The sequence below is a fragment of the Prinia subflava genome, chromosome 1 (assembly GCF_021018805.1).
Source record: "Prinia subflava isolate CZ2003 ecotype Zambia chromosome 1, Cam_Psub_1.2, whole genome shotgun sequence".
NCBI classification, from domain to species: Eukaryota; Metazoa; Chordata; class Aves; order Passeriformes; family Cisticolidae; genus Prinia; species Prinia subflava.
In genome coordinates, this window is record NC_086247.1 from 137,965,474 (window position 1) to 138,037,562 (window position 72,089).

At 43.6% G+C, this 72,089-nt stretch overlaps 1 protein-coding gene across 4 annotated transcripts; it reads right to left on the reverse strand.

Annotated features, from left to right (window-relative positions):
- Nucleotides 1–9,185: 9,185 nt before the first annotated feature.
- MKX (mohawk homeobox) lies at nt 9,186–57,617 on the reverse strand. 4 transcript variants are annotated; one of them, XM_063414315.1, is made up of 7 exons: nt 57,496–57,617; nt 57,025–57,265; nt 54,836–54,995; nt 46,524–46,677; nt 44,943–45,278; nt 11,437–11,470; nt 9,186–11,328 (listed from the first exon to the last, which is right to left on the reverse strand). In XM_063414315.1, exons 2-7 carry the CDS (start codon nt 57,204–57,206, stop codon nt 11,142–11,144), a joined length of 1,053 nt encoding a protein of 350 aa, XP_063270385.1. In that variant the 5' UTR covers nt 57,207–57,265; nt 57,496–57,617; the 3' UTR covers nt 9,186–11,141. The 4 variants fall into 4 exon arrangements, with proteins under 4 accessions (XP_063270385.1, XP_063270376.1, XP_063270392.1 ...); XM_063414306.1 differs by lacking the exon at nt 57,496–57,617 and having other exon boundaries at nt 57,025–57,375; XM_063414322.1 differs by lacking the exon at nt 57,496–57,617 and having other exon boundaries at nt 11,235–11,323; nt 57,025–57,374.
- Between the last annotated feature and the right edge of the window lie 14,472 nt (nt 57,618–72,089).

Consider the following 72,089-nt stretch of genomic DNA (forward strand, 5'->3'; position numbering starts at 1 on the left):
GTACCTAGGAACACATTCAGTGTCCCCTTGAGTCAAAGATTCCAGATCTTTACATTTCAAGCAGTCATCCTCTGAATGATCCATCTTGTCACATAAGGAACATTGCTGATGTTTTTTCACACGTCCTGCCAGCCTGTGTGCACTGGCTGAGCAGCTCTGGGGATTCTCCAGCAGCAGTTTCCTTGGCTTTGTGGTGCAGAGTGTGAATCCCTGCTCGGACTGCAGGCATTTGTTTTCCTGTTCATTAGTGGCAGTGACCACAAACCAGCCTGTCCAAAAGCGTGTTGGTTAACATGTTCAGCAACCCCTTTTGAAGCCTGAGGCAAACTGTGAAATAATTTCTTCCCCTGTTGGCATCTTTTGTGAAATGAGAATTTCTCAGCATTCACCAGGTGCTCTGGAGCAAGTGTTATTTGAAGTGGCTTATAGGATCTGTTCCCGTGTTTTTCTTTGTGGTCTGTCTGCCTGTGTCAGGCTCCAGAAAACAGTGAAAACATTCAGTCTCCCATGACATTGAGTAGAGAGAATATGGGCTAATCCTGCAAAACAGCCTTCAGAGAGCTCTGTGCAGGAACTCCAGGTTCTGCTCAAAACAAACATACCTTCTGGAGGGTTTCTGCCCAAGTATTTTCTATGGAGGCCAAAAGCACTTACAGATCTTTCAGGAGCTGTTCCATTGCACCTAGTTGGAAATTTCCTTGCTTTCTTCTTCTGGCAATTTGAACTTATATGTTAAATGTACATCCCTCTCTGTCAACATTCTTTTTTTTTTCAAGTCTGTTGTCTTCCATCTGGGAGCCACCTTTGTCCCTTATGCTGGACTCTGAAAGGCTGTGAAAGTTAAACAGCCTCCAGTGGATGGCTGCCCAGTCTCCTCTGCTGGCTGGTGGGATCAGAACTTGCTGTCCTTCCCCTCCACTCTTATGCCTGGAATGTAAACACACCTCACAAAAACAAAAGAATAAACCAGCTGCTATTCACTCTTTCAACCATCTATTGAGCAACAGACCATGCTCTGTTTATAAGGCAGATTGCTGAAAAGGAAAATCAGGGTGGAGAGGTGACCTCGAGAGGCCATCCTGTTTCAAACTACAATCAATTATACTTATTTAATTCCTCATTAATATGTCTCCAACTTGTTCTTTAAAAAAGCTTCATTGATGGAAATCTGCTACCCACATAGAATACGTATTCCAGTGCTTCCCCATCTGATCCCCCCTCAGCTGGCATGTCCGACTCAGGAACACACACCTACCATCTCCTTTGTTGCAATTAAAACCCATTGTTAGTCAAGGGTATTGCTGTACAAAGAAGGGATTATTCTCTTTGTATCTCTGCTGACCACATATACCTGAAGTTCATAATCTTCTCTCCACTTAACAATACCAGATCAATTGGATTTCCCTTTCAGAGCATGTTCACTCCTAGTATGGTAACTGGGTGCCTCCAGTTGGTATTTATCTCTTGTAAGTGCAGCCCCAACAGAGCTCAACAGAGCTCAAGACATTCACTTACACATCATATAGTGTAGTAGTCCAACACCTACACATACAACTCAGTGTGGCATTTCCTTTCTCACAATAACAGAATAGTTTTGGATCATCTTCACCTTGTGATCAGCCTTCATCTTCTACAGAACTCCTGCACTGGTTTTAAGGAAACAAGGATACTACCTCACCATGCTCTGTGCAGTTCAACACTTTTGTTCACAGGTCCTTGCAATACGGTTGATGAATTCTGTTATTTTTCAAGCCATTTCTCCAATGTATGGAGGTAATTCAGAATTCTAACCCTGGCCTCAAAAAACGTATCAGGATTCTGCACTGCAAGAGTGAGTTCCACTTTTTTTCTGCTCCAGACCACCGTGAAGAACAGTGGAGGCAGGGGGAGCACACCCCAGCAGCAGCAGCCAGGCGCCTTTTCAGGGCTATATGCCCCCTAGGACCCGGTTGTATAAAGCTAATAGTACATATTGTACAGCTGGGGAGCCTTTCTTTTATTCCTTTAGACAAGCTATTGATGAAAATATTGAACACAAACTGCCAAGGACAGACCCCAGTGGAAGTCCTTGATAGATAACTTTCACTTTGACAATGAGTCCCTAATAACTTCCCTGAATTTTCCATTTGTTTTATACACTCTGAGTGGTAATTTCAGCTTCATGATATTTCCTCTGCATATTTATAAGAATGTCATATGAGAGGTTGCCAGAAGTCTAACTAGAGTCCCAGTAGCTGTCTGTTCTACTGTGTCTCTTCCATACATGCAGTTTGCTCTTCTGTCACAGAAGGAAATCAGTTGGTTTATGTGATATGTTTGTAGGAAGCTCCTGCTGACTGTTACTTTCAGTACCTTCCTGTCTTGTGCACAGCTCGACTGGCTGTTCCTGCAGATCCCTGAGATGTCAGCCAACTCCCTGGAATTCCACAATTTGTCCCTTTTGTGGCTGGGTAGCACACGTTTTGGTGGATCAGTTGACACCCTTGCAGAGTGCAAATAGCCAGAAATGGGGCTGCCTATCCTGCCCTATGGGATCAAGTGCCTCACTGCCCTGCTGCTGTGAAAAAGGTGTGGCCAGGATCAGGTGAGCCTCAAGTGTTTGTTTTGGTGGTTTTCTGGTTGATCTACAGGGCCTGGAGAAGTGGGTAAAAGACACATGAAGGTAACTTGGTTGCATCTTAGAACCCTTTGCCCTTCTCTCTGGGTTGGTGCAGCAGTGCCTCAGGCTAGAGCAGTGCTGAATCACCAGCACAGAGATGTGATGATTCTGAGCTACAGTTTCTCTGAAATTTACTTCCTCCTTGAGTAACAGGAGCCATCAAAGCAAACTACTGAAAGCAAGACATCGGAGTACATTACCAGGATTCTCAGTAAAAGGTGAAAAATGGAGTCTCTGGGATTTTTCATGCTCAAGTGGAAACCAGTATCAAAGCTCCATTGGTTTTGATGAAAGCAGAGTTCAGCCCAGGGTCTGTGACATTTAAGATTTCACAGATGAAAAAATAATGACTCTTCCTCCTACATGGAACAGGTTTTCTTTTCATTCTCACAGAACAAGCTAAAAAAATTACACTTGGCCTTTAGTTTCCATGCTACTATTTTGTTGCTGTTGAGGGAATGCAGCAAGAGGCAGCTTAGTATTAGTTTACATAATAATGTTTCCACATGCCTGTATTTAATTTCAAGTTGTAAATCCAAGTACCACCAAATCCTACTCTCATGCTGGTACAGGTCCTTGTGAAACAGATACAGGGCATATTTCATTTTATAAATTGTGTATATAGCTCCCACCCCAGCCACTCATGAGGAAATCTCAAAAAAGATTGCAACCTTGTATTTTCGTTCCTGCAGGGGAATCAGATGGATGCTTCTTAGAAGATGTTTGATATTGACTGGATTAAACAGCGATGTCTATATTGTTGTTTTCACAGTAAATACTTGTTGCAAGTAGCCTTGTTTGAGATAGCAGCAAGGGAGATGTGGTTTTCCAGGAACTCAGTCCATAAAGGAAAGGCTTTTAAATAAAAAGGTGAAAGAGGGTGGATAAATATAACTTGTAACTGCATAACACTTCACATACTTTAAAGTGACAAAAGCACCAGACTTTCCAGCCGAGTCTCTTCCAATTTGGCACTGGGCATGGCCTAATGGGATTACACCAGTCTGGGCAGGCTGCTCTTGAGAAGACCTTTCTGCTGCCCACCTACAGACACCCTGCTTAGCAGACATCAGCTTCAGGACTGTAGTCAAGGGTTTAAAACACTGGAAACTACTAAGGTTTTCTTTGTTCTACATCTTGAAGCATGGTGAGACTCTCTTGGCTGTTTGCTGGGCTTTTTTCTCACTTTTTTTTGCATGTGGTTTCACTGCCAGTAAAAGGTTGGTGCAAAACTTGGAGCACTCTCAGTTTTCTGGCTGCCATTACACTGCTCACTGAGAAATATACTTATTATCGCTGTTACAGCCTCTTTGTAAGTGATGGAGATGCCTTCTTCAATCTGATCCCCTTGTTTTCTCTTGCTTGCTCTATTATTTGTAATCAACATGCATGAATGAACACCAGTAGATGCTTCCATTATTGTAGTGGGTGTCTGCTCTCCAAGACTGAGAAGTACTAGCAAATGCTATGCTCACTATCTTCATATTCCATCTGAATCCAAATTCCTTATAATATCCCACACAGCAGAAAAAGCCTCACAGTTTCCTTTAAACCCTATTTTATTTGAAAGCAACAGGACAGTGACACAAAAGTATCAGACCTACAGCAAAAGCAGCATTGTGCTGGCTGAAATGATTCAGCACTCTTAAACAAAGTACTGAGATACAGACTTCTATATCTACAGGTCACCATGCAAAAGCGCTCTTGTTTTCAAGACAATGAGCATTAAAAGTTCTTCAGTGCAACTATGGAGTATTTTCCCTGTCTGTAGATATTTTTGAGATGATAAAACTTTTTTGTTGTTGTTTTAAAATGGGTTAGAAAGTGTAAATACATAAACAAATGAAGACAAATAGCCAGAAGAACATTTTTTAAAGGTCAGTAAACATCATTTGGAAACCTCAATATTTTTGTAGGTTTTAAATATTTCTATTTTGATGTTGATTTCAATCCTTTTTACTATAATTATCTTACATTTCAAGACAACAAAAGTAAATCTGAAAAACTAGACTTATTCATTTAAAAAAATATATAAATTGGGGCTTGAGCATCTCTAAGCTCTCTTAGAAGAAATCCAAAGAAATTAAACACAGTTGTCTCGTTCCACAAAATGTTTCCAATTTGCTGACCTGGCATTTAATTCACAAAGATTTAGCTGAAATGCTGCTGACCATTTTTCATGACTCCACTGGCTGCCACTGAGTACTTGGAACATTTTAAAATCCGGCCACATATTTTGTGGCCATTTCACAAGATTCCCAAAGTTAAGATTAACATTTTAAGTGCTGCCCAAAGCATTTAGCCACATACTTCAGTTATACACTCTCACTCTTCCCTATGAATCGAATTTTTTCTCTGTATGTGAAGGTAACGAACATGAACAGGGAATTTACTGTCGAGAAGGAACCCATTTGTGCAGAGCAGTGACAGCAGTGAAGACCCCAGTGTGGTGTCTGTGGGTCTGCTTCCTCTCCCAAAATGAGAGCAGCGTTATCTGACTGCTGTCTGACTTCTGGATTTCTTCTGATTCTTATGAGCACCTTCTCCATTTCTCAGACCTGGGAGAAAAATCCTTTAAAAGGTGCAAAAACAGATCTTCAAACTCTTTAGAGTGAAGATTCTCCTCCCTGCACCAGTTAATATGAGGTAAATCAGACTGCTCTCCTGAACATTCCCAAGTCACAGAGATGGTCCCAAATGAAACATCTTATCTTACACCTGAACTCAAACATCCAAGAGTTCGTGGGCAGCAAGAAGTCTTTCTTAAAGACACATTTGACATGTCCTAGTGCAAAGTTATCCATGTGCTTCAGTGTGTTCCTCAGCTGATTTTGCACAGGGGGCTCAGTGGTGGTGGCCTGGGTGTGGGTCCCAATGGCTTGTTTCTTGAGTGTGGTTGGTCTTCCCCAACTTTAGATATGTCAGATTCAGGCATCTGTTCTCAATCTCCTCCTGCAGGCAGTGAAGAGATGCAAGTGCTGCAGAAGGTGATGCCTACACCGGGACACGTGACTGAGATGAAATTTTAAATTACACTAAACATCAGAAACCCCCAGTTCCTTAAGTGAATCAAACTGAGCATGCCACTTACAAAACAGCACTGCTGTCTCCTACCACAGCAGTGAGGGACACCTCAAGACATTCCCTGGTGTTTAGAGCATCCCCAGGGAAGAGTGAGCTTGTCTCCATGGACCAAACTCAGGATAAAGCTTACCTGGACTCATACAGGAAGCTTGTGGCAGAAAAGGCCTGCACTCCAGTTCTTTACCAACAAACTACCCTTCTTATGCTCAAGATAACGTGCCTTTACTGTAAAGAAAGAAATATCCCTAATTTGTGGTTATTTACAGCACTGTAAATCAGGCACATGCCACGAAGTACCAATAAAAATTGTTAAAATCAGCCTTAAATAGCTAAACTCTCAAAAGCAGCTCATAAAATGAGACTTGGCAGTTCTTAGGTAGTTATGGTTAAATTGACAGTCCTTTTGGGAGTTAAGATAGCCAAAAGCAGTAGTAGTTAGGAGTGAAGTGATAGATGGTGAGCTTGTTGGTTGAAGAGCCTCTGTTGCACACTCCTCAGGCTTCATATGTTCATTGGTGCTGGACTGTGAGAAGGGAGACACCAAACTTTGCCATTGAACACCAGCTTGTTGAATCATGCATTGTTTGCCTATATGGCCCTAGAAACTGCAAAGCCAGAAGAATGAGCTTTGGTGTGAAGGATCCCATTGGTGTCTGCATGAAACAGGAGAGTTTTCAGGCAGGAGGAAAGGTAGAAGGACAATTAGGTCCAAAGAAGGCTGAAAGGAAAGTTAAAGAAATCTGGAGAAAGGACCAATACCATGAACGAAAAAGCTCATCCATAAAGAAACCAGATCTCAGCTCCTTTTAAAAAGTCAGGTGCACAAGTTATATTAGCCTTGAGCCAGGTCTAACTTCCGCTGCCAATAACCACTTCCACTGCCAATAACCCAAGCTGACATAACAGCAACATTAAGAAGGTTTGGGTTTTTTTTTTCTGTTGCATTAGGCATTCATGTCTCTTTTCCACTTCTTCTTTTTTTTTTTTTCTCTTCATTTTTTCCCCCCTCAAGGCATTTGTATTTTAGCCAACCGCCTCCCTTCTTGTTAAACAAGAGGAGTTTCAAGATGGGGCCCAAACCTAAACACTGGCTCAGCAGCCCAGCGTTGTGAAAGCTGTGGGTTTGAGTCTCAATTCTGCTCTAATGAGAATCAAGCACACCCGGGCACTTACAAATCAGCTTGTAAAACATGAACTGGCATCAAGGCTGAATTCCTGTAGCCTCCCTTGCAGTGTGTCAGTGCAGTGCTCTCAGGCAATTCAGCCCTTTGCACCATGCTTCACCTTTCTTTCCTGCCCTGCCTAACTAGGCTGGGCAGGGATGTCACCACAGCAGCTTCCAGCTACCGATGTCCTCCTACAAACATCAGCTCAGACACACAGGGTATTATTGTCCTCTTTGAAATACTGCACCAAAGCACAGAGAAATTTGTGGACATTGTGAACAAGACATGAAACAATCAATAACCCCAAAGCTGCACAGGCATATTCACACCATACTAAGTCCAGTTCATGTTCTTTGGGGGACCTTAGTATAGCAGCTCAGACTTGAAGCCAAACTTGGTTACCCAAGTTTCTCTCCAGCTGGCTCAGAGTAGGCATGCAACTGCCTGCACTTGGCCATGGAAACATGACTTGGCCCTCAGACCTTCAGAAGTGTTTCGATTTGTTAGGTTAGGAGCCTGAAACTCTTTGAAGTTCTTTCTAATTCTCCAAGAGTCTCACAGGTCGTTCACAGTAGCACAGGAATGAGAACAGGGGGCTGTCATGCTTAAAGCTGTAACTGTGACCACTGAGTTGGTACCAACTGACTTCAGAGATGGTGATAGAACACTGGAGGATCTGGTATGCTCAGTCTGTGCCAAGTCCAGGATCTATTTTCCTGCAAGTACCAGGCTCAGGTTTAAGAAAGTGTGGTCACACCAAGGACTGAATGGTAGCACATTTGTGTTGATGGTTTCATAGCAGAACATGGGGTTTTACAGCAAGGAAAGTTTGTTTGTTTGAGAAAATCATTGAATTTGGCAAGAAATGTGGGTCAAACTAAAAAGCGTTTTTGAAATATGTTAATGGTAATAGGCAATGCAAAAACAACTTTGGCCCATTATAGGATGAAGATGTTCACCTCACAAATGGGGAGGGACCCAGCAGAGGTGTTTAATGCATTCTTTGCCTCTGTCTTCAACAGGGATGATGGACCAAGGCAGTCTCAGTGCCCTCGGCTGGAGGACCCTGATTGCGAGAATGATCAATTCCCACTCAACCCTGAAACTGAGCATGGTTTGCTTCCCCAGCTAGATCCCTACAAATCTATGGGATCTGATGGGAATCATTCAAGGATCCTCAAAGAGCTGGCTGGTGTCATTGCAAAACCTCTCTTGCAGCAGTACACATTTATCACAGATCATCAGGACAAAAAACCTGAAAGTGCTGATTGCCCACCAAATCTTAGCTATTACCCCTCCCATACAAGTGGAGCAGCTTTGCTGAGGCACAAAAGTTAAGAGATCACTTGCACTGGGCTCTCTACTATGAGCACTCACTGCATCTCCTTCTCCACCAAGGTTCCGGAGGCGAACATCCACACAGGGTAATGTAGGCAAATGTAGCCTACGTTCCCCAAAAACCTAAACGACAAAAGTCTTTCCCAACTGATGGACCTTCTCCAGTGCCTCAGGTCAGTGAGTAGCTATGGCTTCTCCCTGCACTCCTCCAATGTGGAGGATTTATTAGCATCATGCCATGTTGTCATTAGCAGCCATTATTCAAACCTTGCAGCAGTCATTTTCATTGGGGATGAGCTAAACTACTCCACACAACTACGTTCCACAAGGTGTACTGATCAGAATAACTCTTCTGTTCCGTCCTTGTATCACATGCTTGTGTCCCAGCACAGGGAAACCCTGACTAGTACAGGAAACCAGAAATGCAAATGCCTAAGGACAGATAAATGAATATTTAATTCAAACCAGCAAGATGTTGTTTGCAGTTATTTATTTTACTAAAATGGTTACATATGTTGAAACAAAGAAGAGCAATAGTAATAATGTTTGTTTTTCCAATATCATAAATAATTACTGAGTTTTCATTAGCTGTTGGCTCAGCACTGATCATGACTTTTGTTATTTAAAAAAGACACACACATAATTCATCAGAATTTGTGTTTTCAGAAAACTCTAAAGCAGCAGTAGAAAAAAAATAAATTAAAGGAAACAGTAACAAGAAATTAGGCCAAGTATTTCTTAAATTTAAAACCCACTTGATGTGTTTTACAGATTATTCTTGTGCTTTGATCATTGGAAAAGAGAACCATTAGCAAGTTGTTTATACAATGGCTTGCCTTCTCCAGTTTTACTTCAGAGGAGTCCCCAAAAGTACCCTTTTTACATGATAAATTTTGGTGTTTATATAGACAAAACCACTGAATATTCCTAACAGAAGAGTTTGTCAAAACCATGATTTTATTGTCACAAAATATTTAATACCAGAATAACTTATAATAGTATGAACAAAAGTGAAGTATTAACTCTCTGCTATTAGTTATAAACTCACATTATTATGCCAAAATCCAGTAAAGTATTAAAAATTAATGTCATGGAATCTTAGACATATAATGATGCAAGTCAGTAAAACATACTTCAACTGTTCATACAGTCACAACATACATTTCTTGCTTGGCACTTTAAGTCAATGCAAATCAGCAATTTAGAAAACAAAGTAAAAATATATATGTACAAAATATTTTCATATCAAATAATTTTCATTGTACACTAAATAAAACCAACAACGTTATGTTACATCAAGACGTTTCCTAAGAAGTCACACCAAGGCTGATATTTGCAATGTGTCTTGACTATTTTAGTGCAACTGCAACTGCCTCTATTTGCAAGTTAGTTACATCATTAGCATAGTCCTGCTTCCATTGATGTGGGAGTTCTGCCATTAAACTCAGCAGGAGCAGAACTGAAGTCTTGTCTTGTTCATTGATGGCTCACCATAAAGAGAAGCAAGGAAAGGGATAAGTAGGAAAAAACCTGACAGGATACCCACAGGAAAAAATCCAAATCCTAGCAACAATCAGCTCTTTTCCAGTTTTCTGTAACAGACTCTGTATAAATTGGTTTTGGCTTTGCCACTGTTTATTCAAGCACTGTAAACCTCATTAGACTATTGTTATATCACTTAAGAATAACTTGTACACCTCCAGATAAAATTTAAAAATAAACCTGGTTTTATGATAGTTCTTACACTCAGCAGCAGTCCATTTTAGAGACATGACATTTAATACATGGTTTAGTATCTTCTTAAAACCATCCTGCCTTAAATGCTGAGTTTTTTCAATGTTTCAGTTCCTTTTGTGATTCTTGGTTGGGCTTTGATAGTTTATATTATAAGCTTTTCTTACTGAAATGTGAAATATTAATCAACTGTCCTCATTTATGCAGTACACACGAAATAAAAATGTTTAAACCACATTAAAGTAATAAGTTCCACCATGGAACATTTCTGAATGGCACTATAGTTTTAGTTTTGTACAAGAAGAAACCAATTTTACTTCTATCAAAACTTCAGTAAGTCACTAGTAAAGCTTTAAAATTACAGAAATTCAACTTGAATTTACAACTAGTCTGACTAAAACCTTCTCAACTAGAAATCTTTAATGAGCAACACAGCTGAGAGCATATGTATAAGTTCAAAATAATCTGAACAATTAACTTATTTCCTAAATTTGTGTCTTCTAGAGTATTGCACTTTTCAAAGGAATGATTTTGGTATTTTAATATACTGCATATACAGGTAAGAAACATGCATAACAACCTTATCGTCACGTTGACAAAACGTACTGTACAATTTTTATAACACTGTTGATTAAAAAAAAGAGAGTGAGAATGATGTAACAATTCCATTAAGACTCGTCAATTTGTACAAGTCAAATAAGCAAAACTCTCCAGGGCCTTCAGCAGTAATGTGTTTAGCCCTCGGCTGCTTAAGCCCACTTGGAATAATATACAAAGTTTAAGCATTATGGCATTGTCATTTTGAGGCATAATACTGTTGTACTATGCCCACGTTATAGCTTATTTTTTCAAAGCAAGGCACTTACTGTAATAGCAATGCAAACATCTTACGCGCACTTTGATTAACATAAAATAAGTTAATGTTTTGATAAAAACAGGGGGTTTATAATTTACATGCCTTTTATAGAAGCAGTTGAACATTTCATTTAATACAATGAAAACATCTGAGTCAGAAGGGTGCTTAATATTTTTATCTGACCATTCTGTAAAAGGGGACCTATTTTCCACATTTTCCTCCCGTCTGTGAATCTGATTTTGCTGAAAACCAATCCCGTGAGGAAAATGTCTGTTTGACGTGAAAAAGAGAGAGGACCCATCCCTTAAAACTGCTGAACTAATGGCACTTTAACAGTCTTTACTTCTGATATATGTGATGATTTCTGAATGATGCAGCTGGTAGTTCCCTGCAGTTTATCCTTCCCCTGGGCAAGGTTCGTTAGGGCCATAGCTGCGTTGATCTCCTTCCAGTACGTCTCATCTTTGCTGGGTCCCTTTCTGTTAGCTGCACTAGAGTCAAGCAATAACAAATATTTACACACACATCTTACACAGCTGCATGGTATCAGGAAAACTGTAATAACAGCAATAGTTTTGGAAAACTGTGAAGTCCCTTACCTTTCACACTTATTTGGTCCATTCTCCAGATTTTCTGAAAACAGGAAAAAAAGAATCTATTTTATTTTAATAGTTTTAAAAATAAGCACGTTCATGGAATAGGCATATTGAAAAATAACCCAAGATTTATTCCAAAATTGATATACCAGATCTAAAATAAAATCTGTGCTTTGACACACATAAAGGACCAACTTCATGCAGGCATCTTCCTGGAGAAAGCTGCACTGAAGGGGTAGCTGTTCTTGAAGGTTCACCTACATTTTGCAGGGTAATAGAGGAGTTCTTCAAAACGTATTTATGTTTTGAATACCAAGGACATAAGGAATTGCAAAACCTGAAAATAAAAGTCAGCTTCATTGCCTTTCAGTGAATGCCCTCTAGTATGCACTAAAAATAGGGCTCTCACCCCTGCACACATGAGGGGTGTTGGATTTAATGCGCCCCCTGCTCAGGCAGTGCCTCAGTCTCAGAGGCTGCTGAGGGGGGCACAAGTTACAAGCACACCTGGGTAACAGCCCTCAGAGATGAAACTGCATCACAGGCATAAACTGCATACACTTCCTCATCAAGAGTCACATTTGTTCATTGACTAAGTGCTTGTATCCCAGAGAAGCCAGAAATATCTACCAGGCAGAAATGTAAAAGCTTGATTCAGTGGCTTTGCTATCCTGACACAGAAATACATTATAGAGGAGCAAGAAGCCAATGCCCAACACCTATGGAAAACAAGTCAAACCAAAGAAAGAGCAATAGCAAGAGCACTACTAGCTACAAGACCCAAAAAGCCTCTAAACACAACATTAAATCTCATCAAGTAATGCACACCTTTGCAAGGCCAGTTTCCCAAATACAAATCAAACTTACTGCTAGATTTCCATCAGATTATTAATTAAAAGTTGATCTTGTCTTTAAACAGCGCTTCCAGTGGAACAGTCCTTGGTAGCCCTCCCCTTAGGAGCAACCTTGGCCACCACAGCCAGCAGCCCATTGTCTCCTACAGCCAATAATTCAGCCCAGCTGCACTGCCCAATACTCAGAGGTGACCGGAGACCACAGTCCCACTAAAGTACCACAGAGAGTTCAGCTGCAGTTTCAGAGATCAGCTGTTTGCCAAACTGTTTGATCTAGCAGGCCTACATCCATTTGCAAAACAGCTTTATAAATAAATGTTCACAGGTGACCAAGATTTAAGTTTTGTTCCAAAAGTGCATGGCTTAAATCAGTATGTTTTAAGATCTCCTAGAACAATGCTTGGATGGGATTCAAGAGGGGGAAGACCATGCAGAGGACAAGGAACCAAGGAAAAAAGCAACATTTGATCCAGAAAGAGGCACTGGATGACACGAAAGGTCTCCTTGTTCACACTATACTTGGCTACAAAGAATTCTTCAGCCCTGCTTCATTGTTTTTTTAATTAGAAACAGTTTTCAAGGCAGGGTTTAGGACTGAATAGGTCAGTAGGTACAGAAATGGAAATGGCAAGTAATAGAGAACATCATTGCCAGAGCAAACCTGGATATAAATATACTTCTCCCAAGCATTTGTCAGTTTCTTTTGCTGTTGGAAAATATTTCCTATGAACAAAAAAATTGCTTGTACAAACTTCTGAGGGAAGTAGGTGTGAATGGTGACATACATTCCAATTCCAGCGTTTATTTGAAGGAGTATTTGCAAATATTTTTTACTGGTGTTTAGCCAGCTCTAAAAGAAAGCATCTTGCCCATGGTATATAAAAGCAGTAGCAAAACTAAAAAATAAAATCCAGGAGGAAAGAGCTGCCCATTCTTTAACTTTGCCGAAATTTTTTCCTGAAACACACATATGTTCTTATTCTGTTTGGATTTTATGATTTTTTCAAACAAATAATTTATGTCAAAGAAATTCAAAACCGGGTTAAAATAAAACCATCACTGATAATTCGCAAAGCTCTGGCTAATAACTGCTCTCAAAGTGTGTTAGTACAATGAAGTCTGAAAATCCATCATTTCAAAGAACAGACTCCCTTTTCTTGCCAAAAAATCCTTTTCTGCTATACCAAACCTCTGACAGCAAATACCAGTTTGCACTACCACAGCATCCAAGCAGCTCCCTTGTGTCTGAATAGCCCTTAGCAAAGGAAATAAGTATTACCATTTTTTTTTTTTTTTGGTTGGGAATAACCACAGTGAGAGAGACAAAGACCTTTCCTCACGCTTTCCTTGACATCTTGCCAGTCAATTCAACTTGATGTGACTCAAAGCAAAAGTGGGGTTCACTTCATATGCCATGAAACTGCCGTCTAAGTCATGTATCTTTGTATCTTTACCTGTCCAGACTCCATTCATAAACAACAGAGATGTCCTCCAAGAAGTGGATTCAGCCATTCCATTTAACAGTACAGCCCATTGCTTCTGAGTCCTGCTGCAAAGCCAAATCCCTGAGTCCTGCTCTGTGGCCCCTTCCTCACACTTTTGTCCTTTGGGTAGCATTATCATCCATGTGGATATGCTGAGAGCTGGACAGGGGGAGGACCATATCTCTCCTTTGGCTATTCAGTGTATCAATGATTCATATCTATTTTTATATAGAGACATTAGTACACTGCTGGTATAACTACAGCCTTAATTGGGTTAGCTCAGCTTGGAAGAAATGCAGGCTGGTCATGTCTGGCTCTTCACTGACCAGGTAAAGATCATAGATGACAAAATGTTACCAAGTGAATAAAAAAACCTGCAAAATGGTGAGTCTTACCCAATATTTGGCTTTTTCTTCATCTTTTGCTCTGCCTCCAACTACTAATTAAAGATTTTGATAACTGAAGCTTTTGATATTTGAGGCATCTGCACAAGAGTTGCAAAGTATATTTCAACTGTAAAAGCAACATTTTGATGATATTGCTCCATGAAAATAATCAAAGAACTGCATTCTCAAAATGGAGTGTTCATTTTCTTGACCATCACACAACGTGTTTCTAGATTTCATCTCTATAGGAGATGAATAGGAGGCAATAAGGAAACAGCACTGGGGCTGAGTAACCCCTCTGGAAACGGTGATGAAAGGAATGGAAAAGTGATGGAGCACCCTGAATCTCACCAATCAGCCTCAGCTGAGGGCTCACCCCAGAGCAAGTGCTGCTGAGCACTCCACTCATGACCCTCTCTCTATTACTACATGAGAAGCAGCACTTTACCCCCCTTGAGGCACCAAGGTTGCACCAGAGCTGTTCTCTCCAAGCACTACAGTTACCTTTAATCTCATGTGCCTTCGGTGGCAGCACCTCTGGTCTCTTCCTAAAGAGGGTGGCTCTCTCACTATCAGATCAAGGCAAGCTGTCACACGAATTTAAACCTACAGACTTGTCAAGCTTAGATCAGTGTGTCAGTGTCTCCTATGAAAGCCAGCTCTGATGGATTATTGTACTCCATACTGTTCCTAAGACTCATTTGATAGGTTAAAAAATGACATTTACCGTACTACATAAAGACATAAATACATTTCAACAGTATACAACTGGTCAGCACAAATAATTTTCCTAAACAAACAAACACCAATAGTAAATAACATATTTAGTAACTGAAACCAGAAGAAGCTGCTGCTGAAGGTAGTGTCTCAGAAAGGATTATGCTTCTTGTCAAAGGATGGTGGTAGGCTTTCAACATATATTGAGATCCTATAATAAATCTATTTAATATTAAAACATCAGAAATACCTTTTTGCTACAGGTTTGGAAATCACTTAAAACAGTGGTCATTTGCTCTGTAGCCAGAAAGTTTTAAACACACTGAAAATGGAAATGGAATCATTTAAAATTAGGGGTTGTCATTTATACCTCACTTTCTGGTGCTTCATTCTGCTCCCAGTTGTAAGCATCCAAAGAATCAGCTTTTGCCTGGCCAAGAATGTCTCATTCTGCTCTCAACATCCGCCCAAAGAAACCAGCAAGGCGGGATATTTGTTTCCTCTTGTTTATAATAGGAAGTAACTATAAATCACCTACCAATGGAATTCTGTATACCTTTCCATTAGTATGAGTTTTCAGTATACAGTTTACTGTAGGGCATAGTGCCAAGAGTGTAGACACCAGACAATAACAGCTTTGTGATACAGCATGGTATTTTTCAGGACTCACATCATTATTAATAATATACATGGCATCTTTTTTTTCACCATGAAATTTCTTCATAAATATTAACTGGCTTATCCTGACAACTCTCTTGCAAGGCAGCCTGCTGTCCCATTTTAGCAGAGATGGAAATGAGTCTAAGAATTCCAAAGTCAAAGTACTGCCTAGGCAATATTTTGACTATTTCAAAAGCATTTAAGAATTTTCCAGGATTTCTCTTACATTTAAAATGTTTTCCTTTGTTCTTCTGCTATCAAAAAGGACCAGCCAAAGAAAATGTAGCTTTCTTGCAGGCAAACCATCCTTAAACTGCACAATAGCATCACATACCTCCACCTTGCTATGCACAAAGGCTCTGCTGACACGGAGCTTGCAACACACTCAAATACTTCAGAGCAACTCAACTTACTGTTTGCTGCATCCACACTAATTATTTTTATTTACTTGGATGACTTCAGGGGTGTGCTAAATAATTACAATTACATTTTATCCTTGAGATCTGAGAATTCTAACCTAGGAATATCACATGTGTGTGGTGATGAACTACACCTAGGGCCCTGCTGGGAGCAGCAAAGGCAGGACTGACCCCTTACAGCACCCAGCAGCCTCCCCAGTGCTCCCTCACTCACCGCGGGATCCAGCTCACGCTCAGCCACAACAACTGGCTTAACCCTGCTTTGTGTTATCAGGTAACACTGACAAAGCAAAAATGGCTTGAAACCAACAGGAGAAAGAATGTGTGAGTGAGTGAGTGAATGAGACAGAGAGGGAAGGGTACAGAACATTATGTAGTGGGGAAAAAATGGGCATGGAAGTCAAGACGCAGTAGGTCAGTCTCACATGACCGTCATATTTTTTGTAGCTACTTAAACATGTACAGATTCCTGAAGAATGACACATCTTCTAGCCTAAAATAGAGGGGAAAAAAAAGAAGTGCTGGCCTCAAATGGTGAACACTATAAAACATTTTTTGGTTCAATAAAAGGTCCTGTATAACTTATCTTCATTTTAAAATTGGCAACATTATTCAGTTGTTTCTCTCACTGCCTGTCCTGAACGTTCTTTTGTTGGTTTTGGAGACTCTGGCTTAACATGTGTTGACCAGGATTTTCAAAACAAGCTAGAAGAGGAAAAAGAAGGAGAAACAGGAAATAAACTGGGGCAGCTGAAAGAAAAAGGAACATTACACGTGTGAGTAAATTAGTGGGGAGATGAAGTGTTTCTGTAGGTCACATCCTCACTCACACCTTAACTTCAGTATTTTCCAAACCACAATTTCAGGGTGCATAAGACTTCCAGATCTCTGTTTCTCCAAGAACAAAGTTAGGTTAATTTGAGTTGCTACTGCTGTTCTGCATTGACACAGCTCCTTTACCTCTGAAGGATCCCAAAGTAAGCCACGAATCACACCATGCATATTCACCCACATCTGGGGAGGGAACGTGGCTTAGCCCAGGCTGCTCAGCAATGCAAGGGAGGGGAAACTAGCCCAAAGCAGCGAGCCAGGGCTTTTGCTCTTATAAAAAATGTCATTTAATCTTGGTGCAAAAACTGAAGCATCTTTCGAAAAACAAGAAAAGCTCAGCTTCTCTAGCTTGAATTGGAGGAAGAAGGAGCTGGCCATCCCATATTTACACTTGCAGCCTCCCATTTTGAGCCTAGTGTAAACAGACCAATGAGTTTTTAAACATGGATAACTTCTCAGCCAGCAACCCACACTACCACAGGCTTTCCACACACAGACAGGACTCATCCCACCCAGCATTAAAACTCCTAAAACCCTTCTCCTTTTGCACCATCCTCCCAGTTTCCTCAGGACAGTAGATCTATTAAGGATGAATTATGGAAAAGTGCAGACAGGAAAGCTCATGCTGCAAGAGACTCCAAACCACAGAGTCGACTACAGAAATATTCCCCAAACACACCCGGGAGGCTGATCTTCTGCAGACCCCAGGCCACCTCCACATGGGATCCCTTCAGTGCTGTCCCTTGTGAGTCCACTCCTGCCCTAAAGCAGGTCCTGGCCTGGGAAGGTCTGTGTGAAACCATCAGGTTGGGGCTGGCAGTGCTCATGCAGCAGAACCTTTTGCTGGAGAAATGAAAGTCCCTGTTGGAGTTTCAGGTGACCTGTGGCTGCAGACACAGCATGGCAGAGTGACCTGGGAGGGAGTATGATACCGACCCCAGCTGGTCTGATCTCAGGGGTGTACTGGATTTCTACTGACAAAGATTTATTACCGCGTCCTTTAGTTGGGTGGGAGGAGGAAAGCTGTCAGAACCTTGCAGGAATGAGCTCTGGGCGCAGGCTCTAGAGAAAGCTCCTTTTCAGCAAAGCTTTATTTTACCACTGTTCTCTTTCTTCCAGGAGGAGGTTACAGAGCAGCTTATAATGAAGTCAGCCCCACAGCCCTGTTACCTCACTCCTTTGGCTTCACAGGGACACCAAGTATAACAACTGACCTGTCATCAACTGTTACGTCCTTTCAGATGAACAAACTACATAATGGCAATTTATGTTCAAGTGACCACTAGAGTGAATATTTTTCCCTGTTCACCCAGTGGGTTTTTTTCCCAGGAGCAGCTATAGCCCTGGTCTGACATCTTCTATTAAGATCCATATGGTGGGTCTTTCCAACGTTAGAAACATCCCTTTTCTGTCATGCCCTAGACCAAACCTTTTCTATGAAAATATTTCATTGCAATTTGTTTCTTGCATCAGACTTCACATATAAGTTTAACTGTGAAGGACTGCTAACACTCAAGTTTTTTCCTGAATGCCCGAGCATCCAAAGACTTCTTTATGCTGTGCAGCCTGGAGCCTGCTGCAGTGGGAGTAAGCATCTAATTACATTTTAATAAATGTGATTTTTATAAAATGAGTGTACATGCCCATAGAGACTGCGATAGCTGTATTTCATAAATCATAAAAGAGAACTGAGTTGCAAGCCTATATTAATATTTGCATTAATAAGTGCACTGAGAGCCCCACATAATAGTAGGTATGGTGCAAATGGTCTTAGAGTCTTGAACTATGCACATGAATGTAAGAATTTATGAGTTAGCAAAATAGATAAAAACCTGGTCTAAATCACTTCATTGTTCGGGCTCTCACAGCTGACTCTGAATTTCCCCTGACCAGTGATAGTGTGTTCTCCTTGGTGAGATTCAGGGCACTGTGTGAGTCTTGTTTTCTTAGCCAGACCTCAGCAGAGCCTATAATGGGAGCTGGGGCTGTGAGTGCTGAGGTGAGCTGTTAACAAACTGATGGTTACGTGGTTTTATTTTCTTTACAAGTTTGCTGCAAAGCTGACTGAAATAGGTTTTTTTTCTCATTGAATTGGCATGTTTGTCACTGAGTCGTGCAATGTTGTCAGAGTCCTTGGTGATAGTCTCCCACATGCATTTCACAATGCATAAAGGAACATCTGACCCAGGCTTCTTGTGTGTGTGTGTGTGCTATTTAGGAAGGGATTTACAACATGTGCTGTGCTGACTCATCAGATGAAGAGGTTTGTCCTTCTGTTGCAAACCATTACAGGTTAACATTGAAAATCGTGTTAGGCAGCAGGTAAGGGGGAAGGTGAAATAAAGAAAAGAGGAAAAAGGAAAAGAGGAAGAGAGAAAAGAAATAAAGGAAAGACTATGGGAGATGTTACACAACAAGAAAATGACAAAATGGCAAATGAAGATTCACTAAGAAAAAGAAGAGTAAGGAATAGGAAGGGAGAAAACATACCACTATGTCAACTTTCTTTATTTTTAATACAGAAATATCTTTCTCCCACCCAGGAAAGTTGCTGTTGTGCAGGCAGGCACGTTCAGTCTTTCACTCTGGATCTAAAGATTTTAATTGGGAGCTCTTAAAGACTAAAATAAGGCTTTAAAAATAAAAAGCTGAAGTCAAATGCAGCCAGGGTAAGCACTATTACACTCCAGCACGATTGTTTTTCATTAAAAAAGCAGGGTGAAAGGGAGGGTTTCAAAGCCATATTTCAACCCCAGGCTGACACGACAGCAGTAAAATCTGATTTTGTTATGCTAGTTGGCTGTGGGTTTGGGAGCAGACCCTATATATGCAGTGTAATGTTATGATATGAATGCATGCACACAGGATATTTTCAGAAGCTTCTTGCAGAATTTAGAGAAATGTGCCACCCATTCCTGTGGCCCTGCTTGCAGGAGCCAACTCCTCTCCTGCTCCTGGGAGCCAAGCAGGCTCAGACATGGCATATGCAGAATACAGATAATTTAAATTACAAGGTGCTGTATTTTCAGGAAGTGGAGGAACTTCTCAGTGAATGCTAGAACTGATTTTGGTGGTGTGTTTAGCCAGAAGCATGGAGTAAAGAATGGGTAAGTGTATCTGAGAGACGAAATTCAGTTTCTTTCACTCACCTGTAAGACAAAGAACTGACAAATATGGTCTCTTTAAACACAGCTTCTTCCATCCACTGCATGGGGTACTGAAATGTGCACAATACTTACCACAGAATCATAGAATATCCTGAGCTGGACCCACAAGGATCACTGAAGTCCACGTCCTAGCCCTTTGCAGGAGAGCCCCAAGAATTACACCATGAGCCTGAGAGCACTGTCCAAATGCTTCTGGAACTTCAGCAGGCTCGGTGCTGTGACTGCTTCCCTGGACAGCCTGTTCCAGTGCCCAGCCACCATCTGGGTGAAGAACCTTTTCCTAATATCCACATAAACCATCCCTGACATATGTGCAAATATTAAACCCCAGATACCTAAGGAGTGTCCCAAACTTACCATGCTGAGAGATCACAAGCATACAAATTCAAGCAGCTTGTAAGAAAAGTGCATCAGCAGGGCTCTAGCAATCAGCCATAAAAATGACTGTAAGCTGCAAAAGAGCCTCACAGTAACCCAGATAACTGGTGCACAACAAATCTTGCAAATCCAGGGATTACATGTGAAATTTAAAAGATTGTTTATAACTCCAAGGAGATACAGATATTTTCAAATATATAACTACCTGTATCTGCTTCTACATTATGTTTGCATAAAAATGGGAATGGCTAAGCAATCTGCCTTCACACTAAGTTTACTATGAGATACAGCAGTACAGTCACACATGGGATTTTCTGTGGTCACCACTTCCTGAAGGCACATGATGGAGTTGTGCCAGGGCTGGACCTGGAGCAGTTGGGGACACCCTTCCCTGCACAACCTGTGCTGTGACACAGCAGCTCCGAGGCTGCTGCAGGAAGAGGACACAAGAAGAGAGAAGACAGCCAGGTGGACTTAACACATCAAGTACACCATGTCAGTGGCTGACAGTCTCTCTGCTTGTGCTACAGGTTTGTGTGGGGCTCAAAAAATCATTCGAACTGACCTTTTTACAGGTGCTGCAGTACATTCCCTGGTCTCTAGCCTCTGACTTAAGAGCCTGGGCTTTCAGCTTCAGCATGGCTGAGCACTCGCAGGTGCAAATGAGGTTAACAAGAGTGTTGCTTTGCATGCACCTTCAAATTACTTCAAATTGTAATTGTTTGGTGTATTATTTATCCATTTGAGAAATCCAACAGATGTCTTATGAAAACACCTTTATAAAGCTTTGAAAAAGGCCAGGTAGAATGTATCAAGTGGCACTGAACAGCACATCATGAAATCATCCTGCCCTCAGAAGGGTTCAGCTGTGTTCACGCTATGGCTTTGGTGGTACAGAACCAGCAGTGAGCTCCCAGTGAGGGTATATGACAGGTTTTGAGGCATCTTTCAAACTAGGCCAGGTCATATATGTCAGGAAAGTATCCCTTTCCTCATCTAGCTTGAAATGTGATGGGAACCCCTTTATTCATCATCCTGAGGAGTAACTGCAACATACACAGAAAGCTGCAGTCACACACCTCCCTGACCACATACAGAATAATCAGCAGAAAGAAACTGCTGAGTGAGCTGCAGGGGAAGGAGCTGCCTGTGGATCATTCTCATCTCCAGTTGCACAAAAAGTGGTTTCAGTGTTTGATAGCATTATTTTTGAGGCACCTCTTGAGTTTTGTTTCCCTTGCTTTCCCTTGTGAAGCTATTGCAGTCTTCATGCTCCTGCTCACTACACCTTGCACTGTTATTATTTCCATTACAGGATTTCTTCCCAAACCTAAATATTCCCAGGCACCTTTTAAACAGGCCCTCAGAGATTCTAGCAAATTGGGAGGCATATCAAGAAGGGCTGTGTTTTCAGTTTTCCTATTCATTGAGTGAGAGGCAGTGCACCAAAAGAACAGCATGCCCAGAGTTATTCAGGAAGATGTGCCTATGTGCCAAGAGCTTTTGAAGAAGCAGAAACACCTCCTTCTAGGCTCCAAATATCATCTTGTGTTTAAAAAAGTTTGAGTCCTAATGCAGTGCAATTCCAGTAACCCTGCAGAGGAATCACACTTAGAAGAGCTCAAAGCCTCTCCGGGCTATCATGGAGATTGGTGCAGTGTAATAAATCAGCCACACTGGGCTGGAATTCTCAAGGAGCAGCTAAACTTTAGCACTGCAGATGCTCACTAATTGAAAGCTGTAAGCGCCCTTCACAGCAGAGTTTGCCTAAGACAGATGAGGTTCCTGCACTCTGAAGGAGCACGTGTGGGAGGTCCTGAAACAGTAGTAGGACCGTACTTAACATTGCAAAGGCCTTGGATGTGAACAGCTTTGTGGAAGAAGATGAAATTGCTTCTCTGGCAAAATGTATGAAACCGTCTGTGATAACAGGAATGAGAGCAGGGATGACTGAACAAATATTTGCACTGACTGCCTTGTCAGGACAGGGGAATTGCTACTGATATGATCTTTACTTTCAATGTTACTGCTTCTGACAGTCTTACAGACCTTGCAGATGTTTATTGGCCACTAAATCATTCTTCAAGAATGTTGGCTCCGTTCCCAAACCTGAAGAGCCTGAATGTGAAGGGGTTTGTTATTCAACGCACACTGCTGCTGTTGGAGACAGCGATTTTCAAGGAGCCAGCAGGGAAGCACCGTCAGCTGACAGCAAGGCAGGGGCCGGGTTCGGATTTCCCGCACGCCGGGGCTGCTGAGGCAGCGGGGTGGGTGAGCAGCAGCGCACGGAGCATCCACGTGGCACAGAGCACCGAGCCCTCACCGGCGGACCCGCACGGCAGCAAGGATTGCTGCTGAGGGACAGGGCTCACCGGCCCCTCCCGACCTCGGTACACGGCCTGCCCTTCCCGGTATGGCACGATCGCACGAGTTTCAGAGCCTCGGTAAAGCTCTCTCCGCGGGCTGCGGGGAGCAGCCCTGCCCCGCTGGGCTCCGGTGACAGCGGGACACGCTGGTGACAGCGGGGCTCACCCCGCCCTGCGCCACTCACCTCCGCAGGAGCGGCTGGCACAGAGTGCCTGGGCTGGGGGGACCCAAGGCACAGCACTTCAAGGCAAACAGATTTGTTTTTTCAGACAGAGAGTTTTTGAGCTACGGGCAGTATGCTCAGGCTGTTTCTCTATGAGAGAAGAAGCCAATTTTCTGAGATTGCTGCAAACAGTTCTCACCTGAAAAAGCTACACTAGCCACTGGAAGCTGTATCTAAATAGAGACTGGACTAAAATAGTAGTAATAATAACTGTGGCAGCAATAATACAAATCTTTTAAATGATGAGTGATAAAAAGTAATCAATTCCCTTTGTACTATAAAACTATTTAATAATAAATTTATTAATAAAATTTCGTAATAAAATTACGACTTATTGATGCATACTGTATTATTACCACAGGAAAAATACACAGCCCAAAGGTATTGAAAATATTTCTCCCAAAAAGCCATCAACACATTGACCAGTGGATGTGATCTAAAAGCAGATAAAGCAAATATCCTCCTCTAAACCCAGCTGAATTGCTGGCTATCAGCTTCCAAGATGAAAGACAATGTTATCTAAAGTAGCCCTTGTAACGTTTTCCCCCAAAACAGAGTGAAAACTGCTTAAAAATGTCAGGTTGGCACAGACATAAGGTGCTTCAAAAATATGTGCGACAGTTGCAGAAGGTGATAATGTCATATTTACCATGTGTTTGTTTTACATTAGCTCGTATGTGTTTTCCTGGAAGCCAGGAGATTTCTGCCAGGGAATTCTCTCCTGCAACAGTTTGCCGTATCAGACTTAAAACACGTGTACATATTCACGGTAAAGCCATATGATATTTATGGTTAAATCAACTGACATACTTCAAAAATATGAATTTTGATTCATTTGGAAGCTCTATAGATCAAAACCAGCTCAGAAGCTTTACTAGCATTATAAATAATTGGTCTTTCCTCATGTTACCATAAATAAAAAAAAACCCCTTCAGCCAACAAGATTTGCAATGGGAAACTGAGCTATAGATACACAAATAAAATTTCAGAAAATACCTGCATTCATAGAACACAATTCCTTACACAGATGCAGTTGGAAATCACTGTGAACTTTTTGTTCAAGGAGCAATTAAGTTAACTTTATTTCAGAGTAATTCACACTTATGGAATTTTTTAATGTGTTTTCCCTGATCTACATAGATGTTTTCCCAACGGTATGCACCATCTGCAACAATCATGTATTTGTACAGATAGCCTTCTAAGAATTAAGATCCTGAATTTCCACTTCTATAGAGAAAGTCAACAAACCATGAAGCCATGGCTCCAGACATGAGAACATTTACATTTTTTAGGAAATAACTATCATAGAAGAAAGTGAGATCCTTTGATCCCTCCAGCACAGTTCAACTCTAGGCTTTGAGCTTTTGGACAGAGGATAAGAGGAGGACTCTCAGCAGCCATGCAAGCCAGGCAGCTACAACACAAACTCTTTAAGCTCTGTGAACTGTTTCATGTTTTTTAATTAGCTTGCTGCTATTATTAGTAGTACTTCTGTTTCCACTTTTATAACAACAAAGGCTTTTTCTTTCATTTTGCAAGAACTTTTTATTTTGCCTGTGAGCCAAAGCTTTCCCATAGAACAGCTGCCTATACATCACAGTCTGTGAAGTTTATGGGGATCTGCAAAGGACCTGCAAGGCAGACACAGCAAATCCCATGTGTGGACAGTGCCTGAATTCCTGCCCACGTCCTTCTCCAGCTATGGGCAAATAGACCTTGCACCAGCAGCAAATGCTGTATTTGATAGTACAGCTTCATCAGGATGCACAAAAACCAGTCTAGCTGGGTGGCACCAACATGCTACTTCAGACAAACCAACCAGTGAGGTGTTGGCAAAACCAGCCCCTCTGAGCACTACAGGGATGGCTCACCCAGCTCGTGGGCAGCTCTTGGCTACTGCTGGCAGACACCATCAACCCCAACTGCGACTCCAGATTCAGCAAATCTTTAAAAACTCCGTCTGGATAGCACTAACTGGCTGCTAACCACCTACAGCCCCATCTGCAGCGACGCTCTCCCTTCCTCTCACACCTCAAACACAGCTGGCTGCCTCAAGCTGTTATAACACAAGATGAGTTCTGCCTGAATGCTCCTAGGCTTTGCAATTAGTACTTGCCTTGCACCCTTCAAACACCCAGAGGTCCACTTTGGGGACTTGGATGACACCTGCCCCATTCCTTTAATTTTGTTTTTATAAGACTCATTAGCCTTTGTGGTGAAGCAGAGATTACAGAATGCAAACCAGGACACTGACACTATGAGTATCTGTACCCTTAGACCTCAAGGAGGAGCTGCCCAGAAGAAACAACAAAGAACTGGCATCAAGGACTTTTCCATATTATTTTGGTTAACGTTAAGGTGCCACTTTGCTCAGATAGACCTAGGAGAAACACCCTCTGCTTTATTTGTGAAATCTGCACTTTGTAGACAGAACAAAATATAGGAATGTTCAGCCATATTCAGTGATTGCAATTCTCAATCAAAATTGCTTCTCAGTTGTGTTCTTTTCTATCACATCTGGCTTTTTCCACTTCTTCCCCATTTCCAACTGGATCTTTATTTTCTTTCTCTGCTATGAAGAGAAAACTGAAGCAAGAAGAGTTCTTTCAAAAAACATCTAAGGCTACCTGTCAGGATGGTGCTTGGCTGTAAAGCCAAAATCACACTATAGCAACCCATCAAGTATGAGGTGCTGTGCATGTTCAGCTGCTGGCATTAAACCCTTGTTCTGTAAGAATCGGGTAGAAACTGGTAATTGCTGCCCCCCAAAGAGGCAGATTGGGAAGTATGACTCGTGAATATGAAGCACAAAGAAAGTTTGGGAAAGTTTCCCCTGGCCACAACTCTATGCAGATGTCCTGAGCTTGGTATGTAAGCTGGTTTCTATACAACACTTAAAATGGAAAAAAAAATCCCTTTGAAAGAAGCGCCTTGAAACACAGATATTGGCAACGGATGACACTCGCTGTAATTACTGAAAGACAAATTTTTGATCAGGACTTCTATCTGAATTCTCTCCAAAACCTCTCTGAGCTCCAAATGCTGTGACCTTTAAAATCAAGGGAGCAAAATGTTCTCTGTTCTAATGACTGGTACTGTAAGAAAATCCACACGTTAAAATCATAAATTGTACTGTTTGGCAATAAAATCAGACTTGTTTCTTTTTGGGTATCAGAGAAAAACAGGGTCTATATAAAAAAATTAAAAGGATACCAAGCTTTAGAAAAATAGGCAAAAGTTATAAAAACTGTATCTAAATATATAATGGCATCAAATCTACTGCCTAAACTGTACATTTACTTGCACAGAACATTAAAAACCCCACATTTATGTTTAAAGCAAACAGTAGAAAATTTTGTCTGGTGATATGATGAAGTTTCAGATGAGTTTACAGCTCTAACTGTTGTTCTTGTTCTCATAGATACATGCAAGAAACACTTCTGTACAAAACATCCCTACTTTCCAAGCAGCAGAAAGGATGCCCTCCTTTGGACAAATATACACTTTTCATTTATTTGGACAAAAATATTAAAATTAAACAGAACAAATTTTCAATCAACACTTGTTAATTTGAAACACTAAAAATTCTCCCATATTGAAAGCAGATTGCTCTGAAAAAACATTCATTTTCAAGGTCATAACAGTGCTGGCAGAACTCAAAAAATTGTAGTCCAACTTGCTTGTGTTCAGCTGTGTTTACTTAGTCTCAATTTGACAAAAGTCTGCCTCTGATTATACATAGCAGTCATCTGCCCACAGATAAATAGATATTACACAAACGCTTGGAGGGAATGACATTTGGCTACCATTATTTTTGGAATAATTCACCCTGCATCCTGAACTTAAAACACCAAAATGATTCATAATGGTTTCTGGACCCAAGTATTTCCATTTAATAAATAAATTTACCTCTATGACCTTTGTGGACTTTATATTGTACATGTTACTGAATTAAAAAAAAAAAAAAAAAAAAAAAAAAAAAAAAAAAAAAAAAAAAAAAAAAAAGAAAAAAACCCCGGAATTTATTGTTAAACATTCTGTGTGCTCAGGAAAGGTAGATTTACCCAGAATTCAGACCCAAGTCAGTGGCAAACCTGGTGCACTCACTGCTGCAGCTCAGAGGCAGCAGGTGCAGTGCAAAGGGCTCAGGGTGCTGCTGGAGAGGGGGCTCCAACTCAGCTCTGCAGGACATCCCACCCCATCACCACTGCTCAGCTCTCTGCAGAGCATGCACCTGCAGGGGAAACCCACACCAGCAGAAACCACGACAGCACTGCCTGAGATAGACACGTGTTTTCTGTTTCAAATGCACCCACTTCAAATGTAAACTTAAACTTCTCTGCCTGGTATTTGTAGGAGGGAAAATTAATACGTATCGGATACCAAACTGAAATTTTGCGTTATCTGAGGGAAATAGTTGTTTTGTGACATCTACGGAATATCCTGTATTTTAAAGGAGACCTGCAGTATTTTTCTGACATGGATAGAAATTTTGTCCAGTTAAAGATACTACTTGGTCTAGGGCATTTTGTGTTACAAATTATCCATGGATAAGGCAAAAAACTTATGAATAAATTATAGTCCCTACTCTCATTCCTTCCCTGATGCCTCTTCTTAATTTTCTCCCCTTGAAGTAATCCCCTGTCAGTTCCCCAGCTTTAACTACCCCAAACCATGTTTCCACATCACACACTGGAAGTATTGAGGGCAATTCAGAGTCCATGAGGTATATTGTTACTGCCACACATTTAAAGTGGAAAATGTTTCCAGAGTGTGTTGATAGATGGAAGAACAAAGCCTAGACCAAACAGGGTCAGATTAGTTTCTGTAAAGCTAGCATGCTTTCAAAAATGTCTCTTCAATTAGAACACCAAAATTAAGAAAGTGCCTGATGCAATAGGAACCGTATGTGTTTGATATACCCAGCTTCTATAACATAATGTCTAAATATTCAGTTTAAGGAAAATTAAGAGACTTTTTTACAAAGAACTAGTTTATGTGTTTACAAAACTAAGCTGAATATTTTTAGATGGAACAATTACATACAAGTAATTTCCCCTCATTTTCCCTTGTTTCATGAAGGAATATTACTGTGAAGAAGGAATGTGTTTTCAATGTGGACAGCTGGAGGTACAGAAAACAGAGTTCTGTCACGTGGAATAAATGCAGCAAATTCCTTCTTTACAGGGTGTTTCCTTACAGAGATTAAGTATTAGTGTTCATTACACTATGATGCAAAGCCCCACTCATTCAGAAGTGTGCTAATGACTGTGACCCAAAGAAGAGTTAATTTAGATGGAATCCAGGAAAATGAGGCAACACAGAAACCTCATCAGCAGTCTAATCACATGACAAAATGTGAGGCATCTCCAAAGCCACTGCCTGCCAAAAAAAGAAAGGCTGCTGCAAGAAAAATACTTTCACAGCTTGATATCTAGGTCTTGTGACTGCTATCCAAACAAGGAGTAAAAGTGGTACTATATAATGTGGCAGGGTAAACAGAACCACCCACTCACCATCACCAATCATGTTTTTAATTCAGATAAATTCTGTTTCTTTAAAAAATGATAGGGGAAAAAGAAACAAAACCTTTTGTTGAACTTGAAAATTATATGTTTAATTATCAGATCTGGCAGGACATATTTTAGGTTCATATATACCATGAACTGCATAGGAATGCATGTTTTGACATACAGGATCACCCAGTCCATCCCAGGTGATGTGGTTCCTACTCTACTGACAGATGCTCGTCTCGGAGGAGCACAAAGACACTGCCCCCAGCCAACAATGCATTAGGTTAAGAAGATTTCTCTCTGTAACTTACAGATGATCACTTGAAAAATTTTCAAAGAGAATATCTGATTTGAAAAATTTACAGAAAGGAGCAGACCTAAAAGAAGTTAAAACTTTCAGGAACACTGAGCCAAGGAAGCCTCCACACTTGGCCAAATTGTCTCACAGTAGCCTGAAAACTACTTACAGTTTTCAAAACAGGTCTTGGTGGAATCCGCCAAAGTCTGGATTGGGTAGGATTAAGCCAAAGCATGAGAAGTATTCTATACTTTTGTGTCCAGCTTAGTCAGGGATTGCAGATGCACCAAGTGACTGGGAAATTAATAACCACACACCTCACACAAAGAGACGCCTCCGTCACTGCCACCGCTGCCACCAGCACTGGAGTATTTCCCAGTCCCAGACTAAGTTGTGTTTTTGCCCTAAGCTGTGGAGCAACAGTTTGGATTAATTTGCTTTGTATCCTAAGAAAGGTCATACCCTTTTCTGGAACCATATTTGCTCTTAGCAAGACACCACAATTGTACTCAAAGGTTCCTTCTAAGAAGGGTGGCAGTATCTTGAATGCTTATTTACCCTCATTTCTCAAACACATTAAAAAGGAAAATATCAAACTTCTAATTTTGGACTGTTAAAAATGCTACTTTCTCCTACACTTCTCTAATTTATTCTAGAACCCTTCCCTGCTACACTCCAGATTCCTACCATTATTTCCGTACCTGCTTCCTCAGTATTTTATCTCCTTGCCTTCATCCCTTTGAACCCTTTTCTTTCCTTTTTGTTCTGGTCCTTAATCTTGCATTCCCCTTTCCATGTCCTCTCCCAGCATTATCTTCTCTTTACAATCTTCCAAAACGTTCTGCTCCTTATTTTCCTACCTGTATTTGTTTCCTGGCTCTGGGTTTTTCTTTTTCCCTTCATTCCCTATCCTTTCTTCTATCTTTTTCTATCTTTTCCCTCCTACAGCTAAAATGATACTCCAGCCATGACCTACCTGAAAAGAGAGTGACATCTTTTAAGTCCATTGTCAGTACTAAAGGGATGGAAAATATCTCAAAAGGAGCTAAACGACTATTCCAGTCACTGTCCTGGACAAACAAGTGTAACTCCCATCAACAGCTGGAGAAGTTCAGCACCTGAGTCAAGCTATTTCCCATTTGCCACCAGTGACTGTTTGGCGTGGGAGTCCTGCTACAGCAATCTGTCCTCACACTAGGGCACGGAGACACAGACAGAATTTCATGCAGTGGCTGCAGAGTGTTGGTGATGAGAAAAACAACTCTGATAATGTAAGTCCTTTCTTCACTCTTAACTGAGAACAGAACCTAACTGAAGTGAAAATTTTGTTGAAACTTAAAACGTAAGGAAGAGATCTATATAAATATGGAGACAGCTATGCACCAGTTCACCCCAGTATTCTGCTGGATCTCTAACAAAATACCAAAAACCACAAGAAAAGCTCCTTGCATGGCATGGTGTAATCAATATCACTAGTAATGAAAGTCTTATTCTTGGCTTCAAATAAAGTGGTGTAACATCCTGTGAAAGGACAGAATTACCACACAAGCAGTTAGGTCAAGAGGATAAAAAGACTAAGAAGCATTTGCTCCCTGAACTTCTTGAGATCTGCCCATCAAAACAGTAATGTTTGCTTTTCAAGACAAAACAAGCTAATAGAAACATGCACTAGAAATCATCTTTATGGCCAACACTACAGACAAAATACTGGAGAACACTTTTGATTTTCATGGTAAATGAATTGCCCCTGTAACACTCCCCAGTTGAAAACCCAGTTTCCCTCCAGCTGGTGCTGCCTGGACAAGCTGGGGCTGTCTTGTGCATGGCTCAATACAACTTGCACACCAGATCTTACAAAATTTTCTCTGTTCTCTTTGTCTCACTCTTTTTATATTGCTTCTGGTGGTTTTCTCTGTGTGTTTTTGTTGCTGTTTGTTTCTCACCCTTACCACTCTCCAAGTGCCATTGCTGGGCAGGCACAGCGATTCCATGTAAGGAATGCAGGAAAGAGAAGCATTCCTGGATTTTTTCTGTGCACAGTAACTTGCACGACATTTGATCATAGACAGAGATTAAGTCATTCATGAATAGGGCCCAAAGGGAGGAACAACTCCAGAAAAACAACCCTCCTCACTGTTAGTGAAGCATCCAGGACTCTGCAATCATTACTGCCACACTTACAGTTCATGGCCGATCTGGCAAAGCAAGGAATCCAACTGCAGGCTCTGTGGTTTGAATAAAATGTATCTACAGCAGCTTGGATCAATGTTTAAAAATGTTCCATGTTGTTTTAGTCCAAGGACAAGCTTTTAAAATTAAAAGAAAACTTTGGCTTTAATTACAGATTAAAAGTGAAAGTTGTTTAAAAAGAATGCATATTCTAAGAACAGTAATGGAAGTTACTTAAAATTTAAAACTCATTTTTCTCTCTCCCAGAATGTGACAAGTCTTCTTGTAAATATTTAAAACACAAGTTTGAAAGCTATTAATTTGTGGACAATATTTAGGGTGCTTCTGCCTTGCTGTTGTGAATCTTTGGCAGAGCTCAGCTTTTTCCTACATTTATACTTTCAATCCAAAATAAGTGTCAGATTTTGATGCATGTTACAATGGCCAAAAATAACCACAATTGTAACTTATACCTCCTTTTCCCCTAAATTTTGTCACCACATATGTGTGATGCAGCAAATGTCACCACTCTGTACATAAATGCAAGGGGTTTATTCCAGAGCAGCTACAAGCAATGTGATCCCACAGTGGTTAGGTGCCACAACGGAGAAGCTGCTGCTCCTGGGATGATTTTCAGCAACAATTGCCCATCTGAAAATCATTAGTGCATAGCAGTGGATTTTCCACATGTTCATATGCTGGACAAGCAGGTTGCCCTTGAAGTATGGTTCCCTGGGGAAAGAAGGAAAACCCAGGGAAAAGTATTCTATTGTCAGATCACGGTTTCACTAGAGCCAGACAAAAATATGGTCAAGCATTCACTTGGCTGCTCTGCTGGCAAAACGATAGAGTACCGAAATGGAGACAACTAATGAGGAAGGCAAAGAATCAATCTCAGGAAGAAGACCTGAAAGGAGTACAGATTTTTTTTTTCATTTAAAAAATAAAAAAACAGGGGTAAGTATGTTAATGTAATGACTTTCAGATTACTGACCTTTATTTTTATAAGGTCAAAAAGGTTTAGAAAGGGTATTTTATTTTCCCAATAAAATATCTCATCCTTTAATTCAGTGTTTGAAGCACCAGTAACAAGGTATTGAAGGAGCCTAAGTAAAAAATGTATGATTCTAACCAGGCAGTATTTGTTATTTAATGCCCCATTAATCGATAATTTGGCTTGAAGGAGGAAAAAAAGTTGGCAAAAGGGAATGGAATTCCTTAGCTCCTTGTTTTATTTAAGAAAAAAATCCCAACGGGCTTCCCTTAAACAAAGAACTTTAGTTTTCCACTGGAAAGACAAAAAGAAAATCTTGGTCTAGCATGTCCTGCCACATGCTTTAACTACACAGTAAAAGAGTATATACTTGGATCCCAGGCACATTTCAAAAGTGTAGTATTTATTAGCTGCTCTGTTGCCAAGTTCCACTATTATCATTTTATTATAACTAAGGTATATTTTTACTAACTAAATTATATTTAGGTTTTTAGTTTAAGCATTTGAAGGTCTTGGAGTGTCACGTACAGATGACATACAATATATCAAAGGCCTTTGTTGCTTTTCTCCCTCCTCTCCTCTCCAAACAGTTACCATGTATTTGTGAACTCAGGGCATTTCATTTACCTAAACCCACATTCCAGCTGTAAAGATATACAGGGAGCAAAATCCTTGGATGAAGGAGAGCTTGCCAAGGATGAAGGTGAGCCCTGTTAGCGGATAACCCACTGCACACATGTCCCTCACACCCTGAGGGGCAGGACAAACCCATCTCTCCCCACTGCCTCCTTCTGACACCTTGCTCCAACGCTGGTCTCTGTCCCTTTGGCCAGCTCACCCAGACCTGGATTTTGCCAAGACTTCCTGTTCCCAGCTGGGCTGTGGGCTGGAGGTGTGGGCTCCCCGTGGGCCATGGTGGGCAGGAGCCAGTGGCTCATGGGGAGTTTACTGCAGAAGACCCATCTCCTGTACCTTCTGTAAAAGGATTTTTGGTCCTGTGGGGAGTGTGGAGCCACTGTCTGGAAGCTGTCCAGACATGATGGAAAGATGACACAGCCATGAGGCAGGAGAGGGTTCGGTGGCCTCACATCAGCCTGAGTGCTGCCACTGCTCTGGACAGGGAAGGAGTGTTTCTGAGCAGCCATAAAGCCCACGGAGAGATCTCAGAGCTCCCCAAACCTCAGCAAATGCAGCAATACCACAGCACTGAATACAGTCTTTATTTTTCCTATTTTGTGCAAGGAATGAAGGATGAGGAGTACCCAAATATGAGCACTTACATTCTCCGAGGGTCACAGTCTTTGATCTGTGAGCAAAGATCCCACTGAAAGCAGCAGGAGTTCACAAAATAAAGTTTGGAAAGCTTTGTGAACACTTGAACATTGTGTGTCAAATCATGTAGCGTGTTTTGGGGCCAAGACACTCAAAATCCAGACCAGATCTTAGCAAATTGGATTTTTGCACTTCCAAGCACTTCCAAAGAGTTGGTTTCAAAATGTATCTGAATGTCTGTCCCTCAATTATCGGATGAAGATAAAGGCCCTTTGAGTTGGGTCTAGATATAATTATCAAGCTCTTCTGAAATAAGAGGGAAGAGAATCAGAGGTATGAATCTGTGAGTTGAATGCGTATAAAAGAATGAGAAATATTAAGGACATTTTCCATATATAGATTCACAGCAAATGTAATAAAAATAAATTAATGCTTATGTGCACTTGTAGCAAGGAGAAATTATCACTCACAATCTCATTAGACGAGTGAAAACAGCAGCAGAAAGGCTGGGACAAAATACTGAAAGGAAAACAATCTTATAAAGACATCTGCCACTTTTATTCATTAAGTGTTTAAACAAGCACTTCTTTAGACAGCAAAAATCAGCCTTTGCATAAAACAAAGGATTACTGGGATCAATACCTGCAGGTCAGCCTTCTGTCTTCTCTGCTGACTTCTGTGAAAAGGATTTTCAACTTTGCGCGGGACATCTGGAGTAAGCAACTTAGTGAGGTATGGGATTTGAAAGCAAGATATGTCATTGTTTGTAGACAGCACAGTTGGGAGCCTCTTTCCTCTGTCTTTGCAAAAATTCACTGCCATGGTAAACTTCTGCACAGCTCTGAGCTGAAGGTGCAAGCACAGCTAAACAGCCAGAGAATGCACCTGAACTCCACAGATATCATCACCGTAACAGGGCACTACGGAAATACATGTGCATCTGTCTGTAGGTATATATATTAAACATTGTATATCTGACAAACACCACTCAATCTCAAGTGCTGGCCAGAGCAGGATGGCTTTTTGGTTTCTCTTCACTTCAGCAAGTGTCCCTAAACAACCAGCACTACTGAGATTCAACAAGTAGGAAGCCTAGAACTATTTTAATTATGATATCCCGGGTAGAGAGGGGCTCCAGGCTTCACCCAGCACCCCTGCTCACCCAGCTGACATACATTTCACAGGCTGCTCGTGGCTCTGTCTGACACTGCTGGCACAAACAGTGCTGCAGACACCCAGAGCTCTTCCTGATAAAGGAACAAAAGGAACACAGGCTGTTGTCTTCTACAGGAAGCTCCTATTTGAAGATGAACCCAGTGAAATGAATCTGATGCAGAAATCAACAGTTATGCCAGCTAAACAGCATGAGAGGGAGAAAAGCAGGACAATATATTTTAGTGTGCCTGTGTGATGGACAATCCACCACCAAAGTGCAAATGTGCCATAAATACTGAGCAGAGCATTGGATTTGCACACCAACTCCAGAACCTGCTCCCTGAGCAGCCACCAGTCCAGACTCTGCATGGTGCAGCCCACAATGGGACAAAGCCAGATCCTGCTCCTTGGGGTAGAAAGAGCAATTAGACAAACAGGGACCTGGGATAAAAGTCTCCCTGAAGTCAAGGGCCGAGACAAATTCTCCAGCACACCAAGACCTCATTAAAACTGCCCGCGGTGTCCAGCCCACAGAGCACATCCAGTGCAAGGAGCGCAGTCCTGCCGCTGTTTTGCAAGGCATTACAAAATACCTTGGCTAGCAGAAGGAATTTGAGGCAATTTGCTCCTGAAGAGCCAGGTCGTGAAGAGCCTTCATTTTTCCAGCAAATTGGATTTGAGTTGACAAATAGTAACAGAGAGACAAAAAACCCTGACAGAGTAAGGGGAGATGGAGAAACCAACAAGGTTTAACTCGATCTCCGAGGGTGTAAATCTGTCAATACCCGCAAATGACCACGAGGCCACATGCCAGTTCTCACCCCGAGATACCGTAACTAAGACATTTGGCTGGTACCTCACATTGGAAAGAAAGTTTTTACATTTAGAAATGTAAAACATTGTAACATTTAAGGAATTTTGGCTACAGCCCACTAGCCAGCCATCCCCCAGCCTCAGCTAGGGGATTATTTTGAATGTTGCTTTGCTTTTCGTGCATCTGTTGCCTAAATCAATGTGGAGGCATGAGGGAGGGACTGAAAATTGGCTCTAGAAATAGTGGTATATTTTAGTGTCATAACTGAAAGTCTTGGCAATCCCTTTTAACTTGAAATGTCAGTGCCATACCAAATGATAACCTCAATTTCTGGCCATCAGTGAAAGAACAGAGATGGAGTCTCTGATGTCAGATTTCAAGGCCACTCTGAAAAATTAAGGAAAACAGATTTCATGGCTTGTTGGAATTTTGCTTTACCTATTTTTGTGTTTCTTTTCAGCTGTTGCAGCTTTGCAGCTTCAAATGTTTATCTGATCTCTTTTTGTTTGAATTGTTTTTCACTTTTCCAGATTTTCTACAATGCAGTTTAGTTTACCTCTCCAAATCACTTCCCTGCTTTAAACTCCTGCTCCCTTTTTTTTTTTTTTTTTTTTTTTTTTTGTAGCTCACATAAAACTCACTTATACAAGCCTTTTGCATGCTTTTAGTGTTATAACATATTTCTCCTTCAGCAGATCTAAAGTGGTGATTTGATGTCAGTTTAATGCCATAAAGCATAAAAGATCTCAGTCTTTAGTAATTGCTGGTAATTTCCACATCTGCCTCTTTATCTCATACCCAAATTTTTAAATCTGTAGTGAAGTGGATTTAATATCACTGAATTCAACTCTGCTTTTCTGGATAATTAGAAATTGAACTCTACAGATGAATGTTAGACAAGGTTTTGCAGAACAGGTGTTTTTAAAAGTGCTCCCCTTTCTCCTTCAAGCTGACAAAACTCTCCTTCACAAACAATACATACATGTTCCTGACAGTTTCTGAATTGCATGTACAAACTCATCCACAGCCCAGCATCATTCCATGCAGATATCCCTTCAGTCCACTTCTCAAATTGTGTCAACCACCCCCAAAAGGTTCTCTGTGAATACACATGGAATATCAGAGGTCTGGTCTCACTAAACTGCTTTCATCATTATGTTTCTGGTATTCACATTATAGGCAAATGACCTAAAAAATTTCAGTTAAACATATAAAGAAGGGTTTTGTTGTTTTTTTTTTTTCAAATTACAGAATTACTTTTAAAAACCACAAACCTGCAAAGGGAAATAGGATTTGCTGGATCAGATAAGATCACTAGTTTAGCTGGTCAGGCACATTCAGTGTGCAGCTTTTTGGAAGAGAAAGTTAAAATGGGAGGAAGCTACGGTGACTAAAACTAATTTTGCAGTTCAATACTGTATCAGTTTTTACAGTATTTTAAGAAGAATCAAAAAAAGTCTCACCTAAAAGAAAACAACCAACTGTTCTTATTTCCCTAATTTTTTCTTTTACAATCAATAGATAAATTCTACTATTTGCACCAGCATGAATACAATTTCTTAACCTACTTAAGAATCATCTGCTTTGGTGCACGAGCCTGGAGAGTTTCAAATAGAGTTTACCACTCATATCAAAATCTTGCCATGGCAAGGAAAATGCACGTTAGTGCATGTAAGCAAACACAGAAAGACCCAAACCATTTTCTTTATTTACAGCTATATGACTGAATACAAACAAGCTGCTTTTCACTAGTTTCACCACAGGCATAAAATATTTCAGACTCTAGGACTACTGAGAAGCTCACAGTTTTTTTCACCAATCATCATGCTCCAAATTTACAAGCCTACCTCAGATGGTTATTACTGGGATGTACCTGCTTAAATCCCTTCCACAGATGGGAGAGTGAACACTGCTCATGCCAAGTTTCAGTCTGGATTGAATTTTTACAGCTGGGTCATAAATTTGCAGATTAAAAGGGTTCTAATGGAAACACAGGTACAACCTTAACTACAGCAACATGAACAGCAGCAATGTAACACTGCACCAGGGACAGTCTGTGCTACAAGCAGAATCTACCAGGAGTTACCCAAAGTCGCATTATTTCTCCCCAGCAGTGGCGGAAGGAGGCTGGGACATGCAGAAAACTCATGCCAGGTGTGAAGTTTCAATTCAGATGTTTTTCCAGAATGAAGTGAAACTTTTATGGGCTTGCCATTCCTTTAAGTTTACTGCCCCAGCCAGAATGTGAAAAGTCTGGCTCTTTTTTCCCTTCTGCTGCTACCCCGTCTTGCCTGTGCTTGCCTTGTCTGCACCCTGTCCCCTCCTGGTCACACTTTCTTGCACCACACACAGATTAGTATGTTAGTAAGAATCACTGAAGGCAGCGGTTACTTGTTATGAAGATTATAGATTTCATATGTAAAAGTGATCCACTGGGCAATAAAGAAGAGGTTTGTCCCTGTAATTTCTCTTTCTTCATGCAGGTGCCATGGGCAGATGTCTTGGTGCAGGAGCAGAGTCAGCTGCAGTCCCACAAGAGCCCTGAGGAGCAGAACAGGCACATTTCAGTGTTGGAGCCAGCACAAGTCTTGCTCACAACCCAGTGATCTGCCTCCAGCCATGGCTTTGTCTGCTCAAAAGTGCTTCCCCATTGCTGATATATAGAGCTGTGTGTGATTTCTAAGCCACTTCTGATGAGGTGACAATACATGTCTCTGTTTTTGTGTTTTGTTCCTCCTTTTCACTATTCCGTGTATAAAATCATGCCATATTTTTCAAGTTCATTGGTCTACATCTCCCCTTTGGCACAAACAGATGATACATTTTGCTGCTGGGTTACCTGGGTAAGGGGCAGAGCAGAGACAGCCTCCTTTGTGCCTTTGGAAGCATTCTGGGGCACAGCCACAGTGCCAGGGCCCCTCTGCAGGCACAGCAAGGCAGCGAGAGGCAGCCAGGCTGCAGAGACATCCCACGGGATGGAAACCCCTGCTCCTGCCTGGTGCTGCCCTGCTCTGCCCCTGGCTCTTGCACCAGGGCTGCAGCACCCAGGGCTTTCTGCTGCTCTGCTTGAGCTGGTACATGGCTCATTTATCCTGACTTGTTATCTGCCCTGAACTCCCTCTGCCCTCCTCTCTGAGCAGGGTTTCTTTTTGCAGCAATGGCTGATGTTTGCAAGGCTGAGGGATCCCTGAATCAGGGCAGAAGCCATGGCAAGGCAGCACATGAGCCTGGCGTTTCTGCTGCAAGAGATCTGCACACAAATGTGGCTACTGGAGAAAATCCTGCTCAGGCAGTAGAAGGGGAGAAGGAATCACATCCATTTCACTAAATGAGTTTTCCCAAGCTGTAGTTTCACACACTCTTTAAATATCCTTAAATTAACTGCTAATTTTCTAAGTAATTTCCCTATTATATTCATTACTAACCATGCAGTCTAGAGCTAAAACTGGAAAACAGTCTGATTTATGACTATGTGCTTTTCCATGCACATAATTTCCTGAAACATTCACATTTTGGCTGGGCCCAGGTTTTAAAACCAAGCATAATTCTGAAGACATTTGAAACAATGGGAAAATGGGGATAAATATTTTTTCCTCTTTGAAAACACCTTCACTAAATGAGTGAAGCCTAAGGCTTGCCAGAGAACAGCCCTTGCTGAGGCCTGGAGCATTCATTCACTAACTCTAAAGAGGAATATTAAAATATATAGTTGTTAGAGATTGGTGACAGTACCACACATTTTTTCTGCTATGTCTGAGAGAGATCTTGAGCACGCACAGTGGTGTGATGCTTTTTGGCCACTGCTGTGAATATTTGCATTGGAAAAATTTCAATGGTGTTGAAGAAACAAAGGTGGGCTTGCTGCACCAGCACAGTCAGAGACAACCTGCGGCCATGGAAACATGGCTGATGCCCTGATTTTTTTGGTGTCTTCTCTGTTTTTTCAGTTAAATGTTGTAATCTTTTCCATTTCAAATCATTCATGCAAGAACATCTCATTCTCTACAATGATAAAGCAGTCAGGAGTCCTGACACGTGCTGCTCTGAGGCAAGCTGATGTGAAGAAAATGCTCTGCAGCCAAACAACTGGCTCAAGACAGTTTTTACTGAAGTGTGTGGAAAACTTGCCATGACACCAACAGAAGCAAAACTAGAAGACATGCCCATAGTCCCCCTCTGTTCTGTGAGGTCTCCACAGGAATTAGACCAGAATTATAGAACAGGCCCAAATATGCTGCTATTTAAAGCACGTCTTATCTGCATAGAGGCAGATCTCTGGAATCTTTGATATTTTGGGTTTAAACGGGGAAAAGTACCTTAAACATTTATAACCTTTTGCAGCTGAAAACAAAGAGATAAAACAAGAGTGCACAGTTTTTGCATCCAACACCTGTGAGAAAACAAACACTCTCTTTTCCAATAAAAGAATGGAGAGAAGTGGCCCAGGAAAACTGCACTGCTGGGAGTGCTTCCCCTCTGGCAGGGCTGGCTCCAGGCAAAGCTCTTCCCTGCAGGCTGGCAGTCCCTGCGTGCCCAGGCTTTTGGGACAGTGCTCTGCCCCCGGCTGTTGTTGTTCTCAGTCCACCCAGTGCTCTCTTCCTCCATTCTCCTACCTGAGAGAGGTTGGAACTGCTACCTTCTCACAAAAAAGATTCCATTTTGAAGAAACACTGTTTTTTGGGGTCATGTGGAGAAAACGCTGACCCATTCCCCTTGCAGCTCAGGTACTGAGAAATCAAGAAAGTAAAGAGAACTAAAAGGGCAGCTTATTTGATTTCTGGTGTTTGAGCTGACAGAAATCCAAAAAGTGGACCAAACTAGCAGGGAATGGGTAGGATCTTTGAAGTTCTCAGGTTTGGGCCATCACATCTGGTATATTAAACCTGACACTTCCCGTGTAGTAAAGCCATTTCCTTTTATTCTTTCTTTAGAAAAACAACAGAACAGAAATTAAACACAATCTTCTCCTCAGTTCTCAATTCCATGCTATTTTAGTTGACGAATCAGGCCATGTAATAATAAAATTCCAGCAGAAATACGATCTTAACTGTGTAACCTTCAAATTGCAGTTATGCTGCTGTGTGCATTTAATACTGTACTTGACATTCACCTTTTACATTTCACTTCTGGATGACATTAGGATCTGCAAAAAAGACCTCCTTCAGCTCTCCCAGGTTACCATTTATTTCAAAGTATCCCCAAGGTCTCCAGCACCATTTAGATCCAACTTGCAAAAGTCACTGCTGTGAGCAGTTTTTGTGGGTCCCTTGAGTGGTTTCTGAAAACAGGTTCCATTGTGTTCGTATTATGCTTTCAAATTTTATGGCTTATTTTTAAATTACATGTTAATTTCTAAAAATGTCAAATTGGGAAGAAAAGCTGGCAAGGACCACACAAAACCACAGCACTGTTCTGCAGTTTGTGTCTCTCTATAATATTTATGTGCATGGCTCCACCCTTGCATTTAAGTGCTCTGCAGGAATGTGGGCCTGATCCTGCAGAGTACCGGGGGTCTCATCAGAGGTGCTCAGTGTGCTGCAATAAATGACCCAGGATCATGCTTTATAAATCACCAACTTTGCAGGATCCAAAGGAAAGAAAGAAAGGAAGGAAGGCAAGAGAAAAGAAAAAGTCAGTAGTAATGAAAACATTAGAAACAGAGCAGACTCCTGAGTATAAATGTCTAAAAATAGAGACCAAACATCTTCAAAAAGCAGCCAGTCATTCAAGTGCTTGTTTAAAATCACCCTCTTTTCCAGGCCTGCAAGTCTTGTGTTTCCTCGCTGTTTTTATTTGTTCTGGCTTTTCTACTGTGCTAAGTAACATATAAAGTGAAATCAATAAAAAATCTGCCTACAGAAAAAAGACTCCCTGTCCTGCCATTTGGTTTCTTTTTCTCTTGTTTTAATTTTTGCTTTCCTTCACTAGACAGCAATATCCCAGAAAGCTGGGAATTTTTCATTTCCTTGTGCTACAACAACACAGAACATTTTGTTTCTGCAGGTGACTGACAACAGGGTACTCAGGGAGCACTGCAGCGTGCTTACAGAAAAGTCAGCATTTTAGTGATCCATAAACCAGAGACTGACATTGCCTCTTTAGATTTATATTCAGCTTCATGACAAAAATTAGATCTTTTCCTTGTAGATTTCTGGAGTGCTTGTTGGAGTCAAGACTATTATTTCTGCATGCATTTGTACAACAAATACAGGTAGACAAGTCTGGTTTCACTTATTCCTGTCACACAGAGAACCCGCTGTGAGTGACTGCACACCAAGCAGTTAGTGAAAACCAGTTCTCCAACACGGCTTTTTAACTAAACAAAAACACCGAACCAAGCCTTTCTGTCATCAGTTTAAGATGCACATTTGACCAATTATGTATACTTATACCAGCACCAGGATTGGTCTGAACTGAAATTTTCTGCTTTAAGTGAACACACTGCATATGTCCTGTCATATAAGAATATCAGCTGAGGACAGAAGAACGCACAGAACCCTGCGACAGATTGGGACGGCTGCTCCGCTCTGCCTGCACTGTCTGCCCCTGCTGCCTCCCTGCTCCCCAGGCCTGCAGCTGGGGAAATGGCAGCCTGGGCACTGCACCTGCAAGGGCTCCAATTCAGGGTTTGCTGCTCCTGCTCCAGCACTGAAACCGCTTCCCATGAGCTCGGGATAATTGCGTGGAGGTATAAAACGAGGCTGCTCTGCCGACAGTCAGTTATATAGCCTGCCCTTGATCTTTATGTGGGATTTCCCAGTTGCATGAAGCTGGAGTAGCATATGGTCCTGTGTTTATAAGCATGTTAATGACTGAAATGGGAACCTCTACAACCCGTTCTCCTTATAAACTTTAAACTGCAATTTCTTGTTTTTGTTATTGGACACTGCGCTCGTACGCCGTTAATTTGGCGCAGGCTGTTGAGACACACGTGGCCATGCTGACCCCGGGCAAACAAAGCAGCTCCAGACCCTCTGAGCACCTGAAATCAGGGTCCAGCCCCTAATCAGAACCAGACAGGGCAAGTGAGCTTTCTTACTCATGATCTGCTACAAAAATTACCTTTCCAGGCAATAAATAAACACAATAAAGAATTAGTTTAAACTCCAGTGACTGCCTGTCCTTACAGGCGCAATGACCTTGCCAAACATTTCTCAAAAATAAAACATCACTCAGTTTTCACTCTGTGCTTTTTGAAATACTGCTTAAAATGTCTTCATATATTAAAATCTAGTAGGGACATGACAATCCTACAACAGCTCCTTTGTGTTAAAAATTAGCTGTCTGGCTCTCCAAAAAATTGCATTGGGGTGTGAGATATTAAGTAAGATATCACCTTGTGAGTGGTGATATCTCACTTAAAAATACACTTGCCACTTTCAGGAGGGTAAGAGTGGTAAAGTCAGACAAACTCTGTTATTTACTTAACCAAAATGTATTACACCTATTTTTGAAAACACAGATACAGGTCTGGAACAGTACTGCACTGAGAACTGCCAACCCAGGTATTCAAATTACAAAGATAAAAACATTCAGAAAGTAAATAATCCTTATTTATCTCTCCCTACCTAACAATCATATGGATAATTTCAACTATTTGATGGTAAGTTTCATAAATGGACCATAATTTGAAAATATCTGCTCTCTTCATGAAAAGCTTAATTCATGCCCATCATAAGAAGAAAATCATTAATGGGACTATAATCTTGTAACTCAAAGAAAAAAGCCCATTTGTTCTTATATTTCCTGAATATTCATACATATATAGCAACGATATAGCAAAAAAGTCATGCATATACATATATCATATTTGTATTGTGTATATATATGATCTTTTCTTCTTTCTATATACTGCTTGTCTGCTTTCAAAGTGCAAAAAGAATAAAACTATATCCTAAGAGCTGCTGGTCTGTTCTCAAAATATGTGAAAATGTTAAGGAAGATATTTAGGAACTGACCTAGATACAATCTCAAGAGGAGTTCCAGGAATGTCACTTACGAACTTTAATGACAAATACACTAGGTTTTAGTCATTCCAGCACAGCTGGTGAATTTACACAGTTACAGTGTGCCTCCCTCAGCCTTCCCATTAATAACCATATTTTTCAGTGCAGCTTGAAATTTGTCAAGAAGAACTTAATCCAGTAGCAAATTTATTATAAATTTTAAGAAGTCATTGCATCCATTTTTAGGTTATGGTATAAAGCACAGAAAAACAGAAGTTTACATATCTGAGATTCTGCATCTGTTCTTGAGTAACTTTTCACTTAAAAATAAAACTTGGCAGACAATATATTTGTAATGCAAACCAAATGCATTTGGTATGTTCTGAAAAAAAAATTTAAATGAACAAAGAGAGCTTATTTTGAAACTTATTAATTGAGCATGCACTATTCTTTCTCCCCACAAGATCCCATTTCTCTACAGGGCCCCCACTCGTTCTTTGGTCATTCCCAACGCCCTGCACACACAAAAATCTTCCTAATCCCCACCAACAGGATTCAGCCTTGTGCCCCTCCACATGGACAAACAAACCCACAGAAAATGTGCCAGAAAAGAGAGAGCAAAGGCTGCAAACTTGGGACGTTGCAAAGGCACCTGAACCTGCCTGCCAAGGAAGCCAAGGAGAACCAAGTACAAAATCTAAATCTGTATTAACTTTACTGCAAAATCCTCCAGTACTTTTCAGCAATATCCATCCCTAAAGTGCTGCTGGCCTCAGGGTGGTCCCTGACAGAATAACCTGCCAAGAAAGCCCAGGATAGCACTAGGGGATGCTGCAATGAGTTAAAACCCTTGAGACACTGGTGGAGACTTTCAGAGACTGGGGTGCAAAACTTCATACTTTTCAAAATAATTTTTTTAACCTTATGTCCCAAAGATATACAGAACAAGTTTCACAAGAGGAGCCTTCCAGCATTCCCTGCTTCACAGGGGCTTGAGCAAGTCCTGATCTTGCCCTGATTTACAGCAATTTACTGGCATGAACCAGGCAGTCCCATGGGCCATGCTCTGACTGGTAACACTGTGGATGACATTACATCACACTTGTATATTTTTATTGATAAGATTAAAATAATGAACTATGTGTAACCCTTCAAAAACAGTCAGACAAGGCATTTAATGGTCAAGTCTGTGGCCCCTTATCTCTGGAGAGTGATGCAGAAATTAGTCTGCACTAATGTCTGTATTCCTAAGAGGTACATGAGCACCAAAGGGTCACATAGTGGACAAGGCACTCTGGGGACAGAAAAGGTGCTGTACAACAGGGGAAGGTGCTCACATGCACTCCACTGAAGAGCATATGACATGCAAGTGTCACAAACAGCCACCTTGAAATTTCAAAGCCCTCCTCCTCCTCCCAGCTGTGGCCATGGAGAACTTCAGTCCTCCTCTACTCCTCCCTTATTGTAATAGATTGTGCAAGAGTTTTCTCCTTCCTTAGGCTCATCTCAATGCTGACAAATGTGGCCGGTAAGTGTCATTTCAAAAATTATCCCCATTGCTCCATTTGAAAAGCAAACCAGCTTCATTAGTGGTCAAAAACACCACTTAACTGTAATACTGCAGGCAGAACTTCTCCAGAGAGTGAAAGGTGGACAGAATTTATCCACTCTGTATGAGAGGATGGACATGAGTAATCTACTCTCATGCAAGAAGATGGGACAGGAATTACCCACTATCATATGAGAGGATGGACAGAAGTCACCCAGTCTCCTAAAAGGTACAATCAGGTGACACTTATTCCAGGAGCCACTGTCTACTGAAGATGTCTGTAATAGAAATCATGCAGAAAAATATCCCTTACCTGTCCGATAGACAAAATTGCCTTCTGTCTCTGAAGATGATGGAGACACCAGCTCTTCCTCAAATTCATTGGAACTAAATGAACCAGAATGATTCCTTTGCCTTGTTTTTTCCATCATAGCTGCATTAGTAGCCATGACGTGTCTCAATGAGTCATTTAGGTAACGATTCAGTAAGCTGCTTTTGTATTTGGGGGGTGACACATAATCCTCATTGGCACTTGCTTCTGGTCTCACTCCTGTTTTTATTACTGAACTTTCAGTTTTAATCACAGTGTGATGAACTGGTTTGTTATATCCCCCTTCATTCATATGGTTTCTTGGAGGATTTTCTCCATCTGAAAACAAAAGAACAAGATACAGTAATACACAGAGTACTTAATATTTAACAAGAGGCTTTCTCAACATGCTTTGGATTGTGATAAATATAACTAAAACTCGACAGTAACTTCAGCATTAGACACTGATTTTCATTTTCTTCTGTTCACACATTGCTCATGGTAGTTACCATGATTCTCAGATGTTCCAGTTATTCTAAATTAACTAGCTGTAGAAAACAGTCTTTGAGTCTAATTTGTTCATGAGTAACACAAGACAGGTGGAAAAAAATTGAAAAGTGCCCTAACTCAAGGATAAGCATTTAAAAAGCTGTGTGAATAGGCTGAATTCTTACTATCATAACTTGAAATTTGGTTTGCCTGGAAACCACAGCATATTTAGGTGCATTTGCTTAAACTGTACTCTTGTAATTATTCTGCAAGCAATCTTTTCAAGGGAAGTGAGTAGAAATGGGAGTACATTCCCACATTTTTCAAGAAATGTGAGTACAGCCTGAAATTGGAATAAAGGTATTTGATATTGAGTACAAATTGAGACATACTGTTCTAAAAATGCACATACAGATTTCTGACAATGTTCTGTAGGATTTGTTCCTCTCATTGTGTCTCTATGTCACAACTGTCTAAAAAAAGTACTCACAGACAGAATTAATACAAGAGCTCTATTAAAAATACAGGATATTTTAAAAAAAGTCCTGCATTTGTTAATTTGAGTAAGAAAGAGAATTCCAGTGCATCCTTTATGGAAAACAGCTGCTAGCAAAATACATCAAATAAAAAACACTAATATTGAGTTTACCATCTGAGATGCTCCACTAATCAGATTCTCCCTCTAATGATGTATGTTGCTATAGCCCTTCCATGAAGGAAACCAACAGTCAAGTGATTTCTCATTTCTTTATACCAACAAATGCAATCAATTTTTTCCTTTTAATGCAGATCAAAGGAATAGGCTTGTAGAATGTAATGAACGAACAATTATCTTTCTAGCAACAATGAAATATAATAGCATACAGCCAGATTTCCACCTTGAACAACTTACACAACACTGTTTTGCAGGGCTGTGTAGTAGTTGGGAGCCACAAAAGGCACCTAATTCACAAAAAAAAAAAAAAAAAAAAAAAAAAAAAAAAGCAGATCCACTTAAGGGTATTTGTGATTAAAAATTAGAGCTGACTTAGGGTATCTAACACTTTCTAAAGATATTTTAATCAGTTTAAAATCGATAAAAGAGCATCAACAAACCTTCAGAGCATGAGTCATCACTGCTCACGCTGAGTCTCTCAGCATTTCCCTGAACATATTTGTTGTACAGTTTTATTCTCAAAGCCCAGCTGAGGTCTGGTTGCCTGACAGTGTTCTTCAGGCGACGTCTCGCGTTGGCAAACCAGTTTGATACCTGCACACAAACGGGTGTATTAGCCTCCCTTGAAAATTACACAAATAAACAAACCCATAGAGCCCTCGTGAGTTTTAGGTATGCTTCAAGGACACAGCAAACAAGAGAAATATGAACAGAAGTCCACAAAATTACCACTGAGCAGAGCAGGAATCTCATACAGGAAGGCAAATTCAGGCTTCCCACCCTTCCCAAGTGTTAGCAAAACCACATTATCACAAGGTTTCCCTTAAGGTGTCCCAAATACTAATTTTATATTAATTTTCCTCCTTTTTTTAATTTTAAAGAAAAAACCCCAAACTTTCAATATAAACGTTCAATATATTACCAACTTCTGATATTAAACTAGTATCTAATATTCAGGAATTTCCTTTGATATATTCATAGGCTACAATACGGCTATTGAAAAAGACATTCTCAATTTGTATATATAAAAACCAAAATTCTCCCTTGTACTTTAACAGAACTCTTAGTCTGACAAGCCATGGGCATCAGGAAAATCTTACATCGAGTACAACATACTTTGACTCACTGCAGAAATCAACCATTTGCTCTACAGAGCAGCAGATTTTACAAACTCTTTTTGTTGTGGACAGCCTAAAAAATAGTAAATATGCAATTCTTCACAAGGTGACTACTAAACAATAGTGTGGTTTTTCTTCCTTCCCAACTGCAGAGCACTCTAGAGTTTGACATAGCAAAATGGATGCATGTTAGTATCTCTCTAGCATACAGGCTCATAACAAAGTCAGGCTCAAACATGAGTATTTCACAGTGTTTTTGGCACTGAATGAGCAAAAAGGCACAGTCTACCCTGCAGTGCCAGAAGTGCTAATTAAACCATCAAATGGGATGCATGTACCTGCAGTGCCTTTGCACGAAAGCACACCTGAGAAAATGCTGGCCTTGATTCTACTGCAACTCAAAAAGATACAAAATAGGAAGGAAATACTGACAACTCTGTCTTTACTAGGAGCAAGAGCAGAGGCAATTGACTGACATTCTAATATTTGCTTAATGATGGAAAAAGTGTTCAAAATACTATTTAACCATGGCATGAAAAAGTGCACTTTGACTTGACCTTTGCAAAAAGGAGGCAGAGCAGCATCACTTGCAAAGGAGAATGTAAAGAATGTTAGCAGCCCACAGCCCTGCTCACATCCTTGTGTTATGAACATGCACACAGAGGAAGCCAGACTACTGTCGTATTATTCTAACCTGGGAGCAATCACACCATTTAATTTACATCAACCTGCAAAGCAATTTCATACATGTTTTATCAATACATGCTACCCCACCTAATAGAGAGCCAAACTGTAGACCTTAGTGTTTGATTTTGGCCCTACTTTTGTCATCTGTCTGTTGTAGTTAAGGTTACTGTATTTAGCACACAGAAGTATCTGTCTAATTATTCTGGATCAATAATCTCTTCTAAAGTGATTATGAGAAAAATAAACACTATGTGCCTAAAGAAAAAGTAAAGCTTCAGTTCAGAGTCTCAGATAGAACTTAGCAGTGGTGCCTTATGCCTGTCACTTTGATTTTACTTAAAATCACATTTACATGAAATAGAGTTCCACTGAAAATATGGTGAGCCCTGGATCAGTGCTCAGGTGGCAAATACGTAACTTTACAAGCCATGCAGTTTACTACGACAGGTTAAAAAACCAAAACTGTAGCTGGCAGAGTAAGTAATGCTCATTCTCTTCTGAGGCTACTTGCTTATAATCATCATATTTACACAGTAATTTTTACAGTAAATGAGATAGTGTGGGCTGGAATCCATGCACTTTCTAATGCTGTTAACAAAGTCACTCCAGACTGCTCAGCTGAAGCAGCAGTCACCTGCTCCATGACAGTGTAATTCAGAAATCAAGTATTTAACAGTAGAGATGGATCAATCCAGGGTCCCAATCAACAGCATTGCAGTTACTGCAGCATTTTACCAAACTGACAGCTTTCCAACCTCTCACAAGAAAGATTTCATTATGCTTCATTTTATTACATACTGAAATTTTTCATCAGTGAAGTGCCATTTACAGAAAAGATAGGGTAGTATTAGTGTGATTCATACATAAAAGCAATTAAATTTAGCAGGAGTGATTTCTGCATGGTACTCTTGATTTATTTTGGGCTTATTCTTCCCATGTCATTGCTTTGCTTTCTGCATATCAATATGAACAGATGAGTCATGTTTTAAGTCTTCTGCTATGAGAGAAGGGAATAGTAGTATTTGATCGTTATTTCATAACGAGATAAATATATTGCACCTTGTCCTCCTGTTCTTTCTGGAGCAGATGATTTTAAGTGCCATCACACAGCATATACAGGACAATCAGGAGATCAGGCCCAGCCAGCGAGGATTTGTGAAAGGCAGGTTCTGCTTGACCAACCTGATTTTCACCTATGGCAAGGAGACCCACTTAGTGGATGAGAGAGAAGCTGTGGATGTGTCTACCTGGACATCAGTAAAACCTCTGACACCGTTTCCCACAGCATCTCCTGCAGAGGCTGGGTGCTCATGGCGTGGATGGGTGTGCTCTTTGCTGGGCAGAAAACTGTCCAGGCCCGGGAGTGTTGGTGAATGGAGTTACACCCAGCTGGTCACTGGTCACCAGTGGTGTTCCCCAGGGCTTGGTACTGGGGCCATTCCTGTTTAATAGCTTTATCAATGATCTCTGGATGAAGGGATCGAGGGCACCCTCAGTCAGTCTGCAGACACAGCAAGTGAGGGGGTGGAAGTGTTGATCTGCTGGAGGGCAGGAAGGGATCTGGACAGACTGGATTCATGGGTCAAGGTCAGTGGTATGACCCAAGGCCAAGTGCTTGTCCCTGGATCACAACAACCCCTGCAAGGCTACAGGCTGGGGGAAGGGGATGGAAAGATGGCTCTGCTGGAAAAGGACCTGAGGGTGCTGGTTGACATCAGCTGAACAGGAGCAGCGAGTGTCCAGGTGGCCAAGAAGGCCAATGGCATCCTGGCTTAGATCAGCAATCTGTGGTGTCACAGACTGGAATCCTTTGGCATAGGGTCTGTTTGGCATCTTAATCCAGGCAGAGGTATTCAACAGTTTTAAGCACCAGACCATAACATGTGGCCAGCAGGACCAGTGATTGTACCCTTGTGCTTTGCACTGGTGAGGCTGCAGCTTGAGTGCTGGGTCCAGTTCTGGCCCCCCAATTCAGAAGGATACTGAGGTGCTGGGTAGAGTCTAGGAAAGGACAATAGAGCTGAGGAAAAGGCTGGAGCACAAGTCTGAGAAGAAGCAGCTGAGGGAGCTGGTGTGGGGGGAGTTAGCCTGGAGAAAAGGAGGCTCAGGGAAGACCTTACTGCTCTCTACAAGTATCTCCTTTCAGGAGGTTGTAGGTGGGGGTCAGACTATTCTCCTGAGTGACAAGTGATAGGACAAGAGGAAATGGACAGAAATTGAATCAGGAGAGGTTTACATTGGATATCAGGAAAAATTTCTTTACAGAAAGGATTGCCAGGCATTGGAACAGGCTACCCAGTGAATGTTACTACGGTTGAGTCACTGTCCCTGAAGGTATTTAACAGAAATGCAGGCAGGGTGCTTAGGGGCATGGTTTAGCAGTGGACTTGGCAGTGCTGGGTTAATGGTTGGACTCAATGATTATAAAGGTCTTTTCCAACTGAAACTATTCTATGATTCTGACAGAACTTCAAGTCAGCTTTTAAAAGAAACCTTTTACTAAAGCACAAAGCAGCAAACTCACTCTACCAACTCTTATCCCAAATGCAATTACAACAAGGCCCATTAAAGCTTTGGAAGAAAAGAAAGTTAGTCAAATCCATTTCAGAGATTTCTAGGCTTAATCTATGATGTGGTAATCTCTAGGTGCTTTCCAGATTTTGGGCACTAGTGCATGTTGCTGGAAAATCCTGATTTCTAAGACATCATGAGATTCAACACCTCTCTCACTCTTCAGTCTTGGACAACCTCCAGGTGTGTGAACTGGAACAGGCTGCACAGCCACAGGCTGTACCAGTTAGAGCTCACCCTGACCTCCAGCCACCACCTGTCTCCTTCAAACACAACAGTTTTACCACTCATTTCAACCACCCCAGAATATTACATTGTCTATCCATGTGGTCTTTAAAAACCTGCCTGTCTACTGCTGTAGGTCCCACTCACAGAGTGCCAGTTTGCACCACACTTACCTAAACCATTACAAAAAGAAACAACCAAAGCTGCCAAAAACATCCAACCTTTCCCATGGTCCCAATCTGTGCTACTGTGATCTCCAAAAATAAGAATAAAAAAAACAACAAAAATGATTTAGATAAAAGCCAGTGGGAAAATCTTTGTCACATAAACCTCCCAAGAAGTAAGTATCTTGAAAAAACACATGATGAAACTCACTATTCTTGTAAAGTAACAATCCATCCCGTAGTTCTTTGAGAAGTAAAAAGACAAAACCCAAGGGGAACTATAACAGATGTGCTTTCCAGTGTTCATTTTTTTACAGCAGTTCAGTTGTTCTCTAAGAGCATCAGGTACTTATATCAGCATCATGAAATATTGACCCTCTGGCTTTACTTCTGAAGACACATCCTCAATTTTATTGTAATTTGTTCTGCTTCAGTGCTTAAGAGTGGCCAAACTTTCAGAAAAGGAACAGACATCAAGCGATTCTCCTCCTCCAATAATCCAGATATGCCTTTATAAATCTGAATACTATTAAATCCATAGCAGCACATGACTGATATACAAATCCTTGTATTGAAAAAACCTTCTTTCCAACAACACACACATTCATATTTCTTTCTGGAAGGAATATACAGCCATTTGTCTTTTTTATTTCACAAGAACCTCTAAACCAAAATTTAAAATAAAATAAATCAAGCACTGTGGTAATAATACAAATGAAAATGTAGCATATTAATAGGACAAGTTATTGGATTCTGAATTGGAATCTAATTGGAGTAAAATATAAAATGCCTTTTCAAACTATATTGCTTTTTTGGTTTCCTGCTTTGGCAGTTGTGGACGTAGAAAACTTTGGACTGTTGGACTGAAATCTGCAATAACATTTGCCTTGAGGACTCCCAAAGACCTTGTTGGCCTGCACAGGAGTAAGTCAGCCCAGAATTTGCCCCAGGTTTTGCTACTACTACTCAAGCAACATGATGATTTATGATCCCTGAAAAATCCTACCTCCTTGAAAGAGTCTGACTTTTCTTCAGCACTGCAGTCGGACATGCATCTGGAATAATCCCCTTCCTGTCCCACTGCACCCAAGAACAGTGGGATAGGCCAAAGTATTAGTAAAGTAGAACAAATTAATTTAAAATCACCCAACTGGGTGATAGCAAAACTAACAAAAATAAAGTTGTGGAAGATTTGACATGCAGATACTAATAACAAAATTATTAGTACTTGCATGCCATTAATTTTTCCTAACAACAAAAGTAAAAAACAGGGCTGGATGTTTACCTCTTTGCCTCACAGAAGAATCTATGCCATGGTCCTGAAAAAAGCTCCTTGGGATACATACTGGAATAAGATTCATTAGATGAAAGAAAAGCACAGGGAGGAGAGTTACATCTGTATTATCAATATTACTGTGACCACCCTCATCTTCCAGGCAGCTGCTGAAGATCTTTTCCAAGGCCGTCAGTCAGGTGAAAAACAAAACAAAAAAAAAAACCCAACCAGTCATTCTCTAAATGGCATTTTGTCAGAAACTCAGAAACTCAAAGGGAATTCAAGAGTATCTTTTGCCTTTCCTATGGCTCGTGACGACAAGGTGTCAGCACATTCGGGATGCTGGGAAGAGGCAGCAGCTGTCAGCAGACAACAGCCTCCACAGGGGTGGAAAGCTGTGGGAGCAAACACCACGGGACAACCCTGAGAAATGTGAAAAGCTTAGGAAATCTGAGACAGGCCAGCAAACGTGAAGGCGTTTAACCCAGAGGAAACATCGTACACCGATTCCTGGTTCTGCAATGATGTCCAACAATATTACTAGATTAGAAAAACAATTTATAGGCAACCCTGGTTGATGCTTTTGCAAAGTGCCCCTCCTGGGACAGAAGCAAAGCTTTCCAACAGACACCATGGCCCAGTCCTCCCCAAACCTGCTCTTGGTTATAGCACTTGTCTGAAAGAGCACAGCCTTCAGGAAAGCTATTTCAGATGTACCCAGTGTGACTGAGATCACACCCTGGCATGCTCTCTCTCTCACTCTTAGAGAACAAAAATTTTGAACTGAATTACATTCTTGTTCTTTTTGAGCATCCAAAAAGTAGGTGTAGAGTGTGTGTTGTTTAGCTCTTTGTGGCTCAGGAATTACTGCTAGTGCCAGACATATGTATTTACATCTCATACAGATGCTATCGAATTCCTGGATTAAAAGAGCATTGCACAAAAGTAATGGAAAAAGCACCTGGGATTTCTCTTTGATGTGCTTCTGTAAGTGAAGATAGATATGCCTGTTTGCACAGTTCTTTCAAATATTGCAGTTCATAGAAACAAAACTGGTCAAATCCAGCTTCAGCGTAAATCCCCTAGAGATACAGAGGTCCAACAGGGCTAAATGATGCCCTCCCTGCTTATTTTTAATTTATATTCTACACCTTATGTAGATAATAAAACTCTGTGGAGAAGTGGCCACGTCTCAGTTGATGCTTTTATAAAGGTTAACATATCCCCATCAGGATTTATCAAAGCTGCCATGAGAGAAATCCTGCACAAACCCACCAGATTTTTCCCTTCTCTGTTCATTCTAAGGGATTTTTAAAAGAACAGCAGAACTCCTCAAGATGTCATTAATGGGAAAGTGCCCCAACACATATTGTGGATATACATTTTAAATCTCATGCAAAAATACAGGGATATTCTAAGGACCACAGTCCAGTAAAATACTCCTATTGAATTTTGCCATTGAAGGGATAGTGTTTATGTAATCATAGTTTAAACCTTTCATGTATATTTTTTTAAAAGCAAGACAAGTTGTTTTAACTATATCTTCCAGTTATAACTGGCATTTTCTGAGACATTAATATTATTTTTGTCAAAGCTATAGTGTTTTTCCTAGTGCAATAGTTTCATTGTGAGGTACTGAAGTATAAAAATTTTCCATTTTGCCATTACTAGAATTGAAGTTCATAGCACAGGTTTTTTTGAAGGGGCATTCAAAATAATAAAGCTGAATTACCACCTGCTTTTTTCTAATACTTTAGGTTACTTTGATCTCTTTGTGTCCTTTGCAAAGTGACACATAATGTGTTAGGCAGAGTGATGAGGACCCAATCCTGCAAACACATGGGTTTCATTTTACACACCTAGCAGTAGCTTGCAGTAAGGAAATTAGATTATTCACAATGCATAAATCTTTGCAGCATCCAGACCTGAGATAGCATCACTCAGCAACTGATAGCATTTAACCACATATTTCAGTGGAGTGCCAGATGGCAAAGAGAACAAAGAAGTGAGATTTATAAACACTTGCAGCAAAATTTATGCCTCTTACAGCATGACAACTGCCAGTTTCTTCAGGGGAGAATTACCTGAGAGCAAAACAATTACTTCCCATGTCTAATTATACTACAATGATAACTCCTGCAAGACTGTGTGTGCTGAGCCATTGCACACCGTGTGTAAGGCTGATGTCTGTGCAACAGGTGCTGACAATTATTATCAGAACAATAGAACAGTTTCCATCCTGCCCCCTTTTCAAAAGGGAAGAGTAGCTCCCTGCAATTTCCTCAACAATTCCTATTCTGTGCTGAAATCTCCCACGACTGATTTTTTACCTGATATTTTTTAAAGACTGTGCAAAAATATTTTCATTATATTTATGAATGAGGTGAAAGAATGAGGGCATCTATTCCTAGGAGAGCAAGCACACACTTTTTGCTGATTGTCTTTAGCACTTCTCCAGCCACGGTAGCTCAGATGTGGTAATTTTTGTTTGAGACAGTCCTGCTGGGGTGGGGGAGCCCAGGGGAGAGTGGAAGAAGGATGAGCACAGGACCCCTGGTCCTGCTGGCTGCACTGATGCTCAGCACCAATAGCCAGCACTGTCCTTTGCTCAGCTCGCAGAGCAGCTTTGGCAGATGCTGTTCCCATCCCTCCTGTCCGTGAAACGCCTCAGAGCAGCTTTTGGAGGTGGGGTAAGGTGTTCCCCTTCTTACCTGCACCAGGGTCATCTGGGAGCCGAGGGCCAGCAGAATCTTCTCCGTCTTGGTGGGGTATGGGTTGTCGCGGTGCTTGTAGAGCCACTGCTTGAGCGGCCGCGCCATGTCCTGCAGCGCCTGCCGCTTGTGCCGCACCTTCCCGCCGCTCTGCCGCGCCCTGCCGCGGAGAAGGGGCTCTGAGGACCGGGGCGGCGGGACACCGGTCCGCTCCCCTACCCGGGACACCTGCCCGCTCCCCGCCCGGCCCCGGGCCCTGCCTGCTCCCCGCCCTGCCCCGGGCCCTGCCCGCTCCCCACCCGGCCCGGGCTGCCCTGCGCGGGTGCGGTAGATGCGCCCAGTCCGAGGGGGGACCCAGCTCGGGGGTGCCCAGCCCCGGGTGCGCCCTGCCCGGAAGAGCCGAGCCCCATCTTCGCGGGGTGTTCGGGGACTTTCCACAGCCGCAGCCCTCGGCCCGGACTGCCCAAGCGAAGGTGATGCCACCGGCTCCCCGAGCTCCTCGGGGAGGGTCTGGGCGAGCGGGCTCGGAGGTGGTGAGCGGCCGCGGTAATGCTGCAGACCCGGGCGGCGGCCCCGAGGGGATTTCAGCGCGGCTGGGGCTCCGCCGGTGCGGGTGTCCCGATGTTTTCTGTGCTCGGCACCTGGCAGGCGTGTGGCCGGTCTGGCTACAGAGGGGCTTTCCAGCGCGGCCGGGCCGCCCCTCGCACGGCCGGCCGCGCATCCCGCAGCTGCGCTGCGCGCTGCCCGGGGCCGGCCCAGCCTGATTCCCCCGCCCGGGTTTATTTCCCTCTGATATTCAAGAGACACCCCCGGCACCGAGCGGCTCCTGGATCATTTCCCCCCGCGGAGCCGGCGGCGAGCGGTGCTCCAGGAGGAGCCGGCGCGCCTCTCCCAGCAATGCACTATGCGCGGTAGCCCGCCAAGCCCCGCGCCTGCCGAGGGAAACAGCGCATGCCGGGGGAACGAAACCCGGGTCCCGTTAAAAAAAAAAAAAAAAATTTAAAAAAAAAAAAAGTGTCCCTTTGTAAAAAAAGGTCTACAATAAAAAGCGAGTGGTGAACAAAACCGGAGGACTCCTGAGGAAAGCCCCGAGGCAGCGCTGCGGGGCGGCCCTGGGTGCCGGCGGCAGGGGGCGCCGCGGGGCCGGGCCGAGCCGAGCCGGGCTCGCCGCTGCCGCCCCGCGCCCCGCGGCAGCCCCGCTCCCCGCCACCGGCTGCGACAACACCGGTGACACACACCTGCGTCCTCTGGCCAGCACCGCCGGTAAAGCTGCGAGCTGATGCAATCGCCAAGGTGGAAATTCGTCAGCGCAAGCAGCTTCCCGGGACTCCTCGGTTTCGCGGCCGCCTCGCTCCTCGAGCCTTACTTTGGAACACTGACCCGAAATGTCTGGTCAGCGCTTGCCAGTTCATCCCTTCGAGCTAAGGCTGTCAACACGCCAGAGCTCGCACGTCCTCTCATCACCTTCTATTCCACCTGTTCCAGCATCAAAAAAGCCCCCTAACCCCCAAAAAACAACAAACCAAAAAAAGCCCCTCCAAAAAACCGGCTTCGGGCGGCTTAGCCTCAGCTGCCGTTTTAGCAAACCCGATCCTAGTATCACGTTATCCAGCCCCTGACCGGCATCGCGCTAGTCCGTTCTAATGCCCATCGCCGGGAACGCACTGAGAGCGCCGCTCGCTCCCGCCCGTGCGCTCGGCTCGCTGCGAGCCCGCGGGGACGGCGAACAAGTGCCGGGGCCCGTTCTGCCCGCCCGCCTCAGCCCCGCTGCCCGCGGGCATCGGCCGCGCCGCCGCCCCCAGCCCCAGGTCCCACACGTCCCGCCCGGCGCCTCCGTTTCGGAGATTTGAGCTGCATGAACCGCCCGCACAAGCCGGTGGAGCCCCGGCGTTGCCGGTTTGTTTTTGTTCGGAGGCAGAGGGGGAGGTCAGGCACAGCAGGACAGGAGCGCTCTGTCTGGTACATTCCAGCCCAGTCGGACGCCCCTGCATCACCTCTTGCCGGAATTTCCCACCGTAGCTGCGGAATGAGAATCCTAGAGAATACCAACCCGGGGCCGCGGGCAAAGACCCAACTAGAAACCCATCTCGCACCCCCAGAGCAGCGACGCGGTGGCCGGGAGCGCCGGCAGCGCAGGCAGAGCCGCCCCCGAGGCCGGTGCGCGGCGCGGAGACGAGCGCACGGCATACCCCGTCCGCCGGTTGCGCAGGCTGAGGCTCTCCTTGATGGACGGGCTGTCGGGGAGCAGCACCTCGGCGTGGTGCGGGCCCTCCACCATCCCCACGTAGGACCGGCCGCTCCGCTCCCGCTCCTTGGCGTCCTCCTCGAAAAGCACCTGGCCGCTGAGCTTGCTGAAGACGATGGTGTTCATGGTGGGGGGCTGGGGGCCGCCGTCGTGCTGGCCGCCGGCTCCGAGGTGCTCGCTGTGCGCTGCGGGGAGGCGGCAGCGGTCACCGGGCAGCCGCGCCGAACCGCCGAGACCCGCCCGGCGCGACCGGCGGGGCGGCAGCGCGGAGGCACCGGGCGCCGCCTGCCCACCCACGGGGGGAGGCAGCCCGCCCCTCCCACGGCCCGGCCCGCTCTCACGGCCCCCCCACCCAGCCCCGGCCCGCTTCCTCGGCCCGGCTCGCTCCCACGGCCCGGACCGCTCCCGCTCGCACCTCGCCGCCAGACTTCGCCGCGCTCCTCGCTCCGTCGCAATAGTTCGGAGCGCGGGTTTTCTGTCGGCTTTCGTGTTTCTGTCTCGCTTGCTCTCTCTCACTCCTTTTTTCCCCCCCTTTTCCCTTCCCTTTCCCTCCCCTCCCCTCCCCCGGACTGATTTTCTCCTTCCCCCTCCCCAAACGGGGAGGGAAACAAATTGTTTTTAACGACCACCAAATGCGCAGAGCCGGCGCCCGGAGGCACAGCGGCCGCGCAGCCACTCGAGCTGTCGGGACTGCCGCTCCCCGTCCCCGGGGAGTCACCGCTGGCGACGGGACCCCAGCCCCAGGCAGGGCACGGGCCCCTCCCGGGCAGAGCGGCGTCGAGGGGCGCTGCGTGGAGGGGCGGGAGGAGTCCGGCCAGGGGCATCTGAGGGTACGGCGGTGCACGGCTGGGCCGTTCGCCGTCTGTACGGGGGAGGCGGCTGAGGACACCGGCTGGTGTCACCCTGACCGCGGGAGCGATCCCCGTCGGGAGCGTCAGGCGCAGCCACAGCCTCGTGCCGCTCATTAACACCGGTGTTTATGATGCCATGCCAGGAACCATCTCCCACCACGCTTCCCCGTCTTCTCTTGTGTGTCGCGTGTCCCCTCTACCCCCCGCCCAAGGGTTGTAAATTAGCCCGCAGTCCAAGCCGGGAGACAGCCCGCTGCCTTTAGCATCCTCGGCGCGGCCGGCGCTGTCCCGCAGGGACTCGATGTTGGGATGCCGCTCCCACGGATGTGCCCCTGTTCCCCCGGCCCCGCCGCTCCGCACCCCCTGCAGCCCTGCGGAGCAGCAGCCCGGCCCCGCCGCGCTTAACGTGTTGGTTTTCCGTGCGCAGAAACGAAGAAGATGGCCACAGTCAATATTTACAAGGATGTAATTCAGACGCTGTTTGACCGCCGCGGGTGAACGGGAGCAGCCGTCTGCGCCTGCGGGCCCGCAGGGACGTGCGCGGCGCGGATCCCCCGTGCGGCCACCAGCCGCGACTCCGCGCTCCCCACGGCACCTCTCCGTCCCCGTCCTTGTCCCCGCAAGCGTGACCCCAAAGGACCTGAGCCTGCATACCGCTACCGCTTGGATCCCCCGGCCCCTGCCATCACCCCGGGCTCGTTCCCTCCCGTTTTCCTGGGCTGCAGGCGCCGCCGCGGAGGGTCCGCGGTTCTGGCTGGCTGGGGGCGGAGGGGGAAAGGCGCTGCGGGCCGAGAGCCCGCAGGGCTCAGCCGCCGTGGGGCCCTCGGTGGGGCTCACCCCATCCCCGCACCCCATCCCTGCCACGGGTGCGCGACGTGACGGCCGCGCTCGGCGGCGTCACACAGCCACACGCCCTGGGGAAAGGGTTCTGGAAGAGGGGCACCTTCACATCGGGATTCACCGATCCCCATTGGAATTTCTCCATTTGCTAGCGGCAAGCAGGGCAGAGTGGTTGGGGAAGGGCAATGCACTGAAGATGCCCCAATGCCCAGGGAGAAAATTTACTGTCCCTAGAGTGAGAGGAAAAGACATGAACAACTTCCTGCCAGTCCCCTGCCGAGAAAATAGAAAGTAGAAAAATGTGAATAACCACTCGAATGCTCCTGTGCAGGCTGTGCATCCTGCACTTCCACGGACTTTTGGGCAAAGCCCTGGTAAAGCTGCCCCTCAGGACGTGACACAGCCAGAGCATTCAGAAACCAGCTGGGGGAGAAGCTGGTATAGGGGAGCAGTGTGGGACAAATGCCTCCTGTTAGACAGTGCTAACATGCTGAATAGGAGCCCCCTGCAAAACACACAGCTCTGATCATTGCCATGCCCAAATGCACTGTTTATGACGTGGGAAGTATTGTTATAATTAAGTCACAGCAAAAGGAGTCTCAGAAAGTGACAGGTTTGACCAAAACGAAGCGCCCGGGGGAAGGTGATCTCAGTCGTTTGCAGTCTCAGACAATTCTTGTCCTCCCACTCCCCTCTCCAAACTCCTGTACTGGGGCAGGTGCAGGTTTTGGTCACCAGAGCCTGAGGGGAGGTGCAGATGGGGCATGGCATGTTTCTGTGGGCTTCTGGAGAAGGGGCAATCCATGCACTGGCAGGGTATTGAGCAAGTGCCCTTCCCTCTGCCTGTGCACCATGGTGGAAGGGATGCTCATTCCCTGTGTGGTGGATCAGGAGGATCTGGGAAGGCAAAAGTATTCCTTCACTGTGTGTGCTGATGATAGTGCTGTTTGGGCATGGGCTTGGAGGATCATTGCACTTGCAGGGTATGTGGCCATCCTCAAGGACGTGCATGGCCCACAGGAGCAGTGGAAATGAGCACTGTTCACCTGCCTGCCTGTCCAGAGCAGGGCACAGGCAGCCAGGGCAGCAGGTTGCTGAGGGCCTGGCAAATCCCATACCCACACCCAGAATAAGTCACAGCAGCAAGAGCCGAGGGCATAAATCACCATTTAGAAATCAGTTCTTGAAAAAAACAAAAGCGTGTGTGGGGCAGGCATTGCCAAACGCGGTGAGGCAGTGGCAGGAGCAGTTGGCACTGCGGTGCCTCACAAGCCTCCAAAGCAGTGAGATCTCCCAAATCATCACATGTAAATCTCACACACGCCCGCCCCCTCCATATTTTATTACATAGATCACAGTTGGAAAGCTTAAATGAAAACAGTGTTTCTATTTCCAGAGCTTGTTTAACATCGTGAATGTGATACAAACTGTGGGCTTCATGTTTTTAATTAAGGTTACTTACCCTTCCATGCACGGAAAAAGCAGTCAATAGTTGCTGGCCACATACCGCAGCCTGCAGCCGGCCTCCCTGAGGATGTAGCACCGGCTGATGGGAGCACTGTGGCTCCCCTGCATCCCACAGTGGGACAGAAGCCCGGGCCACAGCAGGACTTCAGGCACCTGCCAGGCTGGAGCTGCAAAAACCTCCTTGCCATTCTTTGCAACACTCCTCTATTGGCTATGCTTGTGTGCCAGCTCCAGACAGCTGGTAGGCCAGGCTGGCATGCCAAAAAGGGGCATCAAGGCACATTTCCAAGGGATATCGTGCAGAAAGAGCCTAAAAGTGGTGCCTTGGGTCCTAATGTGTCTCACTGGAGGAGCCAGGAAAAAATCAACTGTACTGTCAAGCTGAGAGGAGAATTTGCTCCTGAGGCTGAGAGTGATGGAGACCCTCAGTGCCAGCCCTGCTCCAGCCCTTGGAGAGGCCCCAGCCCCAGCCCTGCTGCCCGGGCTGGGCAGCCGTGCCACAGAGCTCCGATGGCACCGCTGGGGCTGGCTGTGAGCACTGCCCTGCCTGCTTCCCCCTTCTCCAGCCATGAGCAGGGGAGAACCCCAAACCAGTTCAGTAGGGTTCCATCTATGCTCCTAAATACAGTCCGTGTTTCTGGTGCCTACTTCCAGCAAAATGTTGCTTTTTCCCGTTGTTCTGGTTGCTTTTTATATGCTATCAGCAAACATTTCGTTGATGTTGCATTTTCACAGCTCCTCCCTCCAGCTGCAGATTCCTTCACAGTAAACATGTATGTTTGAAATTCAAAGAATTTCCTCATGTCCCTGGCACTCTCTATGCTGTGGCAGGTTGGGTGGCTAAACATCTATGACCATGTATATTGTAAAGCCTGAAGTTGTGTAGGTGAGAAATTGTTTAGGATTATGCCAGATGGGGTGTTATCCAAACTACAACATATCCACACTCACTGGTAAAGCAGCTGCAGAGACCTGTTGCCACCCTTCACAGTACCTGGATCACTGCTGAGCAAAGTCCTGAGGCACATGTAGACAAGGATGAACCAGCTTAACCATGTTGGCTAAAAGGAGCTTGGTCTGCTTCTGCGAGGAGCGAGAGATGGCAGAGCAGCTTTAGAACAGGTTCTCTGACAGCTCCCAGATCACTGGAATAAGATAACGTTGGGATGAAGTTAAATCTTGTAATGTGGAGTTTTGTTGAGTCCTAAGAAAGGAAGAACTGCCTCTTCTGAGGACTTTGCTGGACCAATGCCTAGAATAATCACTGTCTTAGAGCAAGGAGGGACTCAGTGCTCCATCCTTGGGATCAGCAAGGTCATCATCCTGGGCACACAACATCTGAGAGGGGAGACAATTATATTGGACCACTAGAAAGAAAAGGTAGGTTCTGAAGTTGCCACCTGATTTTTGCATGCAAAGACCTGTGGAGAAATGAGCTTTGGAAGGTTTCTCAACAAGACTGAAGGAGCACTTGAAAGAAAGACAATATGTCTGGTTATTTCTTTTCTTTATGGATATTCGGTTTGGATGAACTGGTGTGTTGGAATGATGTATGTGGGAAGGAAACACGTCAGTGTCATCTGTGGCTATCCCTAAATTGGCTTTAGCACTGGTGCTGCAGCAGGTAATATTGTCAAACTGCAGTGCCAAAGGCTGTGGGGACCTCTGTGAGCAAGGAGGGCAACAACAGCACAAAGGTGAAATGAGGATGTTGTCAAGAGAGTGTTCTGAAACCTGGCTGGTGTGACCATTACTCAAACCCTGGTTTCAATCCAAATAATTGGACTGGACTGAGATATAATGATAGACTGTAGCTCCAGCGTAGCATTCAGCACAACTCAGGTAATTCCTTACTATGTACACCTGGAAAAGTATCCACCAACAGAGCTGGTTTGCTGTCTGCAGCTGCTGAATGCTGCAGAAAGGTGGACCAGCCATCACCTGATGAGAAAGCCAAAAAACAAGCCCTGTAAACATGCAGACGACCTTGTGTGAAGGTCCAGTTCTTGCCTTCCACAAATCAGGAAGTTTTACATTCTATTTGTCTTTGGAAAAGAGTAGATTAAGGGCATGGGTTGTTTTGTAGAGTGGACTTGTGCTACAACATATAATATTGCAAGGGGAAGTGGCCAGGACCCTGAAGCACGGGGTCCTACGGGTGGCCTCCCTGATAACACCCTCAAACTGGGCCTAATGGCAACAAAAAGCCCCAGACAAACTGCAGACCTGGAAGCCCCCAACTTACAGCTGTTGTTTTATCTAGAAGGATGAAAGACCCAGTTCTGTTCTATGTATGCGTTTTGTCTTAAGAATTAATAAACAAAACAAAAGTCTCCAAACAAGAATCTCAGTTATTTCTACTTCCATCTGAACACATCCCCAAAGGATCAGAAAAACAATCTCCCAAGTTGTGTTTAAGGTCTTTATTTTTTCTCACTTCTCTGCTCCACCTCCATTTTTTATTGCATTTTTTAGGTTTCCATCCCCTTGGGCCATGTAAACCAAAACTCCTTCCATAAGGCCTCTGCTGTGCATCAGCTGCTGTGTGCAGTGGGCACGGGGAGGAGGAGGAGGGCCACGGTGTTTGCAGGAGACGTGTTTTCTCAGCATCCCATAGCTCAGGCTTAGCTGGGGCTCTGTGACCCGCCACAAGGGCAAAAGGGCTCCAGAGAGGGGCCAGATGGTTTCCCTGGGAATGGAAATGTGTGTAACACAGTCTTAATCAGGAGGAAACGTGGTCTGCAGGAGAAGCTCTGCAGTTCGGCCTGGGACAGAGCCATTGTCTCAAGATCAGGTCTCTCGGTTATTTAGCTCCATTTATGTGTGTGAGCTGTTCTCATTTCATGCTTAGGATCAAGGTGGGGTCTGTGTGTGCCCCACTGGAGACTCCACTCATGGCAGTTGTGGCCTGCCTGGTTTCTTCAGTTCTGTGCCCTCTGTGGAGCCAAGCTGTGTGGGTGGCTCCAGTCTGTACCATCGCCCCTCAGCTAGAGATTTTGGCTTTAACCCCAAGGAATACAAAGCCAGAGGCTCAAGCCTTAAATACATACACGAGCTCTTCTCTCTGTAAAAAAAAAAACAGCAGTTGAAACTTCCCCAAAGAGGATGACATTCTTAATTACATGTAACGTATCATTATAATCAAAATTACTAATTTTGCTATGTTTTATACTTTTTATTTATTTAACTGAGCTTTAAATTCTCTACTTAATATTCTCAAAGAAAAATCACGTCTTTGGCATCTGTACTGGCCAGGGAGTGACTCAGTTCCATTTGATGTAGTATCTCAGATGGGTGATGTCTGTTCTACATTTGGAAAACAAATGCGGATTTGTTTGGATTTAACATTAACGGTGCAGGTCACATTGCAAAAATCACTGCTCTGAAAAGTTAAGCATAAATGCTGAACAGTTGATAACAATAACAATTATAAATCTAATTTTTCTTCAGCCACCTGTGCAAAAATAAACACACCACACTGTGCTATTGAATTCCCTACTTTTTATGCCCGTTCTCTCATCCAGCTCCACTGGAGAGCATAAAGTCAGGTAATTTTGCTACCAATATTCTTCAGTATTACAGATATAGAGGTCTATCCATAAATTGAAATTATCTGCAGAATGGTTCAAACCACGATAAATTTTTGCTCAAACTTGTCTTTTTTGGGCAGGAAGAGAAGAGGATGTGCACATGTGTGAGAGCAAAGGTAGTGCAGTAATGTGCAAGGACACTGTGATTGATGTGGCGTCTGCCTGGGACCCATCCCCAGGGTCTTACCCTGGGGACCCATCCCCAGGGACTTACTCCACCAGACCCAAGTCTTGAGCATCCCCAAATATCCAAAAATGCCATCCAGCCCAGCAAGGCAGGGAGAAAGGCCTGGGCTGAGGGGATGGAGGGGGCAGCCGTGAGGGTCTGACTCCCTTCCCTGCTTGAGCTGCACGCGGTTTTGTGTGACCTCGAGGATTTCACAATCCCCATGCTTCTCTTCTGCAGCTGTAACACAGGAATAATAACGCTTCCTCCCCTTTCTCTGCTTCCTACTCTGCTTTTGGCACACTGCTAATACAAGAGGGCTTGATCTCAGTTGGAATCTATCACTGCTACTGACATGTTAATAATACCAGTAGAAACGTTTCCTCTTTCCTTTGTACTGACAGAGCTCTGCACGGGGTAGCAGCTCCCAACACGTCAGCCCAGAGCGTATTCACTTTCAACCCCAAATCTGAGGCATTTTCCGGACACAAGACAGAGAGGATGCAAGATTCAGGCTGACTTTTAGGATTTCAAACGGGGAGAAGTAGTCATAACATGCTTTGGTTTGATGGTCCTCCAGTTATTGCATAAACCTCTGAATTATCCTCAGCCTCTTGGCTGCTTTCACAGCGTTAAACCTCGTGCGGTTGAGTCAGGGTTTCGATGATTTTCTGTCTAGAAGCTCCTCTGGTAGATATTGGGTCCTGCAGAGGACAGGGAGAGTTGGAGTGCGTTGCCTTGGCAACACGGATGTGATTGAGGGGATTTTGTGTCTTGAAGGAAAACCCCAAAGTTAGTGCCAGTTTCCATAAAGACACCGTGGAGTCAGGCACCCGGAGCTGCCTGGGGAGAGCTTCCCCTGGGACACGGGATTCTGCTCCCTCTGGCTCTGCTTGGGAGTCACGTAGTGGGCACTTGCTTTCCCCCAGAGGAAGCCTGAGAAAAATCTAAAGATAAAATAAAGTTGGGGGAAGATTCTTCTAAAGATGGCATGCAGTTAATGGTTTTGGCCTGAGTTTGAAAGTCTCCTTTCTCATTGCTGGCAGTCATACAAAAACATCTCCGTAGCTGCTCTAGCTCTTACATAATTGATAATTTATAAATCTCTAATGATTTAGAAGTTTTCTGAAAGTTGTCCAGTAATAATAAATATGTTTGTTCAAGCAGATCAAAAAGTCAGGCCAATCATATTAATCTGTTTAACCAGTGCTGGTAGCTGTGTTGTCTCCTTTTTAGCATTACAGAGGTTAAACCTCTGTAAATAGCTGTAAAATACACAAATGCTATTTTAGCAGAGGCTAAAGCCAGCGACTCAAGATGCAATTTGGCTTTGATAGCTACTGCAAGCCTCGAGTGTGGATACCTGAGGAGAGGCAACAAACTCGCACGCTGTCTGTGCTTTCCTGCTTGTGTACAGAATAGATGGATTCTGCAGGGTGCGAAACATGAAGTGTAGCAGCATAACTCATGTACACACTGTTACTATTTATTATTGGTGAGGCTGAGGCATGCAAGCCAGCAAAGGAAATAGCTGGCACATCTTCATTAATTCCTTCTGGTTCTAAAGTAAGTAGTTTTCAGGAAATAATTCTCCAAGACCTTGGCTACACACACAGTGTATTTATTCACAGTTGGCAAGGGCACCAGAAAACATATAGTTCATAGAGCCCTCATTTCTTTGGATCCTGGAAGTGTTTATCAAGAATGATTTTTAGACAGATTAGAGCCACACACATGCACAGAACCATGCCTATGACAGTCACTGTGTCTCCAAGCACTTTAGGTTTAATCATAACCCCTGTCCACCCTTTGAATAAACTTCAGAAATTCCCCGATGGCATTAAGGGTTATTTTGAGAATGAGGAGACATCCACCTTAGCTTGGCAAGTGAATATTGGCTTCACAGTTTTTTTTCCTCCAAGTTACTTGAATATAACTATTATACTTTCTTCTGAATTGTAACTATTTGACTTGTGACCTCACAGATACTTTACTTGTTACTTTGAGATCTAGCCATGACTAAACCCAGAAATTTAGATATATATCCAGACTTTTTTATCTGAAAAATAGACTGAAAATCTTGAATATCAGTCTCTCTCATGAGATGTCCTGATTTCATGCCTTACAACAGGGCCAGAAATAACACAAGAACAGCTTTTCTCACAGTATTTCAGTAGTTCTTTTCTGGCCATTGCCAAAAGCAGGATGTGAAGACATGCACGAACATTAAAGCAAACTCTTATTAGAATAGTTCAAGTTCCTTTTGCATTGTGGTAAAAAATCGTGTCAATTTTCATTCTATTCAGACTATTTCAACCCTTTCAGTACTTCAAAAATCCGTCAGTGTTTTTTCTTAATAAATCATTCTGCTAGCTTAAATGTGATTTGTGGGTTTTCATGTTTTTTCTTTTTCTTTTTAAACACAGGCCAAGGATATGACAAAGTGCTCAGACCCAAATTGCACATTTGATTGTACACATAAATGTTGGCTATCCCATTGGCTCTGCAAGAATTCCTCATTGGTGTAATATTAAGCCTCCAGTAAGTGTTTGCAGGATTGGGACAGAAGGTGCCCTTGGATGCCCAGGGAAAGAGTGCCACTGCCATCAGTGGGGATGTGCCCCAGGGATAAGGACAGATTCAGTTTCAGGTTTGCATAATTGTTTCCTTCAAAGCTGTCAGCAGCCTCAGGTGCTGCTCACCTCACAGTCTTTCCACAAGGTAGCAAAATGGTATAAAGTTAACTGCTTCAGCTGCCAGGGTAAACACTGGGAGTAAATGCAAGCACGAAGCAGAGCTGTGGCCTCCTCCTGTGGGCTCCTGCAGGGTGGGATGTGCACTGGGCTGATCCTGGTGCTGTGCCTGCCTCCTGCTCGCAGCGCTGCCCTGAGGTGCTCCTGACCTTTCAGAGGGATGGGCTCTGCCTGTGCTCTCCTGGAGAGGGGCTCTCCACCCACTCTGGAGCTCTCGTGGCACCAGGTGAGCTTACAAACCTTCTGCAGAGCAAGGTTTTCCAGATGTCTGAGCATGGGTGCTTCCCAGGGCACAGAGGAGGTCAGCTAAGCCCCTTGGACTTCACCTTCTCCAGCAGGCATATCCCAGCCTGTTTTAACAGACCAATGCATCCCTTATTTGCTTATATTTTCTCTTGAGTGATTCAGTAAGGAAAGGATTGCAGGGATGTGGTGAGAAGCTTGCCCATGCCAGGGCAGGGATGCCTTGCTGCAGGGACACCTTGCTGCCAGTGCTGAGGACCTGAGCACCTTGCCCAAGATCTAGTCTCAAACCAGAGGGAAAGTGAACACAATTTTGGACTGCCCAGGGCAGCAGTGAAAGCCCAGATCTCCTGAACTGATCTGTTCACTTACTGCAAACTTTGCATCACCACATGGCACCAGGTGTTGGCTCAAACACTTGGTGTCCTTAGGAGAGCTCTCACCCTGTCAGGTCCTGGCTGGAGAGGGTCAAGTCACTGCTATAATAGAGAGAAGATCTACAGTGTTTTGCTGATGCTCTCCTCAAGGACAGCTGAGATATTAGTGTCTTACTAAGTGTCTTACTAGTGTCTTGATGGGTGAATCAGAGCGTGAAAACACCTGCCTGACAAGCCAAGAGATGTCAGGCCATTTACAGGAAGGATCTAGCACAGAGTCTGCAGCCCTGGGATTATGAATCCTAAAATCTCAAATCAAGAGGGCAATTCAGGAGCAGCCAAATCCTAGAAGAGGATTTTGCTCTTCACCTTTCTAGGGACAATAACAGGACTAAAAACGCCTGGCTACATAGTATTTGAGTTGAAAATTGATTTCCTTCTCAACATTTGTTTCTCCTTCAGTGGCCTGTAATATCTGCCTCCATGGATTGGGATGCAGACATCTGGGAGGAGGAAATGGCCTTCTGCAGCACACAAGTGACACACTACTTGTTTTATTGAAGAAGCCTTTGAGGAGGACACCCACTGGGCATCCTGTAGTTCAGAGAACTCAATTCTAAAATCTCTTTCAATGTTGTCACTGCCACTGTCCAGTAAAATGCACTGGGATGCCTGGGCCCACTTGGAGCACTGTCTATTAAAAAAAGGCACTTTGATTTGTGCCTCTGTTTATGTGGGAGACTCTCCACGGGTTGAGCCATAAAGTCCCAGTTAAGGTAATTCTGTCTGGCAGCAGCACTAGATAGCTTGCAATGAACATTTATAAACAGTCCAAGGGATATGATTTCTTACATAAAAGATCCAGATTTTTAAGGCTTTCACTCATGGAGCTGCTTCAAGCAGTGCTCATACCTCAGTCCTCCCTTGGATGGACTCTGCAGCCCTGGACCAGGCGGCTGATAACACAGAAATGCTCGAAATGCCTGGAAAGGACACAGCCGTGTCAATTGACTCCAACAAAGGTAGCAGTCACAAACACACGGGTTTGCCAAAAGTCCCTGGCTAGTTCCAAGACGCTTTCGTTTGTTTGCATTGCTAATCTACCAGAGACTGAGACTGCTCGGAGAGATACCAAGCCTTTTGTGAGCCTCCTTTCACCCTGCTTCTGTTGGATCTGCCGGACAGCAGCCATCTGAGAAGGTTTGGGAGACTGTACGGTTATCAGACTGAGACAGAAGGAAACAGTCTGAGCTGGAGGCAGGACAGCCTGTGCACATATTCGTTCTTCAAGTCCTTTTGCTTCTCAGCAGCTTGTCAGGGCTGTCAAACTCAAGGTCTCACTGCAGCAGGGTCTGGACAGGCTGGAGGAATGCCCTGCTGAGATGCATCCCAATAAAATTCAGTTAATGCTGTAACAGACAGGGCATTTGGCTCACAGATGGGATCCCCACTAGAATAAAATTTCTTTAAAACTTTCTGAAGCTCTCTTCTTAAAGCAGAGAGCCATGTACTTCTGTGTATTTATGGAAAAGGGAGCAGCATGAGAGTAGTATATCCCTTTTCCAAGTAGATGCAGAGTTGATTCATGTCCCTTGTTGGCCAGAATGATTTCCCAAAAGAGGGGCTGGCTTTGGATCCTGGCAGCCTGGGTTGCCATTGCATTGTGCAGGATCCCAAAATCTGTGTTTATCAGTCTAAGAAATTGAATCATCTTTCCTTGCTTCTTGCTGAAGTCCTTCATCAACAAAACCTTTCTGTCCACCTCACTTCCTTCCATACAGCAATGACTGACCAGCACCTCCCCTGCAGCTGAAGGTGCAGCTGCTCTCACCTGGGCCCTGCAGCAAAGAGCCAGGTGAGAGGTGCAGAGCATGGGTGCAGTCACACAACTCCAGGGGGCTGGAGCACACTGCGTGCCTGCACATCAGCTCAACAGGTGGGAATCACTGAAAGCAACTCCTCCATCCCTCCCCTCAGTCTTTCCTCGGATTGTTATCCTACAATTCATGTTTGGAATTTTTATGCAGTTACTTATCACCAAGGGCTGCCCAGGGCAGTGTTCCTGCCACAGCAGCCTGGGTTTGCAGCACATCCTCATCCCACAGGAGCTCTCCAGGGGTAGTCTGCAGCCTCCCTTTGGCTCTCATTCACCTGTTTTGCCATCATTTCGTTTGTAGTTATTCAAGGCATACCTACTCAAATCACACTTGCTACAGGCCAAGGCAAAATGCTACCTGTCTCAACAAAGTGAGCTTTCACCTATTTTTCCACAGACTGTCTTGAATGAAACCTTGAAGGGGTACCTGCAGGTGGCAGCCACATTTTGTAAGTGAATTCCCTCCCATCCTTACAACTTTGTAAAATTGCTACTAGTTGATTACAGAAGCACAATCTTTTTACTTTGTTGGTCTGTTTAATTTGGAAAAGTAAATCTTATGGATTTCTGACAATTACTAACTTTCTCATTGGATTAAATTCTTAGACAGTTTTATTGATTCATTCTGCAGGGTTTTCCGAGGTTTTCTTTGGCTGCGTCAACTTTTCTAAACTGCCACTTAGATTTGCTATGAAAATACATGCCTCTGCATCCAGTGCACACCCTGCCAGATGCACGGTGGAAGCCCTGAGCCCAGGCTGCCTATCAGCCCCCTGCCCAATGCTGCGGGGTGCTAACTCCTCCATTGGGACTGCTGGCACTGGGAAACCCCACAGAGAAGCTCTGTGCTTGATCTCAGCCTCTCAGGACTTAAACTCAAGGTTGCAGAAAGATGCTTACATCCCTAAAACTGCTTGTGGAGTTCAGCGTTTTGGCCAGTGCTTCGTGACTCATAATGGTTCTCCACAAAATGGAACAGCTGTTCCAAGGCTATAAGGGGCCTCTGTCATGTTTGCTTTCTCTGATGGAGACTCTGAGTCTTGCAGTTTCTGAGGGTGCTGTGGGACAGCTGAGCCTGCATTTCTCATCTCCCAGAGCAAGAATGTACATGGTAGAGTACACAGTATTTTCCTCTTAAAGCTGAAATATATTTCAGCTCTTTTGGGATGGTGGGTGTGGATGTGGCAGTCTTGTAGGAGAGGAGACACACAATTCAAATGCAGTTCTAGCAAAAGTTGAAGTGGTTTCTATTACACATTCCTACAAAGTTCAGAACAGATAAAGTGGTAATTAGATATCAGTAACTGCCAGTGGAACTAAAATCATAACATAGATCTTAGTAGCTGTTGATGTAGAAATGTCCACAATAGGGAGTCTACAGCCATACTTATAGAGCCCCAAGACTGGTGAAAGGAGCATGTCCACACAGTGGAAGTGTCTTAAAGATCTGCAAAAATCTGTAAAGCAACTTGAGGAGACTGCAAAGAGCTCTGTTTGGGTTGGTTTTTTTTTAATGCCGAGTTTGGAAATAATTTGGCCTCAGTTTCTTCAGACAAATCATTCCTTTTTGTTTTGTAGTGCTTTTTTTTAATGCCGAGTTTGGAAATAATTAAACCTCACTTTCTTCAGACAGATCACTCCTCTTTGTTTTGTACCTCTTCACGCCACATCAGATCCAGCGCTTGGCAGTCACCTATGTTCCTTAGTTGCTGTGCTGAAAAACATTCACCTAGTCATTACATTCTGGGAAGCATACCAAGGCTGGCCCACAGATGTCCGCTTTTCCAAATATTTTTCCTTTTACATGACACCCCACCACAGACAGTTGTGGAACGGGTTGGAAGGAGGCATCAATCTGACCATAACTTCTCTTTCTGAGCATATTTTGCCCTTCATCTGCAAGTATGTATGGAATAGTTCTCTCCAAGGGTTGCTCCAGCTTAACTCTGAATATTTTTCTGCCTAATCTCATGCAGGGGTAAGGACTAGGTAGTCTGCTTTCCAAATGGTGCCATTAAAAAAAAAGAGACAGCCATAAATGAGTCCAATGAAGGTCTGCAGAGCAAGACCGGCACCATGGAGACAGAGGTTTTCCCTACACTGAGCAAACACAGAAAAGGGCAATCCTAGAGCCTCTGACTACTGCAACCCATGGTGACTGAGCAGTTATCAAGGACAGCACAACTTTGGTTAGGAGAATGAACCAATACTGATCTCTTCTCTCTGAACATTAGGAGCTGGTTTATTTTGGGCTGATCACCCCCTGGAAAGTGGGCAGAGCAGTCTCACTGGTTTAACACTTGATGTTGTCCTCCAGTGGGTCTCAGCTCAGCCCTAATCAACACCAGTTCCATAACCAAGGTTTACATAACTGCTGACCATCTACCACCAGCCTCCTTCTCCTCTTTCTTTTTTACTTTTTGAGTGTCTGTTTGTCCCAATATGTGTTCCCCCACCCTTCCGTCATTGGAAGGTTTAATGCTGAGTGAAAAACCACGAACAGCCTTTGAACGTGTTCTGCCAAGTCTCTTTACAGTACAATACTGGCAGGAGTAAAACTCTGGAGCCAGGCAAATATGCAAGCTTCATCACATTAAAGGAAGCAGAGCTGTATGGTTATTGCATCATTCTATGGCTTCCCAGACGTTGTTGTTATGTTTTCATTAGAGCAACAGAGCTGCACTTGGTGCTTTCTGCTGAAGAGCCAAGGAGGCCCCAGAAGGCTGTCAACTGGGGCAGAGAATGTGGCAACTGGAAAGATGAGTGGTTTACTGCACTAATTTTATAGTGCAGCCTTTACCAGTTAGTGGTAGAGGGAACCAGAAACATAATCTGTGTTCACTTTT

Coding starts and splice junctions, on each gene's coding strand:
- MKX (XM_063414315.1), bottom strand. CDS start 57,206: ATGAACACCATCGTCTTCAGCAAGCTCAGCGGCCAGGTGCTTTTCGAG. Junction 54,996..57,024: donor CTGCGCAACCGGCGGACGGG/GTATGCCGTGCG, acceptor TCTCCGCGGCAG/GGCGCGGCAGAGCGGCGGGA. Junction 46,678..54,835: donor CCCAGATGACCCTGGTGCAG/GTAAGAAGGGGA, acceptor GTTTGTGTGCAG/GTATCAAACTGGTTTGCCAA.